Genomic DNA, 72,089 nt, shown 5'->3' with positions numbered 1-72,089 from the left:
CACTAACCACAACTATCAACCACCAACAACCATAAACCACCACCAACAAGCTCAACAATCACCCACCACTACCACCAACAATCAACCACCACTACCACCAAACACCATAATTAATAAACCACCACCCACGCGAACTATAACCAACAATCGCCACTACATAAAGTACAACAATCAACCACTATTATCACGAACCACAACAACTACCACTGCAATTAACCCAACAACCACAACCATCAACCACCACAACAATCAACCACCACAACCATCACAACAATTAACCCCCACAACCATCACAACAATCAACCACCACAACCATTAACCACCACAACAATCAACCACCACAACCATCAACCACCACAACAATCAACCACCATTACCATCAACCACCACAACAACCACCACAACAATCAACCACCAAAACCATCAACAAACACTACAATCAACCACCACAACCATCAACAAACACTACCATCAACCACCACAACCATCAACCACCACAACAATCAACCACCATTACCATCAACCACCACAACAATCAACCACCACAACTATCAACCACCACAACAATCAACCACCACAACCATCAACCACCACAACAATCAACCACCATTACCATCAACCACAACAACCATCAACCACTACAACAATTAACCCCCACAACCATCAACCACCACAACAATCAACCACCACAACAATCAACCACCACAACCAACAACCACCACAACAATCAACCACCATTACCATCAACCGCCACAACAATCAACCACCACAACTATCAACAAACACTACCATCAACCACCACAACCATCAACCACCACAACAATCAACCACCAAAACCATCAACCACCACAACCATCAACAAACACTACCATCAACCACCACAACCATCAACAAACACTACCATCAACCACCACAACCATTAACTACCACCATCAACCACCTTAGCCATCAAACATCACAGACATTAACCACCAGAGCTATCAACCACCAATACCATAAAACCACCACAACCTCAACCACTATTAACATTAACCACCACTACCACTAATCACAGCCATCAACCACCACAATTACCAACCACAACAATCAACCACCACCACTACCAACTACAACTATTAACCACCACTATTAACCACCACTAGAACCAACCACTACCACAAACAATAAACATCACCCACCACTGCCACCAATCACAACCTACCACCACTGCCACCAACCACAACCCAGCAACAATTCCACCACCACTACCATGGATTCTCCATTAAGTGAAAGTAATGAATAAAATATTTTTAACCTACCTTTTATTATGCTTCAGTTTTATTTCTAGTATATGTAAAAAAATATTTTTAAAATATTTCTACATTTTTTAAATATATTCCAACAATCAGGAAAACGATTTTTATGCAACATTTAAGGTTGCGACACGGTCTCAAAATTGTTTAGCCAAAGTTGTGCAGTAAGTTGTGGCAACTTATTCACAACCACACAATAACGTAGCTAATACATGAAAACAAACGTTGTCACTCCTGACTACTCTCCCGACCCACACCTATAGATGAGAGGGAACACGGAAGCCCACACCTGGCTACTCTCCCGACCCACACTTGCACATGAGAGAGAACACTAAAGCCCACACCTGGCTACTCTCCCCACACACACACCTGTCTATGTCACACACTCATGCCAAAGAAAATATTATATCAAGTAAATCTAGCTTGTATTAAGCAAGACAATGTTGGGCTAAATATTGATCAGTGTTATCTTATAAGCAGTGAAGCTTGCTTAATGAACATTCTTGGTCGCTAAACGGTGCTCAAAGTTACTCAAGAAGCATTATAAGTTCTCTAATTCATGACTTTTAATGTAAAAATATTTTTGAAACCACTGGAAGCACTGTGAACTAAACAACTGAGTTACAGATATTCACGTGTTAAAATGTCGTCAATACGTACTGGTGAGACGCATGTCAAGGAACCACAGGCGACTATACCCTCCTCTTGAGAAAGGACACAGCTGAGCCGCCAGGTGGCAGCACCAGTCTATGGCGGGGTCGTCGTCAGTGAGGCCCCGGTTGATGGTCAGGCAGAGCGTCCTTCCCTGGTACGGCAGAGTGTCCAGGGTGTCCGGGTCCACGTAGCCCGTGACGTCCAGGTCAATGTCTGAAGACATACACTGAGATACAGTCACTGTTGTTACTGTTATGTTCTAAGATATAACAAGAAGATATACTGAGCCATCGACTCACCTTACTGTTGGGTTTATTACCTGATGACAAGTCCGTATTTTGAACAGTATTAATAGCATCTAAACTATGTATTAATAGCTTTTAAAAGCCATGGTCAAGGTCATCTGTATCAATGGTCAAGGTCATCTGTATCAATTGTCAAGGTCACAGTCAAGGTTACCTGTATCAATTGTCAAGGTTATCTGTATCAATGGTCAAGGTCATCTGTATCAATGGTCAAGGTCATCTGTATCAATGGTCAAGGTCATCTGTGTCAATGGTCAAGGTCATCTGTATCAATGGTCAAGGTCATCTGTATCAATGGTCAAAGTCACAGTCAAGGTTATCTGTATCAATTGTCAAGGGTCACAGTCAAAGTTACCTGTATCAATTGTCAAGTTTATCTGTATCAATAGTCAAGGTCATCTGTGTCAGTGGTCAAGGTCATCTGTATCAATGGTCCAGGTCATCTGTGTCATGGTCAAGGTCATCTGTGTCAATGGTCAAGGTCATCTGTATCAATGGTCCAGGTCACAGTCATGGTCATCTGTATCAAAGGTCAAGGTCATCTGTATCAATGGTCAAGGTCATCTGTATCAATGGTCAAGGTCATCTGTGTCATGGTCAAGGTCACAGTCAAGGTCATCTGTATCAATGGTCAAGGTCATCTGTATCAATGGTCAAGGTCACAGTCATGGTCATCTGTGTCATGGTCAAGGTCACAGTCATGGTCATCTGTGTCATGGTCAAGGTCACAGTCATGGTCATTGTTACGGCCCTCTCGGGACGCAACGGGGTTCTTACTCTGATGTTGTTAGAGGAAGATATATATATCCGACCCCAAGCCAGTAGAGGCTTTCAAGGGATGCGATCCGTGACGCAAGTAACTTAAAGGGAGTATGGAAAGAAAGTTAAGAAACTTAATATTATAATTAACACCATCACCATAAATATATATAAAAGTAAAACGTACACAAGGGGGAGGGGTATTAACACTTTACAAAGGGGATCAACACTGTAGTCTTCTGCTGGAGACTATGGATCCTCGAAGCTAGGTGCTGAGTCCGCGGTGCTTTCTTCGTGGCCTCAAGACGTGTCCTCGGAGAACGCCGAGTCTACCTTGGCCACAGGTCAGCCACAACACAGGTCCACTGGGGGCACCGTCGTGGAGGCCGTCAACCACACGTCCAGCAGGTCTGCTGGCAGGTACTGAGCCACCAAGGCTGGTACGGCCACTCCACGAACGATAAAAGGGGTACGCCCTAGACAGGAGTCTCGTGTGATATCACCAATCACCCTCCTGTCCTCAATACCCCAGTGGATTATCGTCTCCAACCGTCGGTCCCGGGTAAATCCTTCCACTGCCACTCCACTGGCAGGCTTAACACACCACAGTGTTCTTCCGGGGGGACGACGTCACGACAGCTGCAGCAAACTTCACTGTATGGAGACTGGCTGCCTCGGGTAGACTGACTACACCTTCAACACAGTGGTCCCAGGTTGGCTCTGTAAGCAGACACGTCATTAATAACCGGGACACTAATACACCACACTCACAGGCTCAGATACAAACGCCCGACATATCCACTCCCTAGATGGCGCTGTCGTCGGAGCACCACCTCACCAGAGGTCAGGAGCGGCGGTGTTGAGCGCTGAACCAGACTGGAAACTGGTCCTCGAGGCCAGTACACGCTGTCCTCACTAGGTGTCGTCGTTCGTTTGGCGGGGGTTTCGGGAGCTGACCCACAGATGGCGTGTTTGTCACTGCTCCAGGCTCGGACGTTGGATCCGGGTTCGTAACAGTCATCTTTATCAATGGTCAAGGTCGCAATAGATGGTCATATAAACTAAGTCAAGGTCACAGTGAAAGGTCATCTGGACCAAGTATCAAGGTCACAGGGATAGATGGGTCACCTGAATTAAGGATCAAAGTTACAGAAGGTCTAATTAACCAAGGGATCAAGGTCACAGTGAAAGGTCATCTTGGACAGGAATTAGGTCACACTGAAAGGTCATCTTAAACACGAATTAGGTCACAGTGAAAGGTCATCTTGAACAGGAATAGGTCAGTGTGAAAGGTCATCTTGAACAGGAATTAGGTCACAGTGAAAGGCCATCTTGAACAGGAATTAGGTCACAGTAAAAGGTCATCTTAAACAGGAATTAGGTGACAGTAAAAGGTCATCTTGGACAGGAATTAGGTCAAACTGATAGGTCATCTTAAACAGGAATTAGGAGTAGTAGGGATGGCAGTCCACAGGTGATATTTTTTGGGGGGGCAAATATCACGTGTGGGAGCCATGGTTTTCAGGTCCAATATCCTGTGTGGAAGCCACGGTTTTGAGGTCCAATATCCTGTGTGGGAGCCAGGGTTTTGAGGTCCAGTATCCCGTGTGGGAGCCAGGGTTTTGAGTTCCAATATCCCGTGTGGGAGCCAGGGTTTTCAGGTGTTACGAACCCGGATCCAGCGTCCGAGCACGGAGCAGTAACGACCGCGCCATCTGTGGGTCAGCTCCCGAAACCCCCTCCAATCGGACGACGACACCTGGTGAGGATGGCGAGTATTGGCCACAAGGGCCAGTTTCCAGTCCCGTTCAGCACTCTACACCGCCGCTGCTGACCTCTGGTGAGGTGGTGCTCAGACACCAGCTCCATCTATGGAGTGGATAGGTGGGCGTTTGTGTCTGAGCCTGTAAGTGAGGTTCCTTAGTGTGTCCCAGTTATTGATGACGTGTCTGCTTACAGAGTCGACCTGGGACTGCTGTGATGGGAGTTGAGTCAGTCTACCCGAGGCAGCCGTCTCCATACCTTGTACTTTGCTGCAGCAGTTGTGAAGTCGTCCCCCACGGAAGAACACTGTGGTGTGTTACCCTGCCAGTGGAGTGGCAGTAAAAGGATTACCCGGGACCGACTGTTGGAGACGATCATCCACTGGGGTATTGAGGACAGGAGAGTGATTTGTGGTGTCACACGAAGCTCCTGTCTAGGGCGTTCCCCTTATATCGTTCGTGGAGTGGCCTGACCAGCCTTGCTGATCCGGAACCTGCCAGCAGACCAGCTGGACGTGTGGTTGACGGCCTCCACGGCGGTGCCCCCAGTGGACCTGTGTTTTGGCTGACCTGTGGCCAGGGTAGGCTCAACTTCTCAGAGGATTCGTTGTGTGGCCACGAAAGCACTGAGGACTCAGCACCGAGAGAGAGAGTGAGGATCCATAGTCTTCAGCAGAAGACTACAGTGTATTTCCCCTGTAAATAAGTGTTTATACCCCTCCCCCTGTGCACTCTTTTATATCTTATTTATTTATTTGGTGATGGTGAATTACAATCTTAAGTTCTTAACTTTCTTTCCCTTCCCCCTTTAAGTTACTTGTGTCACGGATCACATCCTTTGATAGCCACTACTGGCTTGGGAGCGGATATATCTTCCTCTAACAACATCAGAGTAAGAACCCCGTTGCGTCCCGAGAGGGCCGTAACATAATTGGCATCCCCAGCGGGATCCGTCCCCTTGTTAAGTATGTTTGACAGGGGTGGTGAAGTGGCGTAATCCCTGTAAATAATTCCCCCTGTGTGTGACGATTATGACGTTATACGTCCTGTGCGGTGCTCAAGAGTGACTAAGTGCGATATTGTGCAGTGCGGTGCTCGCTGTGATTAAGCGATTAAGTGCAATATTGAGTAGTGCGGTGCTCAGTGATTCAGTGCAATATTGTAGAGCGAAGGGTTCGCTGTGATTAAGTGCGATATTGCGTAGTGCGGTGCCCGAAGTGATTACGTGCAATATTGGCAAGTGCAGTGTTTGGTGCGATAAAGTGCCATATTGACGTAGAACAGTGCTCGGTGCGTTAAGTGCTAACGTGTAAGCGGTGTGTTAAGTGCTAGTTAAGTGTTCCATCTGTGACAATGGCAGAAAAAGCTACCATCGATGATCTGGACGATGTTCAGGCTTTTCTGAACAGAGAGGACTGTCTTGCCAGATTAAAGTATCTGAGCAAACCGGAACTTGTACTAGTGAGCGCCTACCTGGAGATCAAGATCCGTGCCAGTGATTCCCGTGTGGAGATCTTGTCCAAGGTTCACCGGCACTTGAAGGCAGAAGAGAAACAGGAAGGCGAGGCTCCTAGTACAAAGGAAGGTGAGGAAATAGCTTCCACGGAAAAGGAAGATAAGGGCAGCGACATTGACAGTGATGCAGGTGAGCTTAATATCAGCTTCCTAACGGTCAAAATGCGTGCCCTAGAGATCAATCGCGAGATAGAGTGGAAGAAGTTAGAATTAGAACGAGAATTAAAAGATAAAGAATTGGCGATGAGACGTTTAGAATTAGAAGAAAGGAAAGAAGAACGAGAAAGAGAGAAAGAAGAACGAGAAAGAGAAGAGAAACGAGAAAGAGAAAGAGAAGAACGAGAAAGAGAAGAGAAACGAGAAAGAGAAGAACGAGAAAGAGAAGAGAAACGAGAAAGAGAAGAACGAGAAAGAGAAGAGAAACGAGAAAGAGAAGAACGAGAAAGAGAAGAGAAACGAGAAAGAGAAGAACGAGAAAGAGAGAGAGAAGAGCGAGAAAGGGAAGAGAAACAGCGAGAGAGAGAATAAAAAGAAAGACAGAGACAACATGAACTAGAAGTATTGCGATTAGGCGGTGGTCGGAGGCCAACAATGGACACCAGCGGTTTCGATCCGGTAAGAAACATCAAAATGGTCCCCAAATTTAATGAGAGGGAAGTTTCGAAGTTCTTTGCAGCCTTCGAGAAAGTCGCTGCCTCTTTGGAGTGGCCAAGGGAGAATTGGGCCATCATGATACAGTCAGTCTTGACTGGGAAGGCCCAAATCGCCTACTCTACGTTATCCCTTGACGACTCCGGCGATTACGACAAGGTGAAGAAGGTGGTGCTCATGGCGTACCAATTGGTACCTAAGGCATATAGGCAAAAGTTCAGAAACCTGAAGAAGACCTCAGAGCACACTTTCACCGAATTTGCCACCATCAAGGAGCGACTTTTCCAGGAATGGTGTGCCTCTCGGAAGGTGGAGACCAAGGAAGACCTCGAGCAGATGATTCTGCTAGAGGACTTCAAGGATTGTTTGTCTGGAGACCTGAAGACGTACCTAGAGGAACAGCAGGTAGAGACCTTGAGTGCGGCAGCCACCATGGCTGAAGAGTACATCCTGACTCATAGGTCGTCTGCTAAGTACGTCCCAAGGAATTACCAGCGCCGGTTTGACAGACCTCATGACGAAGAGGAAAGACCCGTCCCACAAAGTGCTAAGAAGACGCCCCCAAGTAGCCCTCGAAGAACAAGTCCTAGCAGTCCGAAACACCGGAGCCCGAGGAGGAATATGGTGTGCTGGACTTGTGGGCAGAAAGGGCATGTAGCTGCTAGGTGCCGTGGCAGAAGAGGTGGCAGCGCACGTAGGGAGGTGATGATGATGAGCTGTGTTACACCACCAGCAGGAAGCCAGTCGACGACTACACAGGAAGGATCAAGTTTGTTCGCCCCTCACACTTCAAGCGGGTATTTAACGAGTGATCATACTGGTAGATCTGTAGTAGTGCTCAGAGATAGTGGAGCAGCCCAGTCCCTGATCGTGAAGAACTCGTTAAGCGAGCAAGTGTGGATGGGAGACCAGAGGTTGTCCTGGTTGGGTTTCCTAGGACGCAGTACATCGCCCCCTTAGTGACGGTACACCTCGACTCGCCTTACTTCAGCGGCACATGTGCGTTGGCAGTAGTCGATACCCTCCCTGTGGCTGGGATTGACGTGGTACTAGCCAACGACTTGGTGACCTATTGGAGCACCAATCATCCCAAGATAGCGGACGAGTCAGCCAGAACAGCAAGGTCTGAGGTAACGGCAGGCAGTGGTAATGTCCAGGTAAAGACAGACCCGGATTTGAACATGTCTAATTTGTCCTCTCACCCGCAGATCGACAGTATTCTAACAGTGTCCCCTGATTTTTCTCTCAACAAGGAACATGAGGTTACGATGGCAGAAGTACCTGAGCAAGAAGAGAGGCCTTGTGTGCAGGCACTCACGGATACCAACGAGTCTGGAGCGAAGGCGAATGTGTACTTGCGGTATGGCATTGTACAGCATTCATTGAACCGGCCAGAGATTCCCCAGACGTCAGAGGTATGTGAGGTGTGTTCGAAAGGTCTAGTGCCCTCTTTGGTCCAAACCAGGCTAATGGATGTAGCCGGCTATGGACATAACAGGCTCAGGAAGCTTATCCCTCAGGTGACCAAATGTTTCCTAGCAGTATTTTGTGTTATTCTCGTGAGTGTTCTCAGTAAGGACCAGTGGACGACCCGACAGATGATAGCTCCCGTGAACATCGTGAAGAGACCCCAGGGATTAGAGACGTGTACTGCGAGTGTTGCAGTCGACGAAGGAGCCTGGAAGCTGATAGTAGATACAGGAGGTACGCGATACGATAATATGAGTGACTGTTTCCGACAGGTTGACACCCCCCCGCGTGATTGCTGAGCCTCAATACAGCGTTATACGGAACGTTGGTCGACCTGACGTGGGCAGAGCGAATGCCATCTTCGGTGTGCAAGCAGCCCTGTTGAAACTAGGTGTAAGCCTAGTAGAGGTGTATGCAGTAAGTATTGACTTACCCACTGTCGCTATCACTCTGAATTATCAGACCCCTGTATTCCAGGTTCCTGTCTCCCTGAAGGACCATCGGACCGGTACCAGAAATGCCGTCTGTGATCAGCCATCATCGGTGCCACGACACAGGGAAGTGTCGAGTCGCCCCAGATCGTGTCTACACGGATCCTTACTCGAGTGGTGTGAGATTATGCTCCGGATTAACATCTCGGTGGAGACGTGGAAGATTACGTCAGGCAGGACATTGCCTTACATCTGCAAGTTTCCAGTGTGTGAGAGTTCCCCAGTGGTACAGTTCTGTGGACAAGACAGCCTCATCACTCCAGTCCATAATGCATGTGTGTCCATTTGGAGTGGTGTCGCCGTACTAATTTGGTTTGTGTTTCTTTTTATAGAGCCCCAAACCAAATTCTTTTTTGGTGGGGAGGTGTTACGAACCCGGATCCAGCGTCCGAGCACGGAGCAGTAACGACCGCGCCATCTGTGGGTCAGCTCCCGAAACCCCCTCCAATCGGACGACGACACCTGGTGAGGATGGCGAGTATTGGCCACAAGGGCCAGTTTCCAGTCCCGTTCAGCACTCTACACCGCCGCTGCTGACCTCTGGTGAGGTGGTGCTCAGACACCAGCACCATCTATGGAGTGGATAGGTGAGCGTTTGTGTCTGAGCCTGTAAGTGAGGTGCCTTAGTGTGTCCCAGTTATTGATGACGTGTCTGCTTACAGAGTCGACCTGGGACTGCTGTGATGGGAGTTGAGTCAGTCTACCCGAGGCAGCCGTCTCCATACCTTGTACTTTGCTGCAGCAGTTGTGAAGTCGTTCCCCCCGGAAGAACACTGTGGTGTGTTACCCTGCCAGTGGAGTGGCAGTAAAAGGATTACCCGGGACCGACTGTTGGAGACGATCATCCACTGGGGTATTGAGGACAGGAGAGTGATTTGTGGTGTCACACGAAGCTCCTGTCTAGGGCGTTCCCCTTATATCGTTCGTGGAGTGGCCTGACCAGCCTTGCTGATCCGGAACCTGCCAGCAGACCAGCTGGACGTGTGGTTGACGGCCTCCACGGCAGTGCCCCCAGTGAACCTGTGTTTTGGCTGACCTGTGGCCAGGGTAGGCTCAACTTCTCAGAGGATTCGTTGTGTGGCCACGAAAGCACCGAGGACTCAGCACCGAGAGAGAGAGCGAGGATCCATAGTCTTCAGCAGAAGACTACAGTGTATTTCCCCTGTAAATAAGTGTTTATACCCCTCCCCCTGTGCACTCTTTTATATCTTATTTATTTATTTGGTCATGGTGAATTACAATCTTAAGTTCTTAACTTTCTTTCCCTTCCCCCTTTAAGTTACTTGCGTCACGGATCACATCCCTTGATAGCCACTACTGGCTTGGGAACGGATATATCTTCCTCTAACAACATCAGAGTAAAAACCCCGTTGAGTCCCGAGAGGGCTGTAACATCAGGTAAATTTCGTCAGTCACAAATTTTAGAAGTTGTTAAAAGTTCTTATGATGAAAATAATTTCCGAGACTTTAGAAGTTTGTTAAAAGTTCTTATGGGAGAAATTCAAATCGTGTTTATGTGCCAGGGTTTTTCAGGTAAATTTTGTCAGTCATAGATTTTGAATTCTTACAATGAAATAATGTCACACAAGTTTGTTAAAGTTCTTATGATGAAAATAATGTCATACGAGTTTGTTAAAGTTTTTATGATGAAAATAATGTCATACGAGTTTTGTTAAGAGTTCTTTTGGGATTCTTACTTAGAAACTAGTATATTGCTATATATCTGAATCATTTCACTGCCTTCCCCTCCCCCTGCATCTCCTGCTCATACATCACACCCCTCCCTCCCCCTTACCTCGCAATCTGTCGCCACACCTGTGTTTACCTTACGGTCCCAGTCAGACGCGGCCTTCAGGTTACCTCTTATCTTATCTTCTCCGTAATATCTGGACCATCCCTCCACCCTCTCTCTCTCTCTCCTTCATATTGTTCATTCATAGTTCCTTTTCGTTAAACTAGTCAGTTTTCCATATATAAACAAAGTCAGGGTCTAGCTCACGTTCCCGCCTTAGTTTTACTAATACATCTTCTTTAGTATCCAATCATTTTCTTCAAGATTTTTAAACACAGCTATTTCAAACGTATTAAAATACAATAATTTTGTTATCGAGCTCCAGCTCTTGGCCCCCGCCTTAGTCCCCTGTCGTATAATGAATACTAACAGTCCAATCCCTCTAAAATATAAAAAATAATCATATTTCAAACGTAGTTCAATACAGTAATTTAGTTACCGAGCTCCAGCTCTTGTCCTCCACCTTAGTTCCCTCGCACATCTTCGTTAATACCTAATCAAATTCCAAAAATTTTAACCCTCTGTATTTCAGACACAGTAAATAAGGTCAAGTCAGTTACTGAGCTCCAGCTCTCATCCCCCACCTTACTTCCCTCTCGTGTCTTCGGTAATATCCTATCAAATTCCCTGAAATTTTAAACAGTCATATTTCAGTCGTAGTAAATAAGATCAAGTCAGTTACTGAGCTCCAGCTCTCGTCCCCCACCCTACTCCCCCCTCAAGTCTTTGTTAATATCCTATCAATTCCCCTGAAATTTTTACCCTCTGTATTTCAGACACCGTAAATAAGATCAAAAAAAGTTAACGAGCTCCAGCTCTCGTCTCCACCTTAGTTCTCTCTCGTATCTTTGTAAATAACCCATCAATTTCCTTGAAATTTTTACCCTCTGTATTTCAGACATAGTAAATATAATGTAAACAATTATAAAACTCTAGCTCTTGTCCTCTGTCCAAGTTCACTCCTGTAAATTCATTACTATCAGCCTAAATCCCCCTGAGATTTAAACACCCAACTACATTTTCAGACATAGTAAATAAAAGCCAGTTCAGTTATCAAGTTTCAACTCTTGTCCCCCAGCTTAGTTCATTTTGTACCAGTTCTTTATTTTCCAACTAAATCACCTAAGATTTAAGATCACCTTATTTCTAACTTAGTAAAAGTAATCAGGGCATTAACCAAGCTCCATTTCCTCTGTCTTAGATCATCGAACATAATTATATCCGATCAAGTCCCTCTCCAGCCTAACTCTTTATCAGATTAATCACCTTACCCTTTCCCTCCCTTACCTTCTCATCCCCAACGTATCCAAACCTTCAATAATCATACTGTATTTGCATATTTTCTCTATATTCAGCTGTGTTCTTCACATTTTTTCCATGTTTTCTGTGTTCACTCCATGTTCTACAAATGTTCACAGCATGCTCAGTTCAATTTTTTTTCTACCATTTTCCCCGTATGTTCACTATGTTCTTTGTCATGTTTTCATGTACATCATATGTTCTCTGTATAACTTTTATACTCAATATTCATGTTCTCAATGTTCTCAGCTTGTTCTTCACATTTTCAGTGTTCATTCTTTGTATTCCCTATGTTCCTTATCATGTCTTCATATTCTCTATAAGTTCATATTCCCTGCATGTTCACTCTATTCATCAACTTTTTCTTACATGTTTTCTGTATTCACCGTATGTTCACTGTGTTCATTACCTTACTTAACTTCAATTTTTTTTATGTTCTTTGTTTCTTTAAACCAATTTGTTTCTTCCATTCACTAACTAGTTCTTTGTCAAATATTATCATCAACAATACAGTTCCCTCAACAATTTTAGTCACCCAGTTTTATTTGCAAAACTATGTCAAAGTAATTCTCGTAGTCAACTTAATAGTTCTACCAACCCTGTTCTTAAACAAATCTACACTTTATTCAGTTCCAAATTTACAAAGACAAACTTTTCTTGTAACGTTCTTTAACTAAAAATCTTTTGCCAATCAATTAAAACATAGTCACTTTCGTCATTTCTCAACTAAACTTATTTTCCAATCAACTAAAACATAGTCACTTTCGTCATTTCTTAACTAAACTTATTATCCAATCAACTAAAAATAGTCAGAATTAGCCTCGTTCAACACGGTTCTTAACTAAAATAACTTTTCTCTTATCTAAAAATTGTCAAAGGGAACTTTCCAATACTGCTCATAACTAACTTTATCCTTCGTCAAGTAACTGAAAATAACCGTGTTCATCATGTTTCATTGTTATTTCTTATCTAAAAAATTATCCACCAATCATCAGAAAAGTCATGTTCATCATGTTTTGTCTTTTTGCTTAACTAAAAGTATTCATCAGTCAACTAAAAAAAATAGTTACTTCATCATGTTTCCGTCATTTTCTTAACTGAAATATCACTTCTCTCATCTGAAATAGTCATGTGTAGCCTCTTTCCAACACTGTTCTTAACTAAAGTAACCTTTCACTTCGCTAAAATAGTCATACTCATCATTGTTCCTAACTAAAATTATATGTCGTTAAGTAAGAAAAATAATCAAAGGTGCTCTTCGAGACATCAAGGACTTACTCAAAGACATCAAAGTTGCACTCAAAGACATCCTTTGAGACATCAAAGACATCCTTTAAGACATCAAAGTTATTCTCAGAGGCATAAAAGCTATTCTCAGAGACATAAAAGTTATTCTCAGAGACATGAAAGTTATTCTCAGAGACATAAAAGTTATTCTCTAAGTAACCTTTCGTTCGTCAGAGAAACTTTCTAAGACATCTTCGTTCATTAAAGTTAATCTCAGAGGCATAAAAGTCATTCTCAGAGCTATCAAACTTGTTCTCAAAGTCGTCAAAGTTATTCCAAGAGACGTCAAAGTTAATCTAAGACATCATCTTTCATCAAAGATATTCTCTCTAAGCCATCAATGTTCTTCTCTAAGACATAAAAAATGTTATTCTTTGAGCTAACAAAATACTACTCATGTTCTCAAAGACATTCTCAAAGTCATCAAAGTTATTCTAAGAGCTAGCAAAAGTTATTCTCAGAGTCACCTTCGTTCTTCAGAGAAACTTTCCAAAACATCTTTGTTCATCAAAGTTATTCTCGGAGTCATCAAAAGGTATTCTCTAACTCACTTTTGTTCATTAAAGTTAATTTCTATGTTATAAAAGTTATTCTCAGAGACATCTAAAGTTAATCTTGCTCATCAAAGTTATCTCGGAGTCATCAAAAGTTATTCTCTAACTCACTTTTGTTCATTAAAGTTAATTTCTATGTTATAAAAGTTATTCTCAGAGACACATCTAAAGTTAATCTTGTTCATCAAAGTTGTTCTCTAGGACATAAAAGTTATTCTCAGAGTCATCAAAGTTGTTCTCTAAGACATCAATGTTGTTCTCTAAGACATCAAAGATGTTCTCTAAATCATAAAAGTTAATCTCTAAGTCACCTTCGTTCATTAGAGAAACTTTCCAATCCATCTTCGTTGATCAAAGTTATTATCAGAGTCATCAAAGCGATCTCTAATTCATCTTCGTTCTCCAAAAAATTGTTCTCTAAGACACCTTCGTTCATCAGAGAAACTCTCCTTCTTCCATCATGTTATTCTTTAAGACATCTTCAGTCATAAAATTTCTCTCCAAAATGTAACTAGTTAACCTTTTCATACCAAACCTGCACTTCTGTTAAAATATATTTTCTTAGTCGCTTTACCCTAAAACTGTTCTCTGAACTACACTGCTCAAACCTACGTAACCTATCCTCTCCACCCAATGTTACTTAGTTAACGTGACGTTCCTGAACCTAACTTTACCTATCCTAACTTAACTTACCTTACCTTTACCTATCTTACCTAACTTAACCTGCATAACCTAACTTTACCTATCCTAACATAACTTACCTTACCTTACCTATCTTACCTAACTTTACCTATCCTAACATAACTTACCTTACCTTACCTATCATACCTAACTTATCCTGCTTAACCTAACTTACCTACATTTACCTAACTTAACCTGCTTAACCTAACTTTACCTATCCTAACTTAACTTACCTAACTTAACCTAATTTATCCTGCTTAACCTAACTTATCCTGCTTAACCTAACTTACCTACATTACCTAACTTAACCTGCTTAACTTAACTTACCTTACCTAGCTTACCTAACTTACCTGACTTAACCTAACTTATCCTGCTTAACCTAACTTACCTACCTTAACCTGCTTAACCTAACTTACCTACCCTACCTAACTTAACCTAACTTACCTTACCTTACCTAACTTAACCTGCTTAACCTAACTTACATAATTTAACCTAACCTAACCTGCTTAACCTAACTTACCTTACCTTACCTATCTTACCTAACTTACCTAACTTAACCTAACTTATCCTGCTTAACCTAACTTACCTAACTTAACCTGCTTAACCTAACTTACCTACCCTACCTAACCTAACCTGCTTAACCTAACTTACCTTACCCTACCTATCTTACCTAACTTACCTAACTTAACCTAACTTTTCCTGCTTAACCTAACTTACATAACTTAACCTAACCTAACTTACGTAACTTATCTTACCTATCCTAACCTAACCTAACTTGCTTTACCTAACTTAATCTTACATTCCCAAACTGATGTATCATAACTTATCTAGTCCAACCAGCCATGATCTAACTTACATAATTATTCCTGCTTGTCTTTTGTGTTTCGTCAATCATTGTCTCATATTCATTTACTCATTTCAAGGGTTAATTTCTCAAATGGACATTTTGCATTTCAAGTGTTATTTGTTTAAGATTGGGTGTTTAACCATTTCAAAGGATTTTTGTTATATATGGGAATTTACTCGTTTCAAGGGCTAATTTCTCAAATGGTCATTTTTGCAGATCAAGGGTTATTTGTTAAAGTTCAACAAGTTGCTCATAAGTTGTATATAGTAGGTTCTATCATATGTTCTTATTCCCCAACCCTTTAACCTAACCTTTCATACGTAGTTTATTTTGTTTTTGACGTATTTGTTGAATATATTATCCTTTTCATAACCTTTCAGATGTAGTTTTGTTTCTCCTTTGTATATTTTTACCCAAACCCACCATCCCACTTAACCTTCTTTCATTCTTTTACTTTGTTTTCACATATAAGTTCATTCTTTATCTTAGTAATAATAAAATTACAATAGTAAAGAATCAGATCTACTAAGACTTGAAATTGAGAAAAAACAAGAGAGCAAGGGAGTGAGAGCATGAAAAGAGGAGAAAAGAGTAAGAGAGAGGGGGAGGAATAGCATGGGAGCACTAAGACTTGAATTTGAGAAAAAGAAAAACTAAGTAAATGAGAGTGAGGGTGAGAGAAGTCAAGGTTAACTGTATCAATTGTCAAGGTTATCTGTATCAATGGTCAAGGTCATCTGTATCAATGGTCAAGGTCATCTGTATCAATGGTCAAGTTCATCTGTATCAATGGTCAAGGTCATCTGTGTCATGGTCAAGGTCACAGTCATGGTCATCTGTATCAATGGTCAAGGTCATCAGTGTCAATGGTCAAGGTCATCTGTGTCAATGGTCAAGGTCATCTGTGTCAAGGTCATCTGTATCAATGGTCAAGGTCATCTGTGTCATGGTAACTTATCCTGCCTAACTTAACTTACCTTACCAAACCTGCTTAACCTAACTTACCTTACCTTACCTAACTTACCTAACTTAACCGGCTTAACCTAACTTACATAATTTAACCTAACCTAACCTGCTTAACCTAACTTACCTTACCTTACCTATCTTACCTAACTTACCTGACTTAACCTAACTAATCCTGCTTAACCTAACTTACCTACCTTACCTAACTTAACCTGCTTAACCTAACTTACCTACCCTACCTAACTTAACCTGCTTAACCTAACTTACCTTACCTTGCCTAACTTACCTAACTTAACCTGCTTAACCTAACTTACATAATTTAACCTAACCTAACCTGCTTAACCTAACTTACATAATTTAACCTAACCTAACCTGCTTAACCTAACTTACCTTACCTTACCTATCTTACCTAACTTACCTAACTTAACCTAACTTTTCCTGCTTAACCTAACTTACATAACTTAACCTAACCTAACTTACATAACTTATCTTACCTATCCTAACCTAACCTAACTTGCTTTACCTAACTTAATCTTACATTCCCAAACTGATGTATCATAACTTATCTAGTCCAACCAGACATGATCTAACTTACATAATTATTCCTGCTTGTCTTTTGTGTTTCGTCAATCATTGTCTCATATTCATTTACTCATTTCAAGGGTTAATTTCTCAAATGGACATTTTGCATTTCAAGTGTTATTTGTTTAAGATTGGGTGTTTAACCATTTCAAAGGATCTTTGTTATATATGGGAATTTACTCGTTTCAAGGGCTAATTTCTCAAATGGTCATTTTTGCAGATCAAGGGTTATTTGTTAAAGTTCAACAAGTTGCTCATAAGTTGTATTTAGTAGGTTCTATCATATGTTTTTATTCCCCAACCCCTTAACCTAACCTCTTGTAATCTTAATGTATTTAGTAGGGTCTATCATATGTTCTTATTCCCCAACCCTTTAACCTAACCTTTCATACGTAGTTTATTGTGTTTTTGACGTATTTGTTGAATATATTATCCTTTTCATAACCTTTCAGATGTAGTTTTTTTTCTCCTTTGTATATTTTTACCCAAACCCACCATCCCACTTAACCTTCTTTCCTTCTTTTACTTTGTTTTCACATATAAGTTCATTCTTTATCTTAGTAATAATAAAATTACAATAGTAAAGAATCAGATCTACTAAGACTTGAAATTGAGAAAAAACAAGAGAGCAAGGGAGTGTGAGCATGAAAAGAGGAGAAAAGAGTAAGAGAGAGGGGGAGGAATAGCATGGGAGCACTAAGACTTGAATTTGAGAAAAAAAAACTAAGTGAATGAGAGTGAGGGTGAGAGAAGTCAAGGTTACCTGTATCAATTGTCAAGGTTATCTGTATCAATGGTCAAGGTCATCTGTATCAATGGTCAAGGTCATCTGTATCAATGGTCAAGGTCATCTGTATCAATGGTCAAGGTCATCTGTGTCATGGTCAAGGTCACAGTCATGGTCATCTGTATCAATGGTCAAGGTCATCAGTGTCAATGGTCAAGGTCATCTGTATCAATGGTCAAGGTCACAGTCAAGGTTATCTGTATCAATTGTCAAGGTCACAGTCAAAGTTACCTATATCAATTGCCAAGTTTATCTGTATCAATAGTCAAGGTCATCTGTGTCAATGGTTAAGGTCATCTGTGTCAATGGTCAAGATCATCTGTGTCAATGGTCAAGGTCGTCTGTATCAATGGTCAAGGTCATCTGTGTCATGGTCAAGGTCACAGTCATGGTTGTCTGTATCAATGGTCAAGGTCATCTGTGTCAATGGTCAAGGTCATCTGTATCAATGGTCAAGGTCATCTGTATCATGGTCAAGGTCGCAATAGAAGGTCATCTGGACCAAGTGTCAAGGTCACAGTGAAAGGTCATCTGGACCAAGTGTCAAGGTCACAGTGAGATGTCATCTGGTCCAAGTATCAAGGTCACAGCGATAGATGGTTCACCTGAATTAAGGATCAAAGTTACGGAAGGTGTAATTAACCAAGGGATCAAGGTCACAGTGAAAGGTCATCTTGGACAGGAATTAGGTCACACTGAAAGGTCATTTTAAACAGGAATTAGGTCACAGTGAAAGGTCATCTTGAACAGGAATAGGTCAGTGTGAAAGGTCATCTTGAACAGGAATTAGGTCACAGTAAAAAGTCATCTTAAACAGGAATTAGGTGACAGTAAAAGGTCATCTTAAACAGGAATTAGGAGTATAGGGAATACAAAGAATGAACACTGAACATGTGAAGAACAAGCTAAGAACATTGAGAACATGAATATTGAGTATAAAAGTTATACAAAGAACATATGATGTACATGAAAACATGACAAGGAACATAGTGAACATACGGGGAAAATGGTAGAAAAAATTTGAACTGAGCATGCTGTGAACATTTGTAGAACATGGAGTGAGCACAGAAAACATGGAAAAAATGTGAAGAACACAGCTGAATATAGAGAAAATCTGCAAATACAGTATGATTATTGAAGGTTTGGATACGTTGGGGATGAGAAGGTAAGGGAGGGAAAGGGTAAGGTGATTACTCTGATAAACAGTTAGGCTGGAGAGGGACTTGATCGGATATAATTATGTTCGATGACCTAAGACAGAGGAAATGGAGCTTGGCTAATGCCCTGATTTATTTTACTACGTTAGAAATAAGGTGATCTTAAATCTCCTTTGATTTAGTTGGAAAATAAAGAACTTGTACAAAATGAACTAAGCTGGGGGACAAGAGTTGAAACTTGATAACTGAACTGGCTTTTATTTACTATGTCTGAAAATGTAGTTGGGTGTTTAAATCTCAGGGGGATTTGGACTGATAGTAATGAATTTACAGGAGTGAACTTGGACAGAGGACAAGAGCTAGAGTTTTATAATTGTTTACATCATATTTATTATGTCTGAAATACAGAGAGTAAAAATTTCAGGGAAATTGATGGCTTATTTACAAAGATACGAGAGAGAACTAAGGTGGGGACGAGAGCTGGAGCTCACTAACTGTTTTTGATCTTATTTACAGTGTCTGAAATACAGAGGGTAAAAATTTCAGGGGAATTGATAGGATATTAACAAAGACTTGAGTAGGGAGTAGGGTGGGGGATGAGAGCTGGAGCTCAGTAACTGACTTGATCTTATTTACTACGACTGAAATATGACTGTTTAAAATTTCAGGGAATTTGATAGGATATTACCGAAGACACGAGAGGGAAGTAAGGTAGGGGATGAGAGCTGGAGCTCAGTAACTGACTTGATCTTATTTACTGTGTCTGAAATACAGAGGGTTAAAATTTCAGGGAATTTGATTAGGTATTAACGAAGATGTGCGAGGGAACTAAGGTGGAGGACAAAAGCTGGAGCTCGGTAACTAAATTACTGTATTGAACTACGTTTGAAATATGATTATTTTTTAAATTTTAGAGGGATTGGACTGTTAGTATTTATTATACGACAGGGGACTAAGGCGGGGGACAGGAGCTGGAGCTCGATAACAAAATTATTGTATTTTAATACGTTTGAAATAGCTGTGTTTAAAAATCTTGAAGAAAATGATTGGATACTAAAGAAGATGTATTAGTAAAACTAAGGCGGGAACGTGAGCTAGACCCTGACTTTGTTTATATATGTAAAACTGACTAGTTTAATGAAAAGGAACTATGAATGAACAATATGAAGGAGAGAGAGAGAGGGTGGAGGGATGGTCCAGATATTACGGAGAAGATAAGATTAAGATAAGATAAGAGGTAACCTGAAGGCCGCGTCTGACTGGGACCATAAGGTAAACACAGGTGCGGCGACAGATTGCGAGGTAAGGGGGAAGGAGGGGTGTGATGTATGAGCAGGAGATGCAGGGGGAGGGAAGGCAGTGAAATGATTCAGATATATAGCAATATACTAGTTTCTAAGTAAGAATCCCATAAGAACTCTTAACAAAACTCGTATGACATTATTTTCATCATAAAAACTTTAACAAACTCGTATGACATTATTTTCATCATAAGAACTTTAACAAACTTGTATGACATTATTTCATTATAAGAATTCAAAATCTATGACTGACAAAATTTACCTGAAAACCCTGGCTCCCACACGGGATACTTGACCTCAAAACCCTAGTTCCCACACATGATATTGGACCTGAAAACCATGGCTCCCACACGTGATATTTGCCCCCAAAAAAATATCACCTGTGGACTGCCATTCTACTATTAGGTCAGTGTGAAAGGTCATCTTGAACAGGAATAGGTCAGTGTGAAAGGTCATCTTGAACAGGAATTAGGTCACAGTGAAAGGTCATCTTGAACAGGAATTAGATCACAGTGAAAGGTCATCCTGGACAGGAATTAGGTCACAGTGAAAGGTCATCTTGAACAGGAATTAGGTCACAGTAAAAGGTCATCTTGAACAGGAATTAGGTCACAGTGAACGGTCATCCTGAACAGGAATTAGGTCACAGTGAGAGGTCATCCTGAACAGGAATTAGGTCACAGTGAAAGGTCATCTTGAACAGGAATTAGGTCACAGTGAAAGGTCATCTTGAACAGGAATTAGGTCACAGTGAAAGGAGATCTGTACCACGAGTCAAAGTCAAAGTGGTAAGTCATCTGAACCAAAAGTATGGCGTCGCTAAATACTTCATGAAATTATTTATGCACAAGAATATATACAGCAGCGGAATGTTTCGAAAATTTAATATTCATGGAGTAGTCGCCCTTAATAAGTCTATATTTGTAATCAAAGTAGAAGGTTTGTCACCCTTAGGGTGACTATAATTGTAAACAATGTAAGGGGGTTGTCTCCCTTAAGGTGACTATATTTGTAAACAATATAAGATGTTTGTCGCTCTTAAGGTAACTATATTTGTAAACAATGTCAGGTGTTTGTCGTCCATAAGATGAATATATTTGTAAACAAAATAAAGTGTGTGTCTCCCATAAGGTGAATATATTTGTAAACAATATCAGGTGTTTGTCGTCCATAAGATGAATATATTTGTATACAATATAAGGTATTTGTCGCTATTAAGGTGACTATATTTGTAAACAATATAAGGTTTTTGTCGCTCTTGAAGTGACTATATTTGTAAACAATATCAGGTGTTTGTCGTCCATAAGATGAATATATTTGTAAACAATATAAGGCGTTTGTCTCCCTTAAGGTGATTATGTTCGTAAACAATATAAGGAATCTTTCGTCCATAAGGTTGTAAACATATATGTAAACAATGTAAATCTGAATTACTATATTAAACATGACGAATGAAGCCCTTTGCGTAATTTTGGTATTATTAAAAAACCCTAAAAATTATGGTGGAAAATATGAATATTTACCAAGAGTCTGCAGGTGAGGAAGGTGAGGCAGGTGACGGATGAGGACGGGCAGTTGCTGTAGTGTGAGGCTCAGGATGAGGCTCTCGAGGGTGTGAGGCAGGAGGGGTATGGCTGCCTCAGGCAAGACACCACGAAATTCCTCAAATGTACACTTACTGCCGGGGTCTGTCAGCCTCTCCAAACATTGTTTTGATATAACACTTGTCTCTTTGCTGTCTAAACTATAGTGAAGAACTAAGGATATGGTTACCTTCATTTTTGCCAGCACTGACAGTGTAGACAGACGCTGCTTTAGTTGGGATGGATTGTTTATGATTAGGTAAATGTTCTTAGGTGTCACCTTCTTAAGAACAAGCGGCAGGACAACACACGAGTCAACACTCCATATTGTCCACACGTGTTTTTTACGCAGCTTCTCACACACGGCTTGGATGACGTGCTCACTCCCGCAGGATTCTGCTACATGCGTCAACAGCTCGTCAGTCGAATTTGTAACCATCTCGCACAGGTCAATTATGTGAGCAATCAACCTGTGCTCTACTCCCCGGGCACACAGCACCCCGGTAGTGCTGACTAAAATGTTCTGCCATCTGGGGCGCTCCTGAAACTCTTGTTGCACGTCGCTAATATCAAACTTTGACTCTCTCAGGTGATCTCCCAAGGAGCGTTTTTCTTTACGTACAACATCCACCAAGAGGTCAATGATTATAGAGCTTTCCCCTGACACACGGTGTGATGCTGGATCACCTCGGTCTTGCTCAGCCCTCAACAAGAGATCGACTAGCCTCCTGCTGGCACAATACTCCTGGTACCTGGCGTGAAAATAGCCAAACACCCACACCACACTGAGGCCCTGACGATAGCTGGTTCTTGAGAAATAGTTGGACAAGACCTCCTCCTGCGGCAGTCCCAGAGTGTCACACTTCTCCCTAATCTCCGCTTCCGTCTCCGGCCAAAGGTCGTACTCCTTCCTCTGGATCCCTCTTAAACTAATCTCTTCTAAGAACCTCAAAAACCTTTTCACATTTTTGTCACATTTTCCTTTGGGTTCGGTCACGTGTTTGTCTGTGAGTCTGGACACCAGTTTGTTGGTTATGAAGTCATGAATCTTCTCATAGACTTGAGTGTTTGTGGTGAGGTTGTTAAATTCTTCTGGAGCCTCGACACACAGCAGCACCAACAAGGTCAAGGTGAGTGGAGTGTTGAGGTACTCACCCAGGAACTGACTCATCTGCTCCAGCCGCTTGGTAAACCTCCCTGTGATGACACTCCGTTGGCTCTCTTCCTCCACCAGCACCTTGGTGGTTCTCTCGGCGAACTCCACGCGACGTTCTGGAGTGATGCCCAAGACGAGGATGTTGCAGCGAGGTCTGGTGTATGGGACGAGCTGTGACAGGTGTTGGTCCCACCCCGGCCGTGTGGTTATCACCAACCTCACATCCTTGCCAGGCAGGTGCAACAGCTCCTTCACCAGCCTTCCTGAATGGTCGTTGACCTCGTCGTAGCCGTCAATCAGGACTAATATATTTAAGCTCAAGATTATATCCTTAAGCAGCTGGAAGTCGGCATCAAAATCACTAAGTGTTTGAGGCAGTAACTGGTGGAGGAGATCATCGAAGGTATTAAGATGTGTGTCCCTGCACTGTACATAGAAAACAAGGTCCACAGTGCCCAGGTGACGTATGACAGCAGGGTCCTCTACCCACTTCTCGAGGATGAGCTTGAGTAAAGTTATCTTGCCCATACCACCTTCCCCCGTCAGGAGGACACACTCAGGGACTCTTCCGTCCTCTCGTCTCATACTCAAGATGTCTTCATAGTTTATATCCTGACCCTTGGCAGCGTGGGAGGGTCTTGTGCTATCCTGACCCTTGGCAGCGTGGGAGGGTCTTGCCCCTATGACGGGATCTTCAAGGAGTCGCAGTCGTGTAAAAGCAAGACTTGGGTTGTAGTTAATGTTGAGGAGGAGCCAGGGTGCGGGAACAATCTGGTACAGCAGTTTATACCCGTCAGTTAGCTCCTGCTTGCTCATCTGCTTAGCCTCTTTTGTGATGTGGCTTTTGAACACCTTAATCTCGTGGCGGAGCTGAGGCAAGTACGCCACATCTGAGGGATCCAGCGGCTCTCTGACCTTCGCTAGCAGACCACCAATATACTTGGTGACATCTCTGTTCACGTGGTCCACATCCTGGCTGTTTGTCCCACACCGGACGCCGGCCTCAGCCAGCATCTTAGCCAATAAGTCACTGAGCTCCGTCAGTGTTGACGTAAGATCTTGCTCTGACATTCCCACATTATCATGGGCCAACGTGTTTCGGTGTTGCTTCAGGCTGTAAAGGAGGTGTTCAAGTGATGGTCCCTGAGGCCCTGGAGTAGTCCACGTGGGGTCATTCATCTCAGCCAGACCACACACACGTTGCAGGAGTTTATACAACAGGGTGATGTCAAAAGTTGCCGCGTCAGAGGAAGCTTCGAGTTTATCCCTCTGGTGAGCATCGAAGACACGCCTGTACTGAGCATTGGTGTACTCCAAGTCCTGAGTGAGGTAAGTCACTACTGGGAAGGTGCCCCGGTAAGACCACATAAACACACTTGCTAGCGCGTCTCGTCCTGCCTTAGTCACAGCCAGTCCATACCGCAGTCTGTTCACATCTTCCGGTTGGATAACAGGACTCGAGGCCGCCATATTGGGCCGTATGATTCTCACCTCACACAACTGTCGTCAAGTTTCACACAAGCAGTAAATGTCCCACGCTGGTTTTGTTATTATATTATGTTTAAAAACATAACATTGTTTCTCACTGTCGGAGACGGGCAGCTTGTTAGGCTTGTGTAGGCCTTCCTAAGCCAACGACAGACCTTCCTCAGGATGCATCCCTCAACAGTTGAGTAATTTCCAGGTTAATATTTACTGCTAGGTGAACAGAGGTATCAGGTGGCTGAGCATCTCACACTGCCAGGGAATCAAACTCGGATCTAATCGGTGATGATCCGACTGCTCTAACCACAATACAGTCACTTAATTGACCATAAATATAAGTTATTTCCAAATAAACAGAATTATACAAAATGTGTTCACATGTTAATGCAATATTCGGCTCCAGCTTTATTTGTTATTATCAATTTGTTCTTTAACTAGTTAATTTCTTTTGTCTTTATATTCTTCAGATTTCTGTCATCTGGAAGAACAATTTAACGTTATTAAAATAAGATGTTAGTGTTAAACATTGGGCCAGAAATACATTTTTGAGATCACTAAAACAAATAAAATTCCAAAGTCTGCCTCCTGCATTTTGTTATATTTTATAACTTAAAACTTGTCAATATTTTGACCTAACTCCTGTGATCATTGTGGTGTTGGCTTCTGGTTTAGGTAGAGTAATGGTGCTCATTTTCTCACACAGAAATATATGGTGTAGCATTTAGTAATGTTATTCTCTGCCTTTATCTTGCTCTTGTAAGGACCTATTTAGATTATGCAGTTCAGTTTGGTCAACATACAATATACTGGACATAATTTAACTTGAACCCGTAAAGAGAACAATGACAAAGTTGATCTCAGGAATTAGAAATCTCCCTTATTCAAAGAGATTAAGAAAGCAATGTTTACACATTCTTCGAAGAGTATAGTTGCCATGATTGATGTAGTTAAAAGAATGAAAAGTTATATCAAAGGTAATAATGATAAGTTGTTAACTATATCAACAGAAAAGAGAACAAGAAACGATAAATCTGTATCAATAAAACTTAATGCCTGTCAATACAAGGTTGTACCTCACTAAATTTCTAACAGTAATTACTGATGGGTATGTGCCCAACAAGGGATGGTATTGTATGTAGCAAGTACAACTTTGCACCGTGCCAAAGTTTTCTCCACGACGAATTTTGCTATACCATATTAACTGGACATTAAAAGGGGGCCGCCTAGAGTTGAACAAAGGGGCCGTCTAGAGGTACATAAAGGGGCCGCCTAGAGGAACATAAAGGGGCCGCCTAGAGGCCCATAAAGGGGCCGCCTAGAGGTGCATAAAGGGGCCGCCTGGAATCAAATAATGTGGCCGCCTAGAGTCACACAAAAGGGCCGCCTAAAGACACATAAAGGAACCAGCTAGAGGCCGCCTAGAGGCACATAAAAATGGGCCGCTTAGAGGTACATAAAGGGTCCGATTAGAGGCACATAAAGGGCCCCCTAGAAGTACATAAAGGGGACCCCCTAGAGGTACATAGAGAGGCCGCCTAGAGGCATATACAGGGCCGCCTAGAGGCATATACAGGGCCGCCTAGAGGCAATACAGGGCCGCCTAGAGGCATATACAGGGCCGCCTAGAGGCACAAAAAGGGGCAACCTAGAGGTGCATAAAAGGCCGACTAGAGGCACATAAAAGGGCCGCCTAGATGCACATAAAGGCGCCGCCTAGAGGTACATAAAGGGCCGCCTACAGGTGCATAAAAGGCTGCCTAGAGGTGCATAAAAGCTCCACTTAGAGGTGCATAAAAAGCCGCCTAGAGGTACATAGACGGGCCGCCTAGAGTCACATAAAGAGGCTGCCTAGAGGCATATAAAGGGCCGCCTAGAGGCACATAAAGGGGCAACTAAGAGGTGCATAAAAGGCCGCCTAGAGGCACATAAAGGGGGCGCATTGAGGCACATAAAGGAACCGCCTAGAGGTGCATAAAGAGACCGCCTAGAGGTATATAAAGGGGCCGCCTAGAGGCATGTAAATGGGCCGCCTAGAGGCCAATAAAGAGCCGCCTAGAGGCACATGAATGGGCCGCCTAGAGGTACATAAAGGGCCGCCTAGAGGCACATAAATGGCCACCTAGAGGTACATAAAGGGGCTGCCTAAAGGTGCATAAAGGGACCAACTAAAGGCAAATAAAGAGCCGCCTAGAGGTACAAAAATGAACCGCTTGGATGGACTTAAAGGGGCGGCCAATAGGTACATAAAGGGCCGCCTAGAGGTACATAAAGGCACGCCTAGAGGTACATAAAGAGGCGGCCTAGAGACACATAAAGGAGCCACCTAGAAGCACATAAAGGAGCCGCCTAGAGGCACATATTGAGGCGCCTAGAGATACATAAATGGGCTGCCAAGAGGCACATAAAGGGCCGCCTAGAGGCACATTAAGGGGCCGCCAAGAGGTACATAAAGGAGCCGCCTAGAGGTACATAAAGGGGCGCTTAGAGGCACATAAAGGGGCCGCCTAGTGGCACATAAAGGGCCACCTAGAGGTACATAAAGGGGCCGCCTAGAGGTACATAAAAGGGCCGCCTAGAGGTACATAAAGGGTCGCTTAGAGGCACATAAAGGGGCCGCCTAGAGGTACATAAAAGGGCCGCCTAGAGGTACATAAAGGGTCGCTTAGAGGCACATAAAGGGGCCACCTAGAGGTACATAAAGAGGCCGCCTAGAGGTACATAAAAGGGCCGCCTAGAGGTACATAAAGAGCCGCCTAGAGGTACATAAAGAGCCGCCTAGAGGTACCTATAGTGGCCATCTAGAGTTACGTAAAGGAGCCGCCTAGAGGTACATAAAGGGGCCGCTTAGAGGCATATAAAGGGCCGCCTAGAGGCATATAAAGGGCCGCCTAGAGGTACATAAAGGGCCGCCTAGAGACCCATAAAGGGCTGCCAAGAGGCACATAAAGGGGACGCCTAGAGGTACATAAAAGCCCGCCTAGAGGCACATAAATGGCCCGCCTAGAGGTGCATAAAAGGGTCCCCCTAGAGGCACATAAATGGCCCGCCTAGAGGTGCATAAAAGGGTCCCCCTAGAGGCACATAAATGGCCCGCCTAGAGGTGCATAAAAGGGTCCCCCTAGAGGCACATCTAGGGGCCACCTAGAGGTACATAAAGGGGCCGCCTAGAGACATATAAAAAGGGGCGCCTAGGGCACATAAAGGGCCGCCTAGAGGCACAAAAAAGGGGCCGCCAAGAGGCACATAAAGAAACCGCCTAGAGTCACGTAAAGGGCCGCCTAGAGGTGCATAATCTGTTATACTCAAATTATTTTTGAATCTCGCGCCCACGTGGGAACCACCGCCACCGCCACCCAAGCCCACATCAACAAGCCTTGTGTGTTGCCTGTACCAGTTCCAGCTATTGCAATCATCTTCTACAGTTTCAACTGCTCTGCAGCTGTGTTGTGCGCTCTATTGAGAAACAATTGCCGAAAAAAAGTCTACAACCGTTTGACTAGTGTCGCCTCCCCAAGCTCACACACCTCGCCACCTCTCACCATCGCCACAGCCTCCGGCTACACCACTCTGCTGTGAACCCCTGTCTCCCTGTCATGCTTTCTCCACCGCCATCGTCGCAATATCGTCGTCGTCAGAATTTATCTTCGCGCTTCCAACATCAACAGAGTGTGGGGTCCCCCGAGCTTCGCGCCACCGCCGCCAGGAGCGCTGCCATTGCACCAGTTTGTAAACACACCTCACATGTGCTTCTTCACACGGCTCATCACCGTTTTTCGTTTTGGCCACTGTTATACTACAAATCCTGCAGCCCTGAGTTAAGTAATTATGAGCTAAGATATCGTGTGCTATGATTTATTAATGAGGTTTAATGTAAATATATCCAAAATATCTTATGAATTAACCTTTCAGTGACTTGTTAAATATTGGAGCCGGTTCAGTACTCCAGGCCCACAGTTTCTATGAGACATTTCAATATTCCCTGCATTGATTCCATTATTCATTAATTGTTACTAGTGTCATTAGTGAATTCAAAGGTGAGAGAAGTAAGAAATAATTTTTCTAGCAGTTTATTTTGCATAATAGAAATTTGATTTTGAGATTTCCATAGACAATAGAACATAGAAATTTTTTTATATTTCTCCAGACCTAACTTTGAAATTTATCCTTTAAGCATTTTATTTTAAACTTTTACCATAGGAGTTATATACATTCCTGTGTCCAGTTTATGTGCTACATCCATATTTCTTGCATTGCCACTTGTTGTGTTGAATCTTTTTAATGAAATTTTGCAATTGCATTTTACAGTTTTTATTCTAAATTGCTGTGCTTAGACTGGGTTTAATTAATTTGCATGCTTCTAATCCCAGCCATATTCATACCAGATTGCTAATTTAATTCACAATTTTGCTAGTTCTTAATTATGTGTGCTAATTTAATTCACACTTTGCTTGTTCTTAATTATTTGTTGCCTAGCCCAATTTAATAGTTTTATTTGTGCCATTTTTTTCTTACTTTGGCCAAGTTGATATTTTTTTGTGTGTTTATTTTTGTTTATACTATTTCTGATGCCAGGTGCACTTAATTATAATCTGCATTCTAACATTACTTCCACGGCTGTGACAATGCCTACCACTGTTGAAAAACCTTCAGACTCAACGGGAACAGTTGCTCATCCCAATGGCCAGAGATCAGCTCAGGAAATGGATATTCCTCTTTTTGCTGGTGAATCCCGCTTATTAGAGTCATGGTTTAGTAAGGTTGAAGCGAAAACTGTTGCACGTTTTTCTAAGCCTACTGATGCCGAATACTTGGCAATTGCACGGTCAGCTGTGGACACAACCAAAGGTGATGCACGTTTTGTTGTTGATGAGAAAGCCATTGTTAGCCTCCAGTCTTGGCCCGAATTTAAGGATTTCTTTCGCTAGCGCTTTGTTAATAAAGGAGACCTTGACCCGTATAGGTTAGTTAAGAAAATTGTCAATGCCACCATGTAGCCTGGTGAATCGTTTAATGCTCGATCAGTATCTGTATGCCTTAGTTTCTGCTATGAATAATTAAACTTGGTTAGATAAAGACAATAATCTGTCCCCTGAGGTCAAGATGATAGCATTTGGGACTTTAATGCCTTGTGCCCAAGAGCATACTAAACCGATCATCGAGCAACAAAATTTTGGAGTTAAACATGAAATTGGTGAAGTGTTTGAGGCTATTAACAATGCCGCCGATAAACTAGCTCCTCGAAGTGCTCAACTGTTGCCACCCTCTGATACTGTAAATGTAGTAACAAGCTCTCAGCATCCTCCCACAAACTCTTGGTCGCAGAAGCGTACCCATGCTCGTAGCCCCCAGTCAAATTCGCCGCCTCATAAAATGCCGAAATGCCATAGTCCACAATCATCCACTCCCTCATGTTGGCATTGTGGTAAGAGTAACCACCTCGCAAGGGACTGTTGGTCCGCCCCTAGATCATCACCTCCTAGACAATTCTCTCGGCCTCCTCATCAATCTAATCATTCTAGGCTTCCATATTGCACGTACCATAAACAAGTTGGTCACCACACTGCGGATTGTAGAGCTAGGCAAAGGACATCTCCACCTCGTAACTCCCACGGTCATTCTTGGCGAGGCGCACAGTGTCCAAGACATTATCAGAACTCACGTAATTACAACTCCCAGCCCAGTTATAATGCAACTTCAAATTATAATACTCGGTCACAGAATGCTGGAGTTCAGAATGTTCACTCCATTTCGTCGGGAAACCCCCAAGGCCATCCGCTAACCAATTCAAGCTAGCCAATCCTAGTGCCCTCCCTGTGTATTCAGTAGCTACCCAAAATAGATTTGGACACTTGACAGAGGAGGACGCTGACTCTAGACCAGTTGTAGATGTTGACGGATCACAGTAAATTTGACACAAACAAGACACAGATAACCTAGACAACATAAGTCAAAAGTAGTAACTTGTCCAGTCTCAAGTGATGGTCCCCTCGTCTCAGTAATCGTACATGGTAGAGTTTTAAAAGTTTTTCTTGACTCAGGTGCAAAAATTAATATTGTCAAGCCCTCAGCTCTTAGAGACATTGAAAGTAATCACCCTACTACTTTAAAACAGTCACACATACCTTTTCTAAGTAGTATTTCAGGAAATAAAGTAAAAGTTCAGGGTGAAATTGACCTCCCACTCAAGTTCAATGATGTCACATTGTCTATAACATGTTTAGTTGCTGACATTATTCATTTTCCTGGAGACATTCTCTTAGGTCTGTACATCATGATTGATGAAAATATTGCATTGTTTTTCCATCGTTGGAATATAAGTATCAAAGACCACGTCATACCCTTGTGTAGCATGTATCAACAGGGCCATGAGTTCAACCTCCAATTAGATTACGTTAATTTTGTTGACACCCGCCTTGCTAGCGTAGGTCTGTCAGATCCTTGTAGTGGTAGCATACCCGAGAAAACAGGCACTCGATTGAAGCATAGTAGTTGTGCAGTTGTTAAGGAGAATGAGTATCGGGACTTTCTGGAAGGGGACGCCCTAACGGATTCTCGTTGTCTCACTCGCCTGGCAGCTTCCATCTCTGAAGTCAGTGGTTCCACGGCTACTGACACTGTGCTACACTCTCATTCTCTCACCAGAATAAGAGTTAAGGTTCAGGGAGTGCCTGAGTTGTCGGATGTGATTGCAGAAAGTGAAACATGTAAAATGAATGGTACATTTGTTGAACCCTCCTGGCACACAGTGCAGGATGGTACTGTTACATTATTTATTGCAAACACTAGTAATGCCGACATCCATCTCCAGTCTGGTACCCATGTTGTAGATTTTGCCCATTACTCATTACCGGTGCGAGTTGTGGATGATGTCTCCATGGATCATATTGTTTGTACACTCACACCAGGAGAACAGGGATCTCAGCCAGAGGTGAAAGCACAACACCTTAGTCCTACTGATTTTCCTGACTCTGTGGCTCAGCTTTTGGAAATTTTGAACAGGAATTGAGCTGTTGTTGCTCTACCAGGAGAAAAGTTAGGTCTCACTCCTCTTATTATACATAAAATTCCCCTTGAACAAGGAACTACGCCTATTTATGTACCAGCTTACAGTCTTCCCCATTCTCAGAGAGCAGAAGCCGATAGACTTGTAGAGGAAATGTTACAGAGTGATGTAATTGAATCGAGTAATTCGCCATGGAACGCTCCATTGATTCTAGTACCAAAGTGAGATGGGACTTGGAGACCTGTAATCGATTATCGCAAGCTTAACAGAGTAACAATACCTGATCGTTTCCCACTTCCAGTTCTAAATGATTTGTTGCAAAGTATTGGCCGAAACAAAGTATTCTCAATGTTAGATTTGTTGCAGGGATTCTGGCAAATCACCCTTGATGAGGAAAGTAAACAATTGACAGCCTTTAGCACTCCCAATGGTCATTTTCATTTCAAAAGAATGCCATTTGGTTTGCGGAGTAGTCCAATAACCTTTTCACGGCTCATGACAAATCTATTTTGTAGATTGATAGGAAGTACTCTTCTAGTTTACCTTGATGATCTCATAATCATGTCGCAAGATGTTCAGACTCATTTCCAGAACCTTGAGAAAGTACTTGCAAAGCTCGCTGAAGCTAATTTAAAAATAAAGCTTGCAAAATGTTCATTTTTAAAGCAAAAGATTAATTTCCTAGGTCATACAGTTACACCTTCAGGTATTACATTGAATGAATAAAAAATTATTGCTGCCCGTGATTTTCCAACACCTCGTACCGCAGAAGCCGTAAGACAGTTCACAGGTCTTGTAGGATTTTATCGTTCATTTATTGCTGGATTCTCTATTATAGCCGCTCCGCTTTACAAGTTGCAAAAAAAAGATGAACCCTTTGTTTGGGGAGAGGCCCAGGATCAGTCATTCAAAAAACTCAAGTCAGCCTTGATTTCGTCACCTGTCCTTAGGTACCCAGATTTTTCTAAACCTTTTACGTTGGTTACAGATGCTAGTGACATAGGTTTAGGTGCTGCATTACTTCAAACAGGTCACAGAGATCACGCAATAGCTTATGCTAGCCATACTTTATCTAAAGAAGAGAAAAATTATAGTGCAACAGAACGAGAAGCCTTGGCAGTTGTTTGGGCACTTAAACATTTCAAGGATACAATTTATAATTACCCAGTTCATGTTCTTACAGATCACCAACCATTAATTCCCTTGTTCAAAAATAAGAATCCAGTTGGAAAGTTTGCTAGATATTTGCTCACAATTCAAGAATTCAATCCCACATTTGGATATATTCCAGGGAAGCAAAATGTTGTAGCCGATGCGTTTTCTCGACACGTAGCTGCGATTCAGTTAAATTACCCAGCATTAGATGCTACAGTAGTAGAAACGGAACAAAGACAAGACCCCATATGGGCACCCGTCATTAAATTTTTGACTAAGCAAGACACTCGCCCGATTCATAAACCGCCAGTACCATTGAAAGAACTAGTTATGTTGGACAATTTACTGAGTAGAGTAGTAAAGCTAGGGACAGTCCCGAGGAAATGTTGTCAGTTAGTTGTTCCAGCTGTCTTGGTACCAACTGTGTTAAAAATTATCCATGATGCTCCTGCAAGTGCACATCCAGGAAAGGATCGTACACTCCAACAAGGTCGATTGAAGTATTTTTGGCCAAAAATGGCTAAGGAGATTGCTCATTATGTTGAAAGATGTTTAACCTGCTTACAGCACAAGGGGCATGTTTCAGGACCTAATCCAATTCAGGTGTACCCAGCAACTAAAGCTCCTTGGGAACGAATATCGATGGATTTATTGACAAATTTTGCGGAAACAGAGAAAGGGAACAAACATTTGCTTGTAATGGTCGATAATTTTTTACAGTTTTGCGAACTAGTTCCTATCCCGAACAAAACAGCAGAAACTATAGCAAGTGCATTCCATGACCAAATAATTTGTAGATATAGTATGCCTAAAGTAATCTTTTCAGATAATGGTCCAGAATTCAGTAATAGAATTTTAACTAGCTTGTGTGATTTATATAACATCAAAAAATGTAGCATCATGCCTTATCATCCAGCAAGTAATGAACTAGCCGAACGTACTAACAGGAAAGTGTTAGATGCCTTGAGAGTCACGTTGAATTTTGATAACAACAATTGGGATGATTTTATACCCTTAATTCAGTGTGCTATAAATTCTTCAATTAATGTTTCTACTGGTGACACACCTCACGCTATTCTTTATGGTACAGATAAGATCCTCCCTAATGAATTGATTAACATACCTCCTACTCCCTTATATAACTAGATTATTTTGTTCAAGTGAAGCGTAGACAAATGCAACTAGTATTCAAGAAAATACGTGAACAACTGTCCAAAGCAACAGCCGAGTTCACCCTAGCAAGGAATGCACGAGCTAAACCCAGTAAAATAACTATTGGATCTGTAGTAATGATACTTAACCAACACAGGTCTGGTCCTATGTATAAGTTAATTAAGAAATTTTTGGGTCCATATAAGGTAACCGAGCTTATCAAAGGTAATAAGTACAGACTAAAGAACTTAGTAACAAGAGAGTATATAAATGAACATTTAGACCACGTGAAGTTAGCTAAAATGACTGTTGACGAGACTGATGAGGAAGATGACAATGAACTTACCCAGACAGATACTCCTATTGAAACACCACCTTCTGTGGTTGACAGACCACTTAATGTTCAGCAACCCCATACTAGCACTTATAATCTTAGATCAAGACCTCTCTTTTCAACCGTGCACTCACCCCATGTCCAATGGCTAGATATTAACGAGGATATCTCTCAAGATGATAGTTTGTCACATGAAGTTTCATCTGTTCCGGACCTTTAGTCAGAGCCAGAGTTGTATAGTGCTCTGGATGAGCTAGGTGTAGATATCCGCAGAATTTATAATTGAGTGCACTCTGCAGTTATTCTGTTTGTTTTGAAAAAAAAAATCATTTGCAGTATTTCTACCATATGTGTCTTATTCTTACCATTAGATATAATGTATAGTTTTTCTCAACTTTATTTTGTTATAAATTAGATGCCATTGTTAAGTCTACTATCATTTGTATTTTTACAGTGCTTGTCATAAGAGTTTATTAATGTTCTAGCAACCACATTGTGGCCAGTGAATCCTGACTGCTGTCACGCAGATGTTAGTCTTCTTGTTCCAGGTGTCGGAAAATCCGACACCATTTTATAATCATACAGATAATAGCTGTATTGTATAAACAAGTTACCCATAGAAAATGTAACTTGTAGTGGAATTACCGTCTATAGAAAACGGGATATCATCACCACATACTATTATAATTCACCAGCTATTCTGCTGGGAATTGTTCTTAAATACATTAGTCTTTGGACTTTACCATCATAAAACATCTTATATAAATTAACTTAATTATCAATATTAAAGTAGAGTAAATGTGACCCTTCTATCACTTTCTGACATGTGGACAATGTAAGCCAGGCGTCAGAGTGGGGAAGGAGGGAAGCCATTGTTGTGTCACCTCCGAGACGGGTGGAGCAAATTTGGCTCCTATCATATCTGGACAATGTCGGCCAGGCGTCAATAGTATGGAGTGTTAGAAGCAGCCATTGTTGAGACTAGACCAGAGGCTCACAGGAGCAAATTCGGCTCCTGTTAATTTTACTTGGATGTAGTGTTATGGAAACTAAAAGTGTACCATTATCAACACGCTGTCTACAAATTCAAGTTAAGTGTCTATCCGAAACCCATGTATCTTTCATTTATGGCCATTAATGTCATTATATAGGGTGTCCCGGTTAGAGCACGTGGAAGCCTCAAACTAAAGGTAATTAAGCCAGGTCTTTAATGTTCCATGTACAGTATTTTCTCTGATATAACTTGTCATATATAGGTATCTGGCTTTACAGCTAGCGCCCTTTTGACAGGTCAAGACGAGGAGGAAGATTTTGTGCACCAGTTACTGGGTGATGGAAGCTACCTCAAAGAGGATAATTTGGTGTCTACACCCTAGTTATACCTGGTGGACTAACTTGCTGTACTATAAGATAAGGAACCTTTTCAATGTATGTAGTTACTGTAGTTTGATTGGCTGCATATATATTAATTTAATAACCCCCCCTAATGTGTAGAGGATCGATTTGTGAGATTATGAGATTATTGCAGAAATACAGTCCACTTATCATTATACAAATTGCTATCGAAGTATATAAATTAACGTATATATAAATTCATATAAATTAAATAAATATAAATCTCACAGGTCGGTTCCCACATTATTTGGTCATCTTCGAATCGGATGACGGATTATTTGATCCTTTGAACCCACATTTGGTCATCTTAGTACCGGATGAACCAGTTAACCAGTGGATTCATTAAATAAACTAGTGCAGTGTGATTTAAACAAAGCCAGTCAAGACGGCGGCGTTGACTCGTGCGAGTTCACGAGCCCCGCTCAGTTCAGTTAAGCCTTAGTCAGCGGTTTCAGGGACACCCACAGATATTTGGTGGCGTGTTATTTCGTGAAATGACAGCGCTAATATAGAAGCCAGCCAAATTAGTGGCTGTGTCCTCGCAAGATTGTTCACGGATTTCGTGGTGTTACATTTCGCGAGAGATTATCTACGAATTTTGTGGAGTTTATTTCGCGAGGTCACTAATAATATTTAATACTTCTAGATAATATTAGAAGTTTCATAGAGGCAATTAAGAGGCTATTATCAATAATTGTGTATATTATTTCTCCAAAATAGAGAATTATTTAATATATTGCACTAGTGATCACAGTATAATATTTACTAATTGCCAACCCACAACAGGGTAGGATATTAAAAATGACTAGTTGAACTATTATTGCTCATCTTAGTCCCATTATTACCATAGTCAGTTGTACTATATTGATCAACCTAACACCATTAATGAATGGTGCAGACCCTATTTTGGGTGTAATTTTTATCAACTCAAGTTGAGTTGTATATATAATAATTTACTTATGATCATTACACCTTTGAGTGATTAATTAGTGTCTCTACCATCCTAGGGTGATATAGAAGAGCTAACCTAAAGGTACTTCCATGACACTGGTTTATCACTCAAATCATTAGTGTGTATGATTGTATATATATATAATGTGTATTAATTTTAAGTGCTAACCTCTAGTAGAGGTAGGATTATTGCCTAGTGAGTGCAGAATTTACCCTAGGCTACCATCAGTGCTTGTTCAGTATTATGAGCAGCCCAAGTACAAGTCCCACAAGGCTTCACCAACGAGCCAGTATGGATAACGCAGGGAGAATGAAAAGAATCCTTGCAGGTCTTAAAGGCCATTTAACAAGACAGATCAAGAAATGTGAAGATTTGTCACAACAATCAACAGTTGATTATGCTGACCTGGAAAGCTATTATCAAGCAGCTGCAGGTAAATTTGAGCAAATCAAATGTCAAATAGCAACATATGTGGCTGAACTTGCCAACACCAATTTATCAGAAACAGAAATAGACGACATTATGGTTGATCTTGCGAATTATGAAGATCACACTCAGGCCACGTTACAGCCTTATGTCAAATTAATTGCCCAGAACAAGGCAACAGCAACAACAACAAGAGTTGCATCTAATACGAGTCAAGCAGAAGCTCGACTCCCTCCAGTTAATTTACCCACTTTCTCAGGAAAAGATGAGGAAGATTGGGACGAATTTTGGAACAAATTCGTTGACCTTGTAGACTCAAAACAATCTTTACCAAAGAGTAGTAAATTCTCTTATTTGCAAGGCCAATTATCAGGTGAGGCTAAAACAGTAGTATCCCATCTGAGATTAACTAATGACGGCTATGATCTGGCAGTAAAACTCCTCAAAGATAATTATGCTGATCCAGAAGTAAGAACATCACATTTAGTTCATGAGCTGTTGCATTTACCCCCACCGGAGGCTTCAGCTGATTCACTCCAAGTCTTCAAGCTGGAGGTAGAATCAATGATCAATGCCCTCAGCCTGACAGCAGATACAAACGGGGCTGAGTGGGTCTTGAAAATAATTGTCCAGGAGAAAATACCTAGGGACATATTGAGACAAATGAGTGTTCATTACAATAAAAGCATCTTATCCATGAATGAAATATCTGAAGGTTTAAAGTCAGTAGTTCATCAATTACGAACACATGACAAATTAAAACCACCAAGTAAACCCTCAGAAACCAATAATAGTAAACCACAGAGTACCAAAGGTACTCCAAATCAATCTAGACAATATAATTCAACACCAAAGTGGAACAGTGGCAGTGTGGGCGTATATGCAGTGGGACCCTCCAAGCCTATAGTTACTGTGTCACCCAAGAACATGACACCAAAGGGTACAGGAAGCTATGGAACATGTTTGTTCTGCAATGAGAAACATTCAATGTACCACTGCCCTAATTTTCCTGATAGTGACGCCCGTGTTGAGCGACTCAAAGATTTGCAACATTGCACGAGGTGCCTCAGGAAACATAACATCAACGACTGTGATACCCAATTACACACCTGTAATAGGTGTAACAAAGGTCAGCACCATGCAGCATTGTGCAGAGACACCAAAACAACGTCTCCAAACCCCAAGGTGGAAGATAGCATTCCCACCTCAGTACAGTACTGCAAGGTGCAACCAACAAACAGTGTCCAATCGGCAAAGTCTAAAGGTAATACGACTTTGCCTACTGCCCAAATTACCATCCTGAATAAGAGGGCCAAGGTCCATACCCGTGGGTTGTTTGACCAAGGATCCCAGAGAACATATGTCACTAAAAAGCTGGCAGATGAATTACAATTAAGGCCTGTAGCCCAGACGTCATTCAACATCTCAGGGTTTGTAACAGATGCAGGACCTCAAGTCTACCAGGTGGTACAACCATCAGTACGTTTAGGCAGGTACATCTGTCGAGTACAAGCCATTGTGGTGGACAAAATACCAGTAGACCTACAAGTTCAAGGTCTGAGAGCAACAGCCAAATTCCTGAGAAATAGAGGAATAAAATTGGCAGATAATATTAAGTCTGATCACCTCACCGACTTCGGTCTCCTTGTAGGGACAGACTATTGCCATCGATTCATCGGTAGCCCTACTAAATATCAGGGTATAACCATGTTAAACTCTGCAGGAGGTAAATTACTCTCAGGCCCAGTATCAAGCCTGAGGAGACCTATGCCTGCAGATAAACAATACCAGTAGAGATCTAAATTTGTCAGCTGATTATATTTCTCCAGTAGCATTATACTAAGGAGATTACAGCTGACTATAGTAACAGAGGTTGATGTTAGTATCATCATTTGAAGCTGGAGATGAGTTCATGAGGCCTCAGTGGCAAATCAGTGAACAGTAGCCTAAAACAGCTACAAGTCACTGCGACCAATGTCACTGAACCCACTGCAGTCTCAGAACCATACTTTACTTTAATGATGAGCTATTCAATCTTCTGAAACAATTAACTAAATTAAACCCCAATAAATCTGATGACCGATTTGATACATTTATTATTTAATCAAGATGTATTCCATGGGCCTCAGTGTTTATATATCAGTGACCAGTTACCTGAAGAAACTTCAAGTTATATCTAATGTCACTGATCTCACTGCAGTCCCTGAATCATACTTGACTGTAGTACTTGATCACATTCAGTCTTCTGGGTTAAATAATATGTAATAAGGCTTGAATATTAGCCTTTCAAGAGTTGACAGGGAAATGAAATCGCATTAGACTTCTAACCCCTGCAACTCTAGTACGGGACATCCGTCCTGCACGAACAGACGCACAAATGTGTGATTACTAACTACTAACATCAAATTAATCTAATAATTCGAAGGAGGAGTATCGGTGTTCGTCTGTTCTAATTAGGACTTCGACCCGTGAGCAGCCCCTGGGGAATTATGTCAGAAAATCCGACACCATTTTATAATCATACAGATAATAGCTGTATTGTATAAAAAAGTTACCCATAGAAAACGTAACTTGTAGTGGAATTACCGTCTATAGAAAACGGAATATCATCACCACATACTATTATAATTCACCAGCTATTCTGCTGGGAATTGTTCTTAAATACATTAGTCTTTGGACTTTACCATCATAAAACATCTTATATAAATTAACTTAATTATCAATATTAAAGTAGAGTAAATGTGACCCTTCTATCACTTTCTGACATGTGGACAATGTAAGCCAGGCGTCAGAGTGGGGAAGGAGGGAAGCCATTGTTGTGTCACCTCCGAGACGGGTGGAGCAAATTTGGCTCCTATCATATCTGGACAATGTCGGCCAGGCGTCAATAGTATGGAGTGTTAGAAGCAGCCATTGTTGAGACTAGACCAGAGGCTCACAGGAGCAAATTCGGCTCCTGTTAATTTTACTTGGATGTAGTGTTATGGAAACTAAAAGTGTACCATTATCAACACGCTGTCTTCAAATTCAAGTTAAGTGTCTATCCGAAACCCATGTATCTTTCATTTATGGCCATTAATGTCATTATATAGGGTGTCCCGGTTAGAGCACGTGGAAGCCTCAAACTAAAGGTAATTAAGCCAGGTCTTTAATGTTCCATGTACAGTATTTTCTCTGATATAACTTGTCATATATAGGTATCTGGCTTTACAGCTAGCGCCCTTTTGACAGGTCAAGACGAGGAGGAAGATTTTGTGCACCAGTTACTGGGTGATGGAAGCTACCTCAAAGAGGATAATTTGGTGTCTACACCCTAGTTATACCTGGTGGACTAACCTGCTGTACTATAAGATAAGGAACCTTTTCAATGTATGTAGTTACTGTAGTTTGATTGGCTGCATATATATTAATTTAATAACCCCCCCTAATGTGTAGAGGATCGATTTGTGAGATTATGAGATTATTGCAGAAATACAGTCCACTTATCATTATACAAATTGCTATCGAAGTATATAAATTAACGTATATATAAATTCATATAAATTAAATAAATATAAATCTCACAGGTCGGTTCCCACACCAGGCCTTGTATATAGCTTGTAAATATATTGAACATTAAATATATTGTACATTGGTCGTGTAAATATATTGCACATTGAAGAAAAGAAAAAAGAGAAAAAAAATCATTATCTAATCTTAAAATTCGTTTGTGGTTGTTAGGTCAGAACTTTGTTCCATTAATGTAATAATTGTTTAATTTTGTATGGTTTTAGAGCACATGCCATTGACACAGGTTAATAATTTTGTTTAGGCAATACCTTGAGTTGTATTGTTCATATCTGATCAGTAGACATACACATATTCTTAATACTCTTGTTTAATCAAAGCATTGTTACCATGATTTTCACCTATTATGATGAATTTTTTTTTTGGTGCATATGCCGAGTTGTTAGTATTACGCACACCTGATCTTCTTTCAATGTTTTATTATTTAAATTTCACATGTAAGCCATTATTGAATGCCACCGAAGTCTTTTCAGTATCATTGTAACTATATAGCTAGCCAGAGCTTGTCGACAAGGGACGTCGACTTGGTAGCGTGTCCGAGCGGTGTTATATTCAAATTGTATGTCCGTTGAGACATAACCAATCACAGGCAAGTAGGCCTCTGACGTCATGCCAGACAGACAGTCACCAGCTGTGCTCCCAGCAGCCCAGTTCTCCCAACAGACTCAGAGTAGGTGGACCTCGGCTGGCCAGTTATACACCTTGTTGTCTTAATCAATAAAACTACAGAAGCGCCTACTGAGTATAACATTCAACCCCACAAGGCAACGAGTAAAATGGCTGCCGAGAGGCACATAAAGGGGCCGCCAAGAGGCACTTAAAGCGGCCACCTTGAGGCATATAAAGAGGCCGCTTGGAGGTTCATAATTCGGCTGCCTAGAGGAACATTAAGGGCTGCCTAGAGGTACATAAAGGGCCACCTAGAGGTACATAAAGGGGCCGCCTAGAGGTACATAAAGGCGCTGCCTAGAGGTACCTAAATGGGTCGCCTACAGGTGCTTAATGGGGTCGCCTATAGGTACATAATAAGACCGCCTAGAGGCACATAAAGAGGCCGCCTAGAGGTACATAAAAGGGACGCTTAGAGGTACAAAATGGCCGCCAAGAGGCACATAAAGGGCCGGCAAGAGGCACATAAAGGGACCGCCTAGAGTTACATAAATGGGCCGCCTAGAGGTACATAAATGACCGCGTAGAGGTGCATAAAGGGCCGCCTAGAAGTACATAAAGGGCCGCCTAGAAGTACATAAAGGGGCAGCCTAGAGGTACATACAGAGGACGTCTAGAGGTACGTAAAGTGAACGCCTAGAGATACATAAAGGGGCCGCCTAGAGGTACATAAAGAGGACGTCTAGAGATACATAAAGGGGCCGCCTAGAGGTACAAAAGGGCCGCCTTGAGGCACATAAAGGGCCGCCTAGAGGTACATAAAGGGCCGCCTAGAGGTACATAAAGGGTCACCTAGAGGTACATAAAGGGCCGCCTAGAGGTACATAAAGGGCCACCTAGAGGTACATAAAGGAGCAGCCTAGAGGTATATAAAGGGCCGCCAAGAGGTACATAAAGGGCCGCCTAGAAGCACATAAAGGGGCCACCTAGAGGTACATAAAGGGCCGCCTATAGGCACATAAAGGGCCACCTTGAGGCACATAAAGGGGCCGCCTAGAGGTATATAAAGGGGCCGCCTAGAGGTACATAAAGGGGCAGCCTAGAGGTACGTAAAGGGAACGCCTAGAGGTACATAAAGATGCCGCCTAGAGGTACATAAAGGGCCGCCTAGAGGTACATAAAGAAGCAGCCTAGAGGTACATAAAGGGCCGCCTAGAAGCACATAAAGGGGCCGCTTAGAGGTACATAAAGGGCCGCCTTGAGGCACATAAAGGGTCGCCTAGAGGCACATAAAGGGCCACCTTGACGTACATAAAGGGGTCGCCTAGAGGCACATAAAGGGGCCGCCTAGAGGTACATAAAGGGTCGCCTAAAGGTACATGAAGGGTCGCCTAGAGGTACATAAAGGGTCGCCTAGAGGTACATAAAGAGCCGCCTAGAGGTACATAAATGGGCCGCCTAGAGGCACATAAAGGGCCACCTTGAGGCACATAAAGGGGCCGCCTAGAGGCACATAAAGGGGCTGCCTAGAGGCACATGAAGGGCCGCCTAGAAGCACATAAAGGGGCCGCCTAGAAGCACATAAAAGGCCGCCTATCGGCACATAAAGGGGCCGCCTAGAAGCACATAAAGGGGCCGCCTAGAAGCACATAAAAGGCCGCCTATCGGCACATAAAGGGGCCGCCTAGAAGCACATAAAGGGCCGCCAATAGGCACATAAAGAGGCCGCCTACAGGCACATAAAGAGCCGCCTAGAGTCACATAAAGGGGCCGCCTAGAGGCACATAAAGGGCCGCCTAGAGGTGCATAAAGGGGCCGAGTAGAGGTACATAAAGGGGCCGAGTAGAGGTACATAGAGGGCCGCCTAGAGGTACATAAAGGGCCGCCTAGAGGCACATAAAGAGCCGCCTAGAGGCATATAAAGGGCCGCCTAGAGGTGCAAAAAGGGCCCGCCTTGAGGCACATAAAGAGGCCGCCTAGAGGTACATAAAGGGGCCGCCTAGAGGTACATAAAGAGGTCGCCTTGAGGCGCATAAAAGGCCGCCTAGAGGTGCATAAAGCGGTGCCTAGAGGCACACAAAGGGGCCGCCTATAGGTAAATAAAGGGGCCGCCTATAGGTAAATAAAGGGGCCGCCTAGAGGTACATAAAGGGCCGCCTAGAGGCACAAAGAGGACTCCTAGAGGTACATAAAGGGGTCGCCTAGAGGTACATAAAGGGGCCGCCTAAAGGTACATAAAGGGCCGCCTAGAGGTACATAAAGAGGCCGCCTAGAGGCACATAAAGGGGCCGCCTAGAGGCACATAAAGGGCCGCCTAGAGGCACATAAAGAGCCGCCTAGAGGTACATAAAGGGCCGCCTAGAGGCACATAAAGGGCCGCCTAGAGGTACATAAAGGGGCGCCTAGAGGTACATAAAGGGCCGCCTAGAGGCACATAAAGGGCCGCCTAGAGACACATAAAGAGCCGCCTAGAGGCACATAAAGGGCCGCCTAGAGGCACATAAAGGGCCGCCTAGAGGCACATAAAGAGCCGCCTAGAGGTACATAAAGGGCCGCCTAGAGGCACATAAAGAGCCGCCTAGAGGTACATAAAGGGCCGCCTAGTGGTACGTAAAGAGGCCGCCTAGAGGCACATAAAGGGGCCGCCTAGAGGCACATAAAGGGGCCGCCTAGAGGTACATAAAGGGCCGCCTACAGGCACATAAAGAGCCGCCTAGAGGTACATAAAGGGCCGCCTAGAGGTACATAAAGGGGCCGCCTAGAGGCACATAAAGGGCCGCCTAGAGGTACATAAAGGGCCGCCTAGAGGCACATAAAGAGCCGCCTAGAGGTACATAAAGGGCCGCCTAGAGATACATAAGGGGCCACCTAGAGGTACATAAAGGGCTGCCAAGAGGTACATAAAGGGGCCGCCTAGAGGCACATAAAGAGGCCGCCTAGAGGTACATAAAGGGGCCGCCTAGAGGTACATAAAGAGGTCGCCTTGAGGCGCATAAAAGGCCGCCTAGAGGTGCATAAAGCGGTGCCTAGAGGCACACAAAGGGGCCGCCTATAGGTAAATAAAGGGGCCGCCTATAGGTAAATAAAGGGGCCGCCTAGAGGTACATAAAGGGCCGCCTAGAGGCACAAAGAGGACTCCTAGAGGTACATAAAGGGGTCGCCTAGAGGTACATAAAGGGGCCGCCTAAAGGTACATAAAGGGCCGCCAAGAGAAATATAAAAGGCCACCTAGAGGTACATAAAGGCGCCGCCTAGAGGGACATAAAAGAGCCGCCTAGAGGCACATAAAGGGGCCGCCTAGAGGTACACAAAGGGCCGCCTAGAGGTACATAAAGAGGCCGCCTAGAGGCACATAAAGGGGCCGCCTAGAGGCACATAAAGGGCCGCCTAGAGGCACATAAAGAGCCGCCTAGAGGTACATAAAGGGCCGCCTAGAGGCACATAAAGGGCGCCTAGAGGTACATAAAGGGGCGCCTAGAGGTACATAAAGGGCCGCCTAGAGGCACATAAAGGGCCGCCTAGAGGCACATAAAGAGCCGCCTAGAGGCACATAAAGGGCCGCCTAGAGGCACATAAAGGGCCGCCTAGAGGCACATAAAGAGCCGCCTAGAGGTACATAAAGGGCCGCCTAGAGGCACATAAAGAGCCGCCTAGAGGTACATAAAGGGGCGCCTAGAGGTACATAAAGGGCCGCCTAGAGGTACGTAAAGAGGCCGCCTAGAGGCACATAAAGGGGCCGCCTAGAGGCACATAAAGGGGCCGCCTAGAGGTACATAAAGGGCCGCCTACAGGCACATAAAGAGCCGCCTAGAGGTACATAAAGGGCCGCCTAGAGGTACATAAAGGGGCCGCCTAGAGGCACATAAAGGGCCGCCTAGAGGTACATAAAGGGCCGCCTAGAGGCACATAAAGAGCCGCCTAGAGGTACATAAAGGGCCGCCTAGAGATACATAAGGGGCCACCTAGAGGTACATAAAGGGCTGCCAAGAGGTACATAAAGGGGCCGCCTAGAGGCACATAAAGGGGCCGCCTAGAAGTTTATAAAGGGCCACCTAGAGGTACATAAAGGGCCCGCTTAGAAGTACATAAAGGGCCGCCTAGAGGTACATAAAGGGCCGCCTTGAGGTACATAAAGGGCCGCCTAGAGGTACATAAAGGGCCGCCTAGAGGTACATAAAGGGTCGCCTAAAGGTGCACAAAGGGCCGCCTAGAGGTACATAAAGGGGCCGCCTAGAGGCACATAAAGAGCCGCCTAGAGGTACATAAAGAGATCTCCTAGAGGCACATAAAGGGCCGCCTAGAGGCACATAAAGGGCCGCCTAGAGGCACATAAAGGGGCCGCCTAGAGGCACATAAAGGGCCGCCTAGAGGCACATAAAGGGCCGCTTAGAGGCACATAAAGGGGCCGCTTAGAGGCACATTAAGGGCCGCTTAGAGGCACATAAAGGGGCCGCCTAGAGGCACATAAAGGGCCGCTTAGAGGCACATAAAGGGGCCGCCTAGAGGCACATAAAAGGCCGCCTAGAGGCACATAAAGGGGCCGCCTAGAGGCACATAAAGGGCCGCTTAGAGGCACATAAAGGGGCCGCTTAGAGGCACATTAAGGGGCCGCCTAGAGGTACATAAAGGGGCCGCCTAGATGCACATAAAGGGGCCGCCTAGAGGTACATAAAGGGGCCGCCTAGAGGCACATAAAGGGCCCGCCTTGAGGCACATAAAGGGGCCGCCTAGAGATACATAAAGGGCCGCCTAGAGGTACATAAAGAGGTCGCCTAGAGGCACATAAAGGGGCCGCCTATAGGTAAATAAAGGGGCCGCCTAGCGGTACATAAAGGGGTCGCCTCGAGGCATATAAAGGGCCGCCTAGAGGCACATAAAGAGCCGCCTAGAGGCACAAAGAGAACACCTAGAGGTACATAAAGGGGTCGCCTAGAGGTACATAAAGGGCCGCCTAGAGGTACATAAAGGGCCGCCTAGAGGTACATAAAGGGGCCGACTAGAGGCACATAAAGGGGCCGCCTAGAGGTACATAAAGGGGCCGCAAAGAGGCACATAAAGAGGCGCCTAGAGGCAGATAAAGAGGCACCTAGTGGCCAATAAAGGGGCCGCCAAGAGGCACATAAATGGTCTTCTAGAGGCACATAAAGGGCCGCCTAGAGGCACATAAAGGGGCCGCCTAGAGGCACATAAAGGGGCCGCCTAGAGGTACATAAAGAGGCCGCCTAGAGGCACATAAAGGGCCGCCTAGAGGCACATAAAGGGGCCGCCTAGAGGCACAAAGAGGACACCTAGAGGCACATAAAGGGGCCGCCCAAAGGTACATTAAGGGGCCGCCTAGAGGCACATAAAGGGGCCGCCTACAGGTACATAAAGGGCCGCCTAGAGGTACATAAAGAGGTCGCCTAGAGGCACATAAAGGGCCGCCTAGAGGCACATAAAGGGGCCGCCTAGAGGCACATAAAGGGGCCGCCTAGAGGCACATAAAGGGCCGCCTAGAGGCACATAAAGGGGCCGCCTAGAGGTACGTAAAAAGGCCGCCTAGAGGCACATAAAGGGCCGCCTAGAGGCACATAAAGGGGCCGCCTATAGGCACATAAAGGGGCCGCCTAGAGGCACATGAAGGGGCCGCCTAGAGGTACATAAAGGGGCCGCCTAGAGGCACATAAAGGGGCCGCCTAGAGGCACATGAAGGGGCCGCCTAGAGGCACATAAAGGGCCGCCTAGAGGTACATAAAGGGGCCGCCTAGAGGCACATAAAGGGACCGCCTAGAGGCACATAAAGGGCCGCCTAGAGGCACATAAAGGGGCCGCCTAGAGGCACATGAAGGGGCCGCCTAGAGGCACATAAAGGGCCGCCTAGAGGTACATAAAGGGGCCGCCTAGAGGCACATAAAGGGGCCGCCTAGAGGCACATAAAGGGCCGCCTAGAGGCACATAAAGGGGCCGCCTAGAGGCACATAAAGGGGCCGCCTAGAGGCACATAAAGGGCCGCCTAGAGGCACATAAAGGGGCCGCCTAGAGGCACATAAAGGGCTGCCTAGAGGTACATAAAGGGCCGCCTAGAGGCACATAAAGGGCCGCCTACAGGTACATAAAGGGCCGCCTAGAGGCACATAAAGGGCTGCCTAGAGGTACATAAAGGGCCGCCTAGAGGCACATAAAGGGGCCGCCTAGAGGCACATAAAGGGCTGCCTAGAGGTACATAAAGGGCCGCCTAGAGGCACATAAAGGGGCCGCCTAGAGGCACATACAGGAGCCGCCTAAGAGACATTCCCTTCCCTTCTTCCCCCTCTATCCATCCTTCACCTCTCCTTCTCCTGCTGTAGCCCCCATCCCATCCCCCCCCTCTCTCTCTTTCTCCTCTCTCCACTCTCTCTTCATCTTTCTCTTTCTCCCTCTCCTGCCCCCCCCTCTATCTCTCTCTCGTTGTCTGTCTGTCTGTCTGTCTGTCTGTCTGTCTGTCTGTCTGTCTGTCTGTCTGTCTGTCTGTCTGTCTGTCTGTCTGTCTCTCTGTCTGTCTGTCTGTCTGTCTGTCTGTCTGTCTGCCTGTCTGTCTGCCTGTCTATGAAAATATTGGAGTTCATCGATTTCCAGTAAACTATGATAATGTGTTGGTAAACAACTGAAGTTACCATCAAAACTCTACGGAAACACATATCCCAATTTCACTACAGATATCTTGGAAAATTGCAGGTGGGGGGGGGGGGGGCTCATTATAGATGTCAATATTTCTTAAAGTCTGGCACTAAGGCCAACCCCGCCTGGCCTATGACACTCCCATGCCCACCATGTGTCATCTTGGTAAGTTGGGTGAGGCTGGCCCAAAGTGTCTGGCCTTCAATCTCAGACAGACATTATCTTCTATATATAATTAATTCACTGTGTCGGGGGACAGGCCGCCAGTATATACATACAATACATGTTAGGCTTATATCAAGGTCCCCCCCCCAGAGTGTAATTACTGACCCTCCTCAGGGATCAAGGTCCCCCCCCCCAGAGTGTAATTACTAACCCTCCCCAGGGATCAAGGTCCCCCCCCCAGAGTGTAATTACTGACCCTCCCCAGGGATCAAGGTCCCCCCCCCCAGAGTGTACTTACTGACCCTCCCCAGGGATCAAGGTCCCCCCCCCAGACTGTAATTACTGACCCTCCCCAGGGATCAAGGTCCCCCCCCAGAGTGTAATTACTGACCCTCCCCAGGGATCAAGGACCCCCCCCCCCAGAGTGTAATTACTGACCCTCCCCAGGGATCAAGGCCCCCCCCCAGAGTGTAATTACTGACCCTCCCCAGGGATCAAGGTCCCCCCCCCCAGAGTGTAATTACTGACCCTCCCCAGGGATCAAGGTCCCCCCCCCCAGAGTGTAATTACTGACCCTCCCCAGGGATCAAGGTCCCCCCCCCCAGAGTGTAATTACTGACCCTCCCCAGGGATCAAGGTCCCCCCCCCCAGAGTGTAATTACTGACCCTCCCCAGGGATCAAGGTCCCCCCCCCGAGTGTAATTACTGACCCTCCCCAGGGATCAAGGTCCCCCCCCAGAGTGTAATTACTGACCCTCCCCAGGGATCAAGGTCCCCCCCCCCAGAGTGTAATTACTGACCCTCCCCAGGGATCAAGGTCCCCCCCCCAGAGTGTAATTACTGACCCTCCCCAGGGATCAAGGTCCCCCCCCCCAGAGTGTAATTACTGACCCTCCCCAGGGATCAAGGTCCCCCCCCCCAGAGTGTAATTACTGACCCTCCCCAGGGATCAAGGTCCCCCCCCCCCAGAGTGTAATTACTGACCCTCCCCAGGGATCAAGGTCCCCCCCCCAGAGTGTAATTACTGACCCTCCCCAGGGATCAAGGTCCCCCCCCCAGAGTGTAATTACTGACCCTCCCCAGGGATCATGGTCCCCCCCCCAGAGTGTAATTACTGACCCTCCCCAGGGATCATGGTCCCCCCCCCAGAGTGTAATTACTGACCCTCCCCAGGGATCATGGTCCCCCCCCCCAGAGTGTAATTACTGACCCTCCCCAGGGATCATGGTCACCCCCCAAAGTGTAATTACTGACCCTCCCCAGGGATCAAGGTCCCCCCCCCCCCCCAGAGTGTAATTACTGACCCTCCCCAGGGATCAAGGTCCCCCCCCAGAGTGTAATTACTGACCCTCCCCAGGGATCAAGGTCCCCCCCCCCCAGAGTGTAATTACTGACCCTCCCCAGGGATCAAGGTCCCCCCCCAGAGTGTAATTACTGACCCTCCCCAGGGATCAAGGTCCCCCCCCCCAGAGTGTAATTACTGACCCTCCCCAGGGATCAAGGTCCCCCCCCCCAGAGTGTAATTACTGACCCTCCCCAGGGATCAAGGTCCCCCCCCCAGAGTGTAATTACTGACCCTCCCCAGGGATCAAGGTCCCCCCCCCCCCAGAGTGTAATTACTGACCCTCCCCAGGGATCAAGGTCCCCCCCCCCAGAGTGTAATTACTGACCCTCCCCAGGGATCAAGGTCCCCCCCCCCCAGAGTGTAATTACTGACCCTCCCCAGGGATCAAGGTCCCCCCCCCCAGAGTGTAATTACTGACCCTCCCCAGGGATCAACCCCACAACAACCTGACTAACTCCTGGGTGACTGTTTACTGCTAGGTGGACAGGAGCATTAGGTGAAATGAAACGCGCCCAACAACTTCTGTCTCGCCGGGAATATATACAAGAAGGGGTACCCAGTGGTGCCTGGGATAGTCTGTCTCTCCCCCTACCCTTATTGTCTCCTCTCCTCCCTCTTCAACCCCTATCCTGCCCCTACCCTTCCCCCATCCTCTCCCCCATCCCAATCTTGAGGTTATCTTGAGATGATTTCGGGGCTTTAGTGTCCCCGCGGCCCGGTCCTCGACCAGGCCTCCACCCCCAGGAAGCAGCCCGTGACAGCTGACTAACTCCCAGGTACCTATTTACTGCTAGGTAACAGGGGCATTCAGGGTGAAAGAAACTTTGCCCATTTGTTTCTGCCTCGTGCGGGAATCGAACCCGCGCCACAGAATTATGAGTCCTGCGCGCTATCCACCAGGCTACCAGGCCCCTCTCTTACCTTCCACCTCAACACTTTCCTCCTTATCCCTCTCTCCACCACTCACCTACATCTCCCTCTCCCATCTTTTCCCTCTTCCTCTCCCCTCTTCCCCATCTGTCCCATCTTCCCTCTAACCTCCAACTGACAAACATTTCCATTTAATATATATATATATGTCGTACCTAGTAGCCAGAACGCACTTCTCGGCCTACTATGCAAGGCCCGATTTGCCTAATTAGCTAAGTTTTCCAGAATTAATATATTTTCTCTAATTTTTTTCTTATGAAATGATAAAGCTACCATTTCCTTATGTATGAGGTCCATTTTTTTTAATTGGAGTTAAAATTAACGTAGATATATGACCGAACCTAACCAACCCTACCTAACCTAACCTAACCTATCTTTATAGGTTAGGTTAGGTTAGGTAGCCTAAAAAGTTAGGTTAGGTTAGGTTTTGTAGGTTAGGTTGTCGAAAAACAATTAATTCATGAAAACTTGGCTTATTAGGCAAATCGGGCCTTGCATAGTAGGCTGAGAAATGCGTTCTGGCTACTAGGTACGATATATATATATATATATATATATATATATATATATATATATATATATATATATATATATATATATATATATATATATATATATATATATGTCGTACCTAGTAGCCAGAACGCACTTCTCAGCCTACTATGCAAGGCCAGATTTGCCTAATAAGCCAAATTTTCATGAATTAATTGTTTTTCGGCTACCTAACCTACCTAACCTAACTTTTTCGGCTACCTAACCTAACCCAACCTATAAAGATAGGTTAGGTTAGGTTAGGTAGGGTTGGTTAGGTTCGGTCATATATCTATGTTAATTTTAACTCCAATAAAAAAAATTGACCTCATACATAATGAAGTGGGTAGCTTTATCATTTCATTAGAAAAAAATTAGAGAAAATATATTATTTCAGGAAAACTCGGCTTATTAGGCAAATCTGGCATTGCATAGTAGGCTGAGAAGTGCGTTCTGGCTACTAGGTACGACATATATATATATATATATATATATATATATATATATATATATATATATATATATATATATATATATATATATATATATATATATATATATATATATATATATAACTGAAAACTCACACCCCAGAAGTGACTCGAACCCATACTCCCAGAAGCAACGCAACTGGTATGTACAACCCTGGAAACACAAACCGAAACTGTCTCTATTTTCCGCTTGTTACAACTTGTAATAAAGTTGTTACATCTTGGCTTAACGTGTTTATGACGCATTAGAACGTTGTTACAACTTGCTATATTGGTTGTTATAACTGGTTAGGAAGTGTTAAAACTTGTTCGAACGTTGTACCAACGTCGTAGTTTCGGTGTGTGTTTGGCGGGAAGACGCCTTAATCCACTTGACCATCACGACCGGACATAATGAGGTGATAGCCGAGGCTATTTGAACCACCCCACCGCCGGCACTCGGATAGTATTCTTGGGCATAGCATTTTACCAAATCACCTCATTCTTTGGGGCACACGTGAGGAACACAAATGCGAACAAGCCTGAATGGTCCCCAGGACAATATGCAACTGAAAACTCACACCCCAGAAGTGAGCATAGGGGCCCCACGAGCATAGGGGCCCCCGAGCATAGGGGACTACGAGCATAGGGTCCCCACGAGCATAGGGGCCCCACGAGCATAGGGTCCCCACGAGCATAGGGGCCCCAGGAGCATAGGTGCCCCACGAGCATATGGGCCCCACGAGCATAGGGGCCCCACGAGCATAGGTGCCCCACGAGCATAGGGGCCCCATGAGCATAGGTGCCCCACGAGCATAGGGGCCCCATGAGCATAGGGGCCCCACGAGCATAGGGGCTCCACGAGCATAGGGCCCCCACGAGCATAGGGGCCCCATGAGCATAGGGGCCCCACGAGCATAGGGGCTCCACGAGCATAGGGGCCCCACGAGCATAGGTGCCCCACGAGCATAGGACATGCTCATTATGGAAGCAGACTGTTTAAATATTTAGGTCTTGTTGCAAGCACGCTTATATAAGTTAACCCAACATCCTGGTGTGGGACTAAATATTAAATATTTAAGATATATTTCCAAGTGAATAAACCTTTCAGCTGAAATGAAACGTAATGTTTTGAGTGGAGCACAGAAGAGGAAGAGGAAGAGAGCTGCAGAGGAGAAGGAGAACATTGGAAAACTTCCAAAACTATCATCGTGGCTCAACACAGGTGCAATGACAGCCACTCAAACCATTCCTTCAGATATAGCATCCACATCAGCATCCACTCCTGCAGTGTCAGCCACTAGTACTCTTCCTTCAGATATAACATCCACTCCTGCAATGTCAACCACTAGTACTGTTCCTTCAGATATAACATCCACATCTACATCCATTCCTGCAACCATCATCCAGTTTCAGCAGACATGCCATCATTGCTTGTTGCTGCTGCTGGTGACATTTTACAAGAGGAAATACCCAAAGCTGTAACAGTAAAGGAGTTTGTAATCCAAGAGACAGATCCGGGACTGTGGAACATTAATGATACTAACACAATAGATTACTGGATTCGTAGTGGGCTCTCATCATGTTAGAATCATAATAGCAACCTTACAAACTCAAGCAGAATGTATAAAACAGCTGGAGCAGAGATTATGAGGGAAAGGTATTTATCAAACAATGTGTTCAAACGTGAACTGCGGAATAGCGAGTATGTATAACGTGAATGGCTACTCTATTCACCATCCCAAGGTCGTTTGTACGGCTTTGTATGTCGCCTATTGTCCAAGAAAGAATCTCCCTTTGCTACAATGGGGTTCAGTGACAGGAAGCACAGCAATGTTATTGTAGAACATAAAAATGGAGAAGAACATCGAAAGTGTATGACTGCATTTTGATAAGGCATAAAGAAACTGGAAGTGAAGATTCTTTATTGCTTGAGCAACATGGCTCAGAGCAGGAATATTGCCATAAAGTGTTGACACGTGTGGTTTCTGTAATTCTCTTTCTTGCCTCAAGAGGTTTGGCATTTTGTGGAGAAAATCAGATTATTGTGTCAGCAAAAAAGGGCAACTATTTAGGAATACTGGAGCTGCTGAGTGAGTTTGATCCTTTCTTGGAAGATCATCTCAATATATATATGGAAATTTTGGAAAACGGAATCCGTCATATTTATCTGCATATATTTGTGAGGAATTTATTGAATTAATTGGACAACTGGTTCTTTGCACTATTCTTGAAGAAGTAAAACTAGTCAAAGTATTATTTAATAAGTGAACATTCCAATCCAGACATCTCACACACAGATCAACTGACATCTGCTGTCCGAAGCATTAAAGGCAGTGAGTCTGTAGAACGTTTCTTGATGTTCATCTCCAACTTTTCTCATGGAGCAAAGGATCTATCAGACACTTTCGTGGATTTTCTTAACGAGGACAAAATTCCACTATCAAACTGCCGTGGTCAGTTATACGATAATGTCTCAAATATATCTGGACGATATATTGAATTGCCAACAGGGATTCATCAACTCAGTGAGTTTGCCATCTATGTCCCCTGCGCTGGACACAGCCTTAACTTAACTTACTCTTGGTGGGAGTAAAAGCAACAGAGTGTTGTCTACAGACTGTCAAATTCTTTGACTTTGTTCAGCATCTGTATTCACTTTTTGCTGGTTCTACTCATCGCTGCCCCCCTCCCCGCTCAGCTCGTTGTTGCCGTGAGGGGGGGCTTAGTGGGCGGCTGCCGGAGTGTGATGCTCCTTAGGACAGTCCTATGTCCTTTTCTAGCCTTGTGCTCCTGCTGCCGTCCTCTCCAATTCTGCTGAGCACATTTTCCTTTTCCTTCTGTTTCGTTTTTCTCCCCCCTCTTCTTCTATCTGCTTGCCGTTTCCTGCCGACCTTTTGCTTGTTCTGGTTCTTCCCTTGGACTTCTTCTATTTTGATGCCCGGGTGTTTGAGGAGGCATACTCTTGCACCCGTAGAACTGTAGTACCCGACGTCGAGAGCGAGGGGAACCTTTTATTGTCAATCCCCCTTTCGTCACTGAAACCGATCTTGACGGACTGTCGGTTTCTTAAGGTGGCGTTTGTGGGGCGTATACTCATGACGCACCCCTAGGAGGCCCCGGCAAGATCGGCGATAGCCTCTTATTGGGTGTCCTGCCTCTAATTGTGGCTCCATGGTGGGTGTGGGCGCACATTTGTGAATGAATTTTGATAACCCCTGTTTTGACTGTTTCTGCTTTACCTTCTCAGGCTCGTGGGGTGGGCGACCAAGCCCCCCGAGTCGGTCCGTGTTGGAAGATCGGGCTCTGTAGCCTCCGCTGCATTGGGCCCCGACCTTGCTCCTCCTTTGGCCTCTCTGACTCCTTCCCCTGGCTCCCCTCCCTCCTCTGTGGTTGGGTCGAGCCTCAAGCCCCCAGTGGTGACTACCTCGTCCCCTGGCGCGGCTCCATCTCTAGTTGTCACTACTGCGCCTTTTAACCCCTCTCTCTCTGGGGGTTCTCAACTCCGTCCTTGTCACGGCCGCCCTCGCTCGATTCCTTCCACTTCTGCTACCTATCAAGCCTTGTTTGGTCCCGCTTCGTGGGCCAAATATTTTGATCTCCTCCCTCTTGATTCTGCGCCTCCTGACGATTTCTCCCTCCATCGACATCTCGTTGATTCCGTGGATGCCTCCATTACTTTCAACCCCACTCGTCTCGGTACACGTGTCTTTGCTGTTCCTTCTCAGGATGCTGCTTCCCGCTTGGCTGCCTTATCCTGCCTTGTCGAGACCCCTGTTCGGGTCTCGAAGGACGCTCAGTTGAATGCCAGTGTTGGCACTATTCTGCTCCCGCCCCATGTTGCGACCAATGTTCGGGACCTGCGCGACTGCCACGACGATATTCGACATATCCTTGCTGCCCAGGGCCATTCTATCCTCCAGGTGGACACGTTTACTCGTCCCCCTCGTGGTAGTCGCCGTCAACCCCTCCGGGTTGTGAAGATTACCTTTGATGGTAGGACCCTTCCACCCTCTGTCATTCATGATGGTGCCAGGTGCTCTGTCCAGGAGTACATTCCTTCTCCTCGGCTCTGCAACAAGTGCTGGAGGTTTGGGCATGGTGCCCTCCGCTGCTCTGGGACTGTCTCTCTCTGCCCTTTGTGTGGTGGCGAAGGTCACTCTAAGTCGGAGTGCACTTCTCCCCAGGCTCGTTGCCTCAACTGCGGTGAGGCCCATCCTACCTTCTCCCGTGCGTGTGTCCATTACAAGCTTGAGGCAGCCGTCCTCAACTTGAAGCACCGGGAGCGTTTATCTTTTCCTGAGGCGAGACGCCAGGTTCGCCGGCTCCCACCTTATGCTAATATCTCTTATGCTCGTGTGTTGCGCTCTTCCTCTCTTCGTCCTTCCCGCCTTCCTCAGACTCACAACCGCTTCCGGGCCTTGGACCCTGATACGCCCACTGCCCCCTCCTCTGTTCCTTTGGGTTGTCTCCCGAAGGATCCACCTCCTGGTCCCCTGTCTGGGGTTCCCCTTCTTTCTACCCGGTTTGTCGTGTCTCCTGTGTCTTCTTCCTCGTCTCCCTCCGTTCCTCCTTCCCATCCTTCCCCTCCACCTCTTGACTCTCCCCGCCGCCTGTCAGTGCGGGCTGATGTCCATCGCTCTCCAAATGGCCGTCGTGTGTGCTCTCGTTCAGCTTCTCCTGTTGAGACGCTAGAATCCGTTGCCCAGTACGTGGTTGCTGGGACACCTGTCTCTTTAAGTCAGAAGCGTAAGCCTGGCTCCTCTCCTTCCTCCTCTCCGGCGGGTAAGAAGGTTTCGCTTTCTTCCTTGGCCCCTACTTCTGCCTCTCTCGCTCCTTCCCCTCCCATTTCGGTGGTTGCGCCCCCTGTTCCTGCTATGGAGGTTTCTTTAGCCCCCGCTTCCCTCTCGGTTGCTGCCCTTGCTGAGGTGTGCTCCCCTCTTTCTACCCCCCCCTCTTCCTGCTGCTGTCCTTGACTGCTCCTCTCCGTTGTCTCCCCCTCTTCCTCCTCCTCCTCCGGACCCCGCCCGCCCACCTCTGATCTGTTCTCCCGTTTCCTTCCCTCCGTCTTTGCTCAGTTTACCCATGCCCCCTAACCCTGACTTTGCTGACCCTGATCCCGACCCTGATATTCTTTAATGTGCTCTGTTGCTCTTTCGCCTTTGTTTCTTCCTTGTTCTCTGTTTTTATCCTTTCTCTTCTCGTCGTTGTCCATTCTTCAATGGAACATTCGAGGTTATTACGCCAATTTCCTCGAACTCCAACTTCTGATTTCGCGATTTTCGCCCCTTTGTGTATGTCTCCAGGAGCCGATGCTTCGTGCTCGTCCTGGTCGTTTTCGTGGCTATTCCTTTCTCTCCCCCCACACAGCCGTTGCAGGGGCTTCGAATTCTTCTGCTCTCTTGATTCGTGCTGATGTTCCCTTTGTTCCTTTACTTTTTCCTTCGCCTCTCCATTGTTCTGCTGCTCGTATCTTTGTGAGGAAATTGTACACAGTTTGTTCCATTTATCTTTCCCCGAGTGTCCCACTTTCTCTTCCTGATTTGAAACACTTCCTAGACTCCTTGCCGGAGCCTGTGCTCCTGCTGGGTGACTTCAATTGTCGTCATTCTCTTTGGGGTGACGTTCTGACGAATACCCGGGGTCGCCTTCTTGAGCCGTTTCTCCTCTCTTCTTCCCTGTCTCTTCTGAATTCTGGTGAGCCCACTCATTTGGACTCTCGGACTCGTACCCTTTCTTGTCTTGATCTTTCTCTCTGCTCTTCTTCTCTTTACTTAGATTTCACGTGGCAGGTTCTTGATGACCTCCATTAGTGATCATTTTCCCATCCTTGTTTCCTTTTTCTCTTTTCGCCCTTCCCTCTCTTTCCCTCGGTGGCAGTTTGCTAAGGCGGACTGGACCCTATTTATCCTCAGTGCTTCTCTCTCTGACCTCTCCCTTCTGCCTCTCTCTCGCGCTCTCCTCCTTTTACATGACACTGTCTTCAACGCTGCCCTCCGCTCTATTCCTCGCTCTTCCTCTCGGGGTCCACGGAAGTGCGTTCCCTCGTGGAATTCAGACTGTGCTCGGGCTGTCCGCTGTAAACGTGCAGCCTGGAAGAGGCACTGCCGTAGGCAGACGAACGATTCTTTTCTTTTCTTTCGGAAAGCGAGTGCGGTGGCCCGTTGGGCCATCCGTACGGCTAAACGTGAATGTTGGGCATCTTATGTCTCAACAATTACGTCCGAAACTCCTCTGGCCCAGATCTGGAAGCGTATCCGCAAGATAGCGGGTAAGTTTGTTCCCGATTTTTCACCGGTCCGTCACCTCCATGATACTCTTGTGGCGGACCCGTTGCAGGTCGCTTCCGTACTGGGTTTCCACTTTTCTTCTGTTAGCTCTGGTCTTCATCTTCCCCAATCTTTCCTTCTTCGTAAACCTCTCCTTGAGTCTCGTCCTTTAGATTTCTGCACTCGTCTTCAGCTTCCCTATAATGATCCCTTCTCTCTCTCTGAACTTCGTTCTACCCTGGCCCTCTGCGGTTCTACGGCGGCGGGCTCCGATGGTATTCATTATGAGATGCTTCGCCATCTCCCTCCGTGCACGTCTCAGTATTTACTGAGTCTGTATAATCGAATCTGGATGTCGTCGTCAGTCCCTGAGGACTGGCTCGATGCCGGTGTCCTCTCTGTTCGCAAACCGGGGTCTCTGGGTACTTCCCCTAAGGACTTTCGCCCTATTGCCCTAACAAGTTGTGTCTGCAAACTCTTTGAACGTATGGTTAACGTTCGTCTGATGTAGTTCCTGGAACACCATCATCTCCTCTCCCCTTCTCAATTTGGTTTCCGCAAGTGCCGCAGCACGACAGATGTCCTGGTGAACTTGGAGGTCTATATTTGTACTGCTTTTGCTGCGAAGACCTCCGTTGTTGCCGTTCTTTTTGACCTGGAAAAGGCTTACGACACCACTTGGCTGTATCATATTCTATCTCAACTTCATTCTTTTGGCCTTCGTGGTCGTCTCCCTCTCTTTCTCTGCAGCTTCCTCTCTCGTCATTCCTTTCGGGTACGCCTTGGTACCGCTCTGTCTGCCTCTTTTCAGCAATACGAGGGTGTGCCCCAGGGTAGTGTTCTGAGCACTACTCTTTTTCTGGTTGCCCTCAATGGTCTTCTTTCCTCTCTTCCTTCAGGTGTCTTCTCCGCTCTCTATGTCGATGATCTTACCCTTTGCTGTCAGGGTGATGATTCGCCTCTCCTTCAGCGCCGGCTTCAACTTGCAATTGATGCCGTGTCGTCTTGGGCCACCGATCATGGCTTCAAGTTCTCTACTTCTAAGACTTGTGCCATGACTTTTACGCGGAAACGGGTCGTTCTTCGTCCCTCTTTGTCACTTTATGGTCATCCCCTTGAGTACAAAGAATCCGCGAAGCTTTTGGGGTTATTCCTTGACACTCGTTTGTCTTGGTCTCTCCATATCTCTTGCTTCCGTGTTGAGTGCTCTAAGGCCCCTACCCTCCTTCGGGTCTTGTCCCATACTTCTTGGGGGCAGATAGGCGCACTCTCCTTGCTTTACATTCCTCTCTCGTCCTGTCTAAGCTCGATTATGGTTGCCCTGCTTACTCGTCTGCTTCTCCTTCTACTCTTCGCCGTCTTGATGCTTTGCACCATACTGGGTTGCGCCTCAGTTCTGTTGCCTTTCGTTCGACTCCCGTCCTTAGCTTGTATGTTGACACTGGCTTCCTGTCTCTCCAAGACCGCTGTGATCGCTACTGTCTTCGCTATCTTGCGTGGTCCTTACAACATCCTTCCTCTTGCCTCTGTCGTGCTTTCACTTTTACCCCTCCTGCGGTTCCTGTTCCTCTTCACCGCCTCCCTCTTTCTATCCGGTTATCTCGCCTACAGGACTCTCTTTCCGTTCGTATTTCTAATGTTTCTCCTCGTGTTGTTCCTTCTTTGCCCCCGTGGAGAGTCCCTCTTCCGCGGTTTTGTACATCCTTGACCCGTATCACTAAAGCTTTTACCCCTCCTACGGTTCTAAAACGCCTTTTCCTTGAGCACTTTTCTTCTCACTCCCGCTCCGTTTCTGTCTTCACCGATGGGTCTAAGTCTGCGGACGGTGTTGGCTACTCTGTTGTTTTTCCTGATCGCACTTATATGTGTCGCTTACCTCCGGAGAGTAGCATCTTTACAGCGGAGCTTTATGCTATTCTCTATGCTCTTCGTCTCCTGCTTTCTCGTTGTCAGTCTTCCTTTGTAGTTGTTGTTGACTCTCATAGTGCCCTCATGGCTCTCGGGTCCTTTAATCCGGTTCATTCAGTAGTTGTCGAGATCCAGCATTGGCTGTTTCTTATTCACAGTAAATTTAAGTCGGTTGAGTTTTGTTGGGTTCCCAGCCATATTGGTGTGTCTTTAAATGAGCGGGCGGATGCTGCCGCCAAGGAAGCTGCCCGCTCTTGTCCCGTCTCTCGTAAAGGTATTCCGTATTCCGACTTTTATCCGGTTATCCATTCCTCCGTCCTTACACGTTGGCAGGCTTCTTGGTTGTCTGTTACTGGTAACAAACTACGTACTCTTAAATGTTGTGTTTCCTCGTGGCCGTCCTCCTTCCACCGTAACCGGCGGTGGGAAACAGCTCTGGCGAGGTTGCGTATAGGCCATACTCGCTTAACCCATGGTCACTTGATGGAGCGCCGCCCTGCTCCTTATTGTCCTAGTTGCGTTGTCCCTCTTACGGTCGTGCATGTCCTTCTTGAATGTCCTGACTTCCAGGACGAGCGTGTGTCTTGCTTTCCGACCGCCCCTTGCGGTCACCTGTCCCCCCAATAGAATTCTTGGTGACTCGGATACTTTTGATATCGTTCGCCTTATGCGTTTTTGTTCTCGTATTGGCATCCTTGGTGATATTAAGCGCCCTCTGATTATTTTGCGCATTTGATGGTGCTACATAGCCTTTCCGGTTTGGTGTCTTCTTTTGATAATTACTTACTACTTACTCATCGCTGGAATGTTTTGACATCATCTTTAGAAATGATTTTGTGGTCAAGCGTCTGTGTGACACACGATGGTCAGCACATAGTGATGCTGTTCATGCTCTGTATGGGAGGTTTAGAGAATATAAAACAGGCGCTGGATTCTCTATCAGCTGACAAGGAACAGCAAGTGAATACAAGGCGAGAGGCAGAAGGATTGAGCAAAAAAATGGAAAACCTGGAAACAATCTCTCTCACAATTCTTTGGAATGACATGCTAGAAAGAATAAACAAAACTAACAAGGTCCTACAATTAAATGATGTTATCTTGAGAGGTTATCTTTTATGATTAGGGGCTTAGCGTCCCCACGGCCTGGTCCTCGACCAGGCCTCCTTTTTGTTACTCATCCCTAGGAAGCATCCCGTAGCAGCTGTCTAACTCCCAGGTACCTATTTACTATTAGGTGAAAGGGGCCATCAAGGTGAAAGAAACTCATTTGTTTCCACCTCCACCGGGTTTCGAACCAGTACCCTTGGGACTACGAATCCCGAGCGCTGTCCACTCAGCCATCAGGTCCATGAACAAGGATGTGAACATCCTTGTTGCCACGAATCTTCTTGAGTCTATAAAATCTATCTTCAGGAAACTAGAGACAAACTTAGTGAATATAAACTCAAGTCAGGAGTATGTGTCCAGATACAGATTACAGTGATGGGAAAAAACGGGAAGGAAAACGAGGTGTGCGTCTTAGTAGATATGACGGATCAACAGAAGAAGAACTTCTAATGAAAACCCACAAATTCAAGGTGGAAACTTTCCTCCCTATTCTGGACACTAATCTTTGAACTGACAAAACGTACAGAGGCTTATTCACAGATTGGAAATATGTTTTCTTTCTTCAGTGAATTGAAAACCATTGCTTCTGATGCACTAAATAAATGTTGAATATTATCGACCATTTACTTAATATTCCTGTGTGGTTGTCGTAGGGGCCCCAGCACTCTGGTTGTCCCAGGGGCCCATAATGCTGTTAAGGCGGCCCTGATCTCAGTAAGACTAACTGGACTGACTCCGACCAGCCTATGGCTGTCCCATACCCCTGACTACTTCCCCTGCAATGTTGAGTGAGATTAGCCACAAGCGTCAGGTCTCCAGCCTTGGCTAGACAGAGATACTCTCTCTTATAGATATAAATACTAGATGGGTCTCCCCTCCTTACCTCATCTTCTGCTCCATTCTCTCCCTTCCCTCTCATGTCTCTTTCCCAATCTCCTATCCCTCTCTCTTCCTTTATCTCCCTCTCCACATTTTACCCCCTTCCCCTCAACATCGTCCCCACTCACATTCCCCTCAATCTCCACCTTTCTCCCATTCTCCCTTAAAATCTCCCCCACCCCCTTCACCCCTCTCCACTTTTCTTCCTCTCTCTCCTTCCTTCTGAAAAACCGCGGGGTTTTTCATCTAGGATATTACAAAACATTACGACATAATTACTGCTATTAACTTAATCTATGACGATAGATATAATTGTTTTAGGCACCTAACACTCCACACACAATTTTCCCCCACAACTTCACTACAACACTGTCCACACACCTGCCAGTCTACCATACAGCAGGGAAAGTTACACTTAACACTTTCTTCACCGATAACTTCACTACAACACTGGCCACACACCTGCCAGTCCACCATATAGCAGAGAAAGGTTAACGTAACACAACAACCTGGTAGTTCACTACACAGTGGCCAGCTTCAGGTTCCACAACACAACACAACAACCTGGTAGTTCACTACACAGTGGCCAGCTTCAGGTTCCTCAACACAACACAACAACCTGGTAGTTCACTACACAGTGGCCAGCTTCAGGTTCCTCAACACAACAACCTGGTAGTTCACTACACAGTGACCAGCTTCAGGTTCCACAACACAACACAACAACCTGGTAGTTCACTACACAGTGACCAGCTTCAGGTTCCACAACACAACACAACAACCTGGTAGTTCACTACACAGTGGCCAGCTTCAGGTTCCTCAACACAACAACCTGGTAGTTCACTACACAGTGACCAGCTTCAGGTTCCTCAACACAACACAACAACCTGGTAGTTCACTACACAGTGGCCAGCTTCAGGTTCCTCAACACAACAACCTGGTAGTTCACTACACAGTGGCCAGCTTCAGGTTCCACAACACAACAACCTGGTAGTTCAGTACACAGTGGCCAGCTTCAGGTTCCACAACACAACAACCTGGTAGTTCACTACACAGTGGCCAGCTTCAGGTTCCACAACACAACAACCTGGTAGTTCACTACACAGTGGCCAGCTTCAGGTTCCACAACACAACAACCTGGTAGTTCACAACACAGTGGCCAGCTTCAGGTTCCACAACACAACAACCTGGTAGTTCACTACACAGTGGCCAGCTTCAGGTTCCTCAACACAACAACCTGGTAGTTCACTACACAGTGACCAGCTTCAGGTTCCTCAACACAACAACCTGGTAGTTCACTACACAGTGGCCAGCTTCAGGTTCCTCAACACAACACAACAACCTGGTAGTTCACTACACAGTGACCAGCTTCAGGTTCCTCAACACAACAACCTGGTAGTTCACTACACAGTGGCCAGCTTCAGGTTCCTCAACACAACACAACAAAGTGGTAGTTCACTACACAGTGGCCAGCTTCAGGTTCCTCAACACAACAACCTGGTAGTTCACTACACAGTGACCAGCTTCAGGTTCCTCAACACAACAACCTGGTAGTTCACTACACAGTGGCCAGCTTCAGGTTCCTCAACACAACAACCTGGTAGTTCTCTACACAGTGACCAGCTTCAGGTTCCTCAACACAACAACCTGGTAGTTCACTACACAGTGGCCAGCTTCAGGTTCCTCAACACAACACAACAACCTGGTAGTTCACTACACAGTGGCCAGCTTCAGGTTCCTCAACACAACACAACAACCTGGTAGTTCACTACACAGTGACCAGCTTCAGGTTCCTCAACACAACAACCTGGTAGTTCACTACACAGTGGCCAGCTTCAGGTTCCTCAACACAACAACCTGGTAGTTCACTACACAGTGGCCAGCTTCAGGTTCCTCAACACAACACAACAACCTGGTAGTTCACTACACAGTGTCCAGCTTCAGGTTCCACAACACAACAACCTGGTAGTTCACAACACAGTGGCCAGCTTCAGGTTCCACAACACAACAACCTGGTAGTTCACTACACAGTGGCCAGCTTCAGGTTCCTCAACACAACAACCTGGTAGTTCACTACACAGTGACCAGCTTCAGGTTCCTCAACACAACAACCTGGTAGTTCACTACACAGTGACCAGCTTCAGGTTCCTCAACACAACACAACAACCTGGTAGTTCACTACACAGTGGCCAGCTTCAGGTTCCTCAACACAACAACCTGGTAGTTCACTACACAGTGACCAGCTTCAGGTTCCTCAACACAACACAACAACCTGGTAGTTCACTACACAGTGGCCAGCTTCAGGTTCCTCAACACAACACAACAACCTGGTAGTTCACTACACAGTGACCAGCTTCAGGTTCCTCAACACAACACAACAACCTGGTAGTTCACTACACAGTGGCCAGCTTCAGGTTCCTCAACACAACACAACAACCTGGTAGTTCACTACACAGTGGCCAGCTTCAGGTTCCTCAACATAACAACCTGGTAGTTCACTACACAGTGGCCAGCTTCAGGTTCCTCAACACAACACAACAACCTGGTAGTTCACTACACAGTGGCCAGCTTCAGGTTCCACAACACAACAACCTGGTAGTTCACTACACAGTGGCCAGCTTCAGGTTCCACAACACAACAACCTGGTAGTTCACTACACAGTGGCCAGCTTCAGGTTCCTCAACACAACACAACAACCTGGTAGTTCACTACACAGTGGCCAGCTTCAGGTTCCTCAACACAACAACCTGGTAGTTCACTACACAGTGGCCAGCTTCAGGTTCCACAACACAACAACCTGGTAGTTCACTACACAGTGGCCAGCTTCAGGTTCCTCAACACAACAACCTGGTAGTTCACTACACAGTGGCCAGCTTCAGGTTCCTCAACACAACAACCTGGTAGTTCACTACACAGTGACCAGCTTCAGGTTCCTCAACACAACAACCTGGTAGTTCACTACACAGTGACCAGCTTCAGGTTCCTCAACACAACAACCTGGTAGTTCACTACACAGTGACCAGCTTCAGGTTCCTCAACACAACAACCTGGTAGTTCACTACACAGTGGCCAGCTTCAGGTTCCTCAACACAACAACCTGGTAGTTCACTACACAGTGACCAGCTTCAGGTTCCTCAACACAACAACCTGGTAGTTCACTACACAGTGACCAGCTTCAGGTTCCTCAACACAACAACCTGGTAGTTCACTACACAGTGGCCAGCTTCAGGTTCCTCAACACAACAACCTGGTAGTTCACTACACAGTGACCAGCTTCAGGTTCCTCAACACAACAACCTGGTAGTTCACTACACAGTGACCAGCTTCAGGTTCCTCAACACAACAACCTGGTAGTTCACTACACAGTGGCCAGCTTCAGGTTCCTCAACACAACACAACAACCTGGTAGTTCACTACACAGTGACCAGCTTCAGGTTCCTCAACACAACAACCTGGTAGTTCACTACACAGTGGCCAGCTTCAGGTTCCTCAACACAACAACCTGGTAGTTCACTACACATTGGCCAGCTTCAGGTTCCACAACACAACAACCTGGTAGTTCACTACACAGTGGCCAGCTTCAGGTTCCTCAACACAACAACCTGGTAGTTCACTACACAGTGACCAGCTTCAGGTTCCTCAACACAACACAACAACCTGGTAGTTCACTACACAGTGGCCAGCTTCAGGTTCCTCAACACAACAACCTGGTAGTTCACTACACAGTGACCAGCTTCAGGTTCCTCAACACAACACAACAACCTGGTAGTTCACTACACAGTGGCCAGCTTCAGGTTCCTCAACACAACAACCTGGTAGTTCACTACACAGTGGCCAGCTTCAGGTTCCTCAACACAACAACCTGGTAGTTCACTACACAGTGGCCAGCTTCAGGTTCCTCAACACAACAACCTGGTAGTTCACTACACAGTGGCCAGCTTCAGGTTCCTCAACACAACACAACAACCTGGTAGTTCACTACACAGTGACCAGCTTCAGGTTCCTCAACACAACACAACAACCTGGTAGTTCACTACACAGTGACCAGCTTCAGGTTCCACAACACAACAACCTGGTAGTTCACTACACAGTGGCCAGCTTCAGGTTCCTCAACACAACAACCTGGTAGTTCACTACACAGTGGCCAGCTTCAGGTTCCTCAACACAACACAACAACCTGGTAGTTCACTACACAGTGGCCAGCTTCAGGTTCCTCAACACAACAACCTGGTAGTTCACTACACAGTGACCAGCTTCAGGTTCCTCAACACAACAACCTGGTAGTTCACTACACAGTGGCCAGCTTCAGGTTCCTCAACACAACAACCTGGTAGTTCACTACACAGTGGCCAGCTTCAGGTTCCTCAACACAACACAACAACCTGGTAGTTCACTACACAGTGGCCAGCTTCAGGTTCCACAACACAACAACCTGGTAGTTCACAACACAGTGGCCAGCTTCAGGTTCCACAACACAACAACCTGGTAGTTCACTACACAGTGGCCAGCTTCAGGTTCCTCAACACAACAACCTGGTAGTTCACTACACAGTGGCCAGCTTCAGGTTCCTCAACACAACAACCTGGTAGTTCACTACACAGTGGCCAGCTTCAGGTTCCTCAACACAACACAACAACCTGGTAGTTCACTACACAGTGACCAGCTTCAGGTTCCTCAACACAACAACCTGGTAGTTCACTACACAGTGGCCAGCTTCAGGTTCCTCAACACAACACAACAACCTGGTAGTTCACTACACAGTGGCCAGCTTCAGGTTCCTCAACACAACAACCTGGTAGTTCACTACACAGTGACCAGCTTCAGGTTCCTCAACACAACAACCTGGTAGTTCACTACACAGTGGCCAGCTTCAGGTTCCTCAACACAACAACCTGGTAGTTCACTACACAGTGACCAGCTTCAGGTTCCTCAACACAACAACCTGGTAGTTCACTACACAGTGGCCAGCTTCAGGTTCCTCAACACAACACAACAACCTGGTAGTTCACTACACAGTGGCCAGCTTCAGGTTCCTCAACACAACACAACAACCTGCTAGTTCACTACACAGTGGCCAGCTTCAGGTTCCTCAACACAACACAACAACCTGGTAGTTCACTACACAGTGACCAGCTTCAGGTTCCTCAACACAACAACCTGGTAGTTCACTACACAGTGGCCAGCTTCAGGTTCCTCAACACAACAACCTGGTAGTTTACTACACAGTGGCCAGCTTCAGGTTCCTCAACACAACACAACAACCTGGTAGTTCACTACACAGTGTCCAGCTTCAGGTTCCACAACACAACAACCTGGTAGTTCACAACACAGTGGCCAGCTTCAGGTTCCACAACACAACAACCTGGTAGTTCACTACACAGTGGCCAGCTTCAGGTTCCTCAACACAACAACCTGGTAGTTCACTACACAGTGACCAGCTTCAGGTTCCTCAACACAACAACCTGGTAGTTCACTACACAGTGACCAGCTTCAGGTTCCTCAACACAACACAACAACCTGGTAGTTCACTACACAGTGGCCAGCTTCAGGTTCCTCAACACAACAACCTGGTAGTTCACTACACAGTGACCAGCTTCAGGTTCCTCAACACAACACAACAACCTGGTAGTTCACTACACAGTGGCCAGCTTCAGGTTCCTCAACACAACACAACAACCTGGTAGTTCACTACACAGTGACCAGCTTCAGGTTCCTCAACACAACACAACAACCTGGTAGTTCACTACACAGTGGCCAGCTTCAGGTTCCTCAACACAACACAACAACCTGGTAGTTCACTACACAGTGGCCAGCTTCAGGTTCCTCAACATAACAACCTGGTAGTTCACTACACAGTGGCCAGCTTCAGGTTCCTCAACACAACACAACAACCTGGTAGTTCACTACACAGTGGCCAGCTTCAGGTTCCACAACACAACAACCTGGTAGTTCACTACACAGTGGCCAGCTTCAGGTTCCACAACACAACAACCTGGTAGTTCACTACACAGTGGCCAGCTTCAGGTTCCTCAACACAACACAACAACCTGGTAGTTCACTACACAGTGGCCAGCTTCAGGTTCCTCAACACAACAACCTGGTAGTTCACTACACAGTGGCCAGCTTCAGGTTCCACAACACAACAACCTGGTAGTTCACTACACAGTGGCCAGCTTCAGGTTCCTCAACACAACAACCTGGTAGTTCACTACACAGTGGCCAGCTTCAGGTTCCTCAACACAACAACCTGGTAGTTCACTACACAGTGACCAGCTTCAGGTTCCTCAACACAACACAACAACCTGGTAGTTCACTACACAGTGGCCAGCTTCAGGTTCCTCAACACAACACAACAACCTGGTAGTTCACTACACAGTGACCAGCTTCAGGTTCCTCAACACAACACAACAACCTGGTAGTTCACTACACAGTGACCAGCTTCAGGTTCCTCAACACAACACAACAACCTGGTAGTTCACTACACAGTGGCCAGCTTCAGGTTCCTCAACACAACAACCTGGTAGTTCACTACACAGTGACCAGCATCAGGTTCCTCAACACAACAACCTGGTAGTTCACTACACAGTGACCAGCTTCAGGTTCCTCAACACAACAACCTGGTAGTTCACTACACAGTGGCCAGCTTCAGGTTCCTCAACACAACAACCTGGTAGTTCACTACACAGTGGCCAGCTTCAGGTTCCTCAACACAACAACCTGGTAGTTCACTACACAGTGACCAGCTTCAGGTTCCTCAACACAACAACCTGGTAGTTCACTACACAGTGGCCAGCTTCAGGTTCCTCAACACAACACAACAACCTGGTAGTTCACTACACAGTGACCAGCTTCAGGTTCCTCAACACAACAACCTGGTAGTTCACTACACAGTGACCAGCTTCAGGTTCCTCAACACAACAACCTGGTAGTTCACTACACAGTGGCCAGCTTCAGGTTCCTCAACACAACAACCTGGTAGTTCACTACACAGTGACCAGCTTCAGGTTCCTCAACACAACAACCTGGTAGTTCACTACAAAGTGACCAGCTTCAGGTTCCTCAACACAACAACCTGGTAGTTCACTACACAGTGGCCAGCTTCAGGTTCCTCAACACAACACAACAACCTGGTAGTTCACTACACAGTGACCAGCTTCAGGTTCCTCAACACAACAACCTGGTAGTTCACTACACAGTGGCCAGCTTCAGGTTCCTCAACACAACACAACAACCTGGTAGTTCACTACACAGTGACCAGCTTCAGGTTCCTCAACACAACAACCTGGTAGTTCACTACACAGTGGCCAGCTTCAGGTTCCTCAACACAACAACCTGGTAGTTCACTACACAGTGGCCAGCTTCAGGTTCCTCAACACAACAACCTGGTAGTTCACTACACAGTGGCCAGCTTCAGGTTCCTCAACACAACAACCTGGTAGTTCACTACACAGTGGCCAGCTTCAGGTTCCTCAACACAACACAACAACCTGGTAGTTCACTACACAGTGGCCAGCTTCATGTTCCTCAACACAACAACCTGGTAGTTCACTACACAGTGGCCAGCTTCAGGTTCCACAACACAACAACCTGGTAGTTCACTACACAGTGGCCAGCTTCAGGTTCCTCAACACAACAACCTGGTAGTTCACTACACAGTGACCAGCTTCAGGTTCCTCAACACAACACAACAACCTGGTAGTTCACTACACAGTGACCAGCTTCAGGTTCCTCAACACAACACAACAACCTGGTAGTTCACTACACAGTGACCAGCTTCAGGTTCCACAACACAACAACCTGGTAGTTCACTACACAGTGGCCAGCTTCAGGTTCCTCAACACAACAACCTGGTAGTTCACTACACAGTGGCCAGCTTCAGGTTCCTCAACACAACACAACAACCTGGTAGTTCACTACACAGTGGCCAGCTTCAGGTTCCTCAACACAACAACCTGGTAGTTCACTACACAGTGACCAGCTTCAGGTTCCTCAACACAACAACCTGGTAGTTCACTACACAGTGGCCAGCTTCAGGTTCCTCAACACAACAACCTGGTAGTTCACTACACAGTGACCAGCTTCAGGTTCCACAACACAACAACCTGGTAGTTCACTACACAGTGGCCAGCTTCAGGTTCCTCAAAACAACAACCTGGTAGTTCACTACACAGTGACCAGCTTCAGGTTCCTCAACACAACAACCTGGTAGTTCACTACACAGTGGCCAGCTTCAGGTTCCTCAACACAACAACCTGGTAGTTCACTACACAGTGACCAGCTTCAGGTTCCTCAACACAACACAACAACCTGGTAGTTCACTACACAGTGACCAGCTTCAGGTTCCTCAACACAACACAACAACCTGGTAGTTCACTACACAGTGACCAGCTTCAGGTTCCTCAACACAACAACCTGGTAGTTCACTACACAGTGGCCAGCTTCAGGTTCCACAACACAACAACCTGGTAGTTCACTACACAGTGACCAGCTTCAGGTTCCTCAACACAACACAACAACCTGGTAGTTCACTACACAGTGACCAGCTTCAGGTTCCACAACACAACAACCTGGTAGTTCACTACACAGTGGCCAGCTTCAGGTTCCTCAACACAACAACCTGGTAGTTCACTACACAGTGGCCAGCTTCAGGTTCCTCAACACAACAACCTGGTAGTTCACTACACAGTGGCCAGCTTCAGGTTCCTCAACACAACAACCTGGTAGTTCACTACACAGTGGCCAGCTTCAGGTTCCTCAACACAACAACCTGGTAGTTCACTACACAGTGGCCAGCTTCAGGTTCCTCAACACAACACAACAACCTGGTAGTTCACTACACAGTGACCAGCTTCAGGTTCCTCAACACAACAACCTGGTAGTTCACTACACAGTGGCCAGCTTCAGGTTCCTCAACACAACAACCTGGTAGTTCACTACACAGTGGCCAGCTTCAGGTTCCTCAACACAACAACCTGGTAGTTCACTACACAGTGGCCAGCTTCAGGTTCCTCAACACAACAACCTGGTAGTTCACTACACAGTGGCCAGCTTCAGGTTCCTCAACACAACAACCTGGTAGTTCACTACACAGTGGCCAGCTTCAGGTTCCTCAACACAACACAACAACCTGGTAGTTCACTACACAGTGGCCAGCTTCAGGTTCCACAACACAACAACCTGGTAGTTCACTACACAGTGGCCAGCTTCAGGTTCCACAACACACTGAGGAACCATCAATAACAACTGGGAAGTGTGGAAGTTCACCACACACACAGATATGAACACATTCGCCAGAGACTGATAACAGTGATAGCGATAATGGCTGATAATGCTGGCTGCATATTACCCACAAGTGCAACATCACGTGTTGTGGAGTTATGACGTTATTATGTATTATATTATATGGGAAATATTTAAAGTTAAAAATATACAAAGTTTTAAATGATATCAGTAAACGTCAGTAGCTTACACGTTCCTTATGGTGAGGACGTGTGTAGGTATGTGTCTTATCAGTCGTGTTGGTGTTTATCTTATCTGTCTCCCACCATGACCAGGGCTCCCACGCTGGGCGCTCCCACAGTGTGTATGTCTCCCACCATGACCAGGGCTCCCACAGTGTGTATGTCTCCCCCCATGACCAGGGCTCCCACGCTGGGCGCTCCCACAGTGTGTATGTCTCCCACCATGACCAGGGCTCCCACGCTGGGCGCTCCCACAGTGTGTATGTCTCCCACCATGACCAAGGCTCCCACAGTGTGTATGTCTCCCACCATGACCAGGGCTCCCACGCTGGGCGCTCCCACAGTGTGTAGGTCTCCCACCATGACCAGCGCTCCCACGCTGGGCGCTCCCACAGTGTGTATGTCTCCCCCCATGACCAGGGCTCCCACAGTGTGTATGTCTCCCACCATGACCAGGGCTCCCACGCTGGGCGCTCCCACAGTGTGTATGTGTCCCGCCATGACCAGGGCTCCCACGCTGGGCGCTCCCACAGTGTGTATGTCTCCCACCATGACCAGGGCTCCCACAGTGATTATGTCTCCCACCATGACCAGGGCTCCCACGCTGGGCGCTCCCACAGTGTGTATGTCTCCCACCATGACCAGGGCTCCCACAGTGTGTATGTCTCCCACCATGACCAGGGCTCCCACAGTGTGTATGTCTCCCACCATGACCAGGGCTCCCACAGTGTGTATGTCTCCCCCCATGACCAGGGCTCCCACGCTGGGCGCTCCCACAGTGTGTATGTCTCCCCCCATGACCAGGGCTCCCACGCTGGGCGCTCCCACAGTGTGTATGTCTCCCACCATGACCAGGACTCCCACAGTGTGTATGTCTCCCACCATGACCAGGGCTCCCACGCTGGGCGCTCCCACAGTGTGCATGTCTCCCACCATGACCAGGGCCCCCACGCTGGGCGCTCCCACAGTGTGTATGTCTCCCACCATAACCAGGGCTCCCACGCTGGGCGCTCCCACAGTGTGTATGTCTCCCACCATGACCAGGGCTCCCACAGTGTGAATGTCTCCCACCATGACCAGGGCTCCCACGCTGGGCGCTCCCACAGTGTGCGTATCTCCCACCATGACCAGGGCTCCCACGCTGGGCGCTCCCACAGTGTGCATGTCTCCCACTATGACCAGGGCTCCCACGCTGGGCGCTCCCACAGTGTGCATGTCTCCCACTATGACCAAGGCTCCCACGCTGGGCGCTCCCACAGTGTGCATGTCTCCCACTATGACCAGGGCTCCCACGCTGGGCGCTCCCACCGTGTGTATGTCTCCCACTATGACCAGGGCTCCCACAGTGTGCGTGTCTCCCACTATGACCAGGACTCCCACAGTGTGCGTGTCTCCCACTATGACCAGGGCTCCCACCCTGGGCG

At 45.7% G+C, this 72,089-nt stretch overlaps 1 protein-coding gene across 1 annotated transcript; it reads left to right on the top strand.

Moving 5' to 3' along the window:
* The first annotated feature begins 27,967 nt into the window (after positions 1–27,967).
* On the top strand, positions 27,968–52,529 carry LOC138372669 (spore coat protein SP96-like). The gene is made up of 3 exons (XM_069338171.1): positions 27,968–28,100; positions 28,947–29,096; positions 52,156–52,529. The coding sequence occupies exons 1-3, from the start codon at positions 27,968–27,970 to the stop codon at positions 52,527–52,529; spliced, it is 657 nt and encodes a 218-aa protein (XP_069194272.1).
* The last annotated feature ends 19,560 nt before the right edge of the window (positions 52,530–72,089 follow it).

Source organism: Procambarus clarkii, chromosome 39, assembly GCF_040958095.1.
Source record: "Procambarus clarkii isolate CNS0578487 chromosome 39, FALCON_Pclarkii_2.0, whole genome shotgun sequence".
Taxonomy (NCBI): domain Eukaryota; kingdom Metazoa; phylum Arthropoda; class Malacostraca; order Decapoda; family Cambaridae; genus Procambarus; species Procambarus clarkii.
The sequence above is the reverse complement of the archived record's forward strand: the minus strand, read 5'-3'. Positions and strand labels throughout refer to the sequence as shown.

Bases quoted from the DNA above. Each gene is read 5' to 3' on its own strand.
- LOC138372669 (XM_069338171.1), top strand. From the start codon at position 27,968: ATGCTTTCTCCACCGCCATCGTCGCAATATCGTCGTCGTCAGAATTTA. The intron at 28,101-28,946 runs GTAAACACACCT...TTCTGATGCCAG, and splicing joins CGCTGCCATTGCACCAGTTT to GTGCACTTAATTATAATCTG. The intron at 29,097-52,155 runs GTGAATCCCGCT...TAAACCTTTCAG, and splicing joins GGATATTCCTCTTTTTGCTG to CTGAAATGAAACGTAATGTT.